This window comes from Buteo buteo, chromosome 28 (genome assembly GCF_964188355.1).
Source record: "Buteo buteo chromosome 28, bButBut1.hap1.1, whole genome shotgun sequence".
Lineage (NCBI taxonomy): Eukaryota > Metazoa > Chordata > Aves > Accipitriformes > Accipitridae > Buteo > Buteo buteo.
This window is the reverse complement of record NC_134198.1, coordinates 9,043,268-9,115,356: the sequence shown is the minus strand read 5'-3', so window position 1 is coordinate 9,115,356 and position 72,089 is coordinate 9,043,268. Positions and strand designations below refer to the sequence as shown.

The window sequence follows — 72,089 nt, the reverse complement described above, 5'->3', positions numbered from 1 at the left end:
GCATCCCAAAAGAACCAGCTTGTCTCGACATACTGCTCAAAGGCAAGTGAGAAACGAAAACACCAAGAGTAAGAAACTTCAAGGCTTTATGCTGGCTTCATCCTTCTCCTAAGGGAGGCCAGACTGTAGGGAGAGCTGGTAACTTTGTGGGAGATAATCACACAATGCTAAGACTCACTTTGCTCATCGACTTAGGCTGTTATAGCCACAATAGCAGCACTGTTGCTGCCTCTGTGCACCCTGCCCCCTCTCAAAGAGCACGTCTTGAAGGTAGTTCTCAAAGTCTCTACACCAGCACTGCGTAAAGCTTGAAGAATATAAAAGCTTGTCACCTTTACAACCTCTCCTGGCTTGGAGAAAACCATGCACCGTCAAGCAATCATTTCACTGCTGGCAGTAGATTTTATACTGTTACCACTTCTATTGTGAATGTTACTCCAAATTCACCTCTCTGATCAATCTGTCTTATTAAGGTTTCTGGGGCCTTGCTACGTCTCATACACAGAGATGCAATTTACAGTTCTGCAGAAAGAAGACTGTATCCCAGCTAAATTTTTGTTTGGCAGAATTACAGGGTGGGTCTTTTTTTTTTTTTCTGTTTTATATATATCTATGTCTGTTGCAGTAACCTTTTTAAGCCTGATGGAAAGAAACCATTAGGCTGCTTGTATTAACCTTTAGGCTCCTTGTCTTTGGGCCTCATAAACTGAACTCACTCTTCAGCTTCCCTTGATCCACCGCGCTCTCCGGCTCGTTTCATTTAGACACTGGCTGTGTGCATTGCTTTCTGTTTGCTTCTTCTCGGTGGAAGCTGGGGGCCTCTCAGCCACAGAAACCCAGCAGCAATCAGGTGCCAAATTCATGCCTATGGCTTGAAGCCTTGTGCGTTATCTGGGTTTACAGTGCAGCTCTTTAGAGGCTTACGATAGCTGAAACAAATAGTAGCCTAAAAATTTCTAAAGCCTATACTTGATTCCTCCCTCTAGATAACGTAAAAGTATGTGACCATTCAGACCGAGCTGTAAGGCTGGACACAACCTTCTCTGTTACTGGCATTTTGGGTTCTGTCTCTTCACACTCTCAGGTCTTTTCCAAGCTCAGGTCAGACTCCTCTACACATCCGTCATCTCACCTCTGCAGACATGTCCCTCTGCCAGGCCCTGGGTCTCTCCATCTCTCCCAGAGCCGTTTCCACTGACGGCGATCCAGAAAGAAAGAAGAACAAAATAATGGAAACCAGAAGAAGGTTTCAGTTATGTCTCTTCTGGTCAGCTCCTCAGCAGTAAACCCATGGTTTATTTCCCATGCCATAGGTCTCTATATACAGCCAAGAAGATGAAATTTGAAATGAATCTAACTAGTATCATTTTATATCAGCCAGTGAATCACTTTTATCCGCCAACTTATTTTTGTGTCTCCCTTCACCCTTGTATATGTAAACCTCTCAAATAATTATAGGTTTGTCATCACAACACTTCTGCAAGGTAGAGAATTACTATGAGCTTATTATAACTGGAAAATTGAGGTGCAGAAAAATTAGGTACTTGCTCAAGGTGAGGTAAGGAGTTTCAAACAGAGACTCAGGGCCTGTTCACTGACTTCCCTCCCCTATTTGTACAGGTTTATATATATGCTTTTGTGCTTTTGAGAATTTTGTAACTGTTAAATGACTGATTAATAGCATTTCATTCATTTATTAAAAAAAAAATTAGAACATTTAGCACTGCTGACAGACACACTGAATTGGGATTCTTGGCATATGAGTCACAAATTACATGTATTATTCAGAGGTTTCATAGGCAGTGATATGACTGCAGTTTATAACCCTGCTCTCCCAAGGGACATACACTAATTTGTTCTGATGGAATCACCAGGAAAAAAAATGTAGGTATTTATATCCAAACTAATGCTGGGAGGACAGGTGGTTTTGGTATCTGAACTTCCTCTATCTGTTTGTGACTGTGTAGGCCAAATATCTTACTGTGCTTCTCTGCATATTTCTTTATATTTCATTATCCAATTGTCATTGTTGCAACAATAATTGAATGTGAAAGCTGTAATTCTAATAAAAAAGTGGGATGTCCTACTTTGTAACCCTATGGTTTTCCATTCCACTACAGACCAAAGCATCAAAAAAATATAAAGTAGTTTTAATCTGGCATTTCTGGGTTCTTTAGAAAGGTGACTCAATCCAAACTTAGCAAATGTATGGAGCTTTGCAAATAAATTTTTTTTGTTCAAAGGCTGCATTACAAAATTTAATGAAAAAAAGCCCTGCCATCCTTAACATATTCATTTTTAAAATGGTAATACAAATAAAATTAATTTAAAATATTTGCATCAAAGTAAACACTTTGCTTGATCAGAAAAATGAATAATTTATAGCATTTGAAATAAAACCAAATAAAATTCAGTAAAAGATAGGATATTATTCTCCAGTTCAGCACTGGTGGACTTACTGTCCAAAGGCTACAGCATTGAGCTACAGTGCAGAAGAGAACATAGAAGTACCTTCTCTAACCAGTTTTAAGTAGCAATTGCAACTGTTTCAGTCTGAAACAGGTCAAAGCTGTTCTGCTTCTTAGATCCCTGTAGGGTCTAAAAAGCTCTGCAGGTATTCACATTCTTGATTAAGTGTTTGAGTACAGTGTCATTCTCTTTCTTTTTTTTTCTGACTGGGACATCCTCATGAAAATTATTTCTTATCAGGTGGCTGGAGAATTAATCTAATCTATGGTGATGTTCTAGTTTTTATTGTTAATAAATAAATCCCAAATTTAGGGACTCAGCTACATGCTAGGTTTTGCTGCAGAGGGTCCCAAATGCAGCAAGGTACCTGCCAGGCTGACCGCATAGATGTTTATCTGTGGATCGATAACTACTTTCATCCATAGACAACTGTTATTTTTTCCTCACTTCATTTTAATTCACTTAAGATGACTCTTCTTCCATGTAATTTTTGAGTATTATCCAGGGAACCTGAGCATGCATGGTTGAGGATACAGGAGAGTTAATTCTAGGAATTAAGCATAGCATTGCTGAACTAAGGAATGACAAAGATCTTCCTTATCTCTCTGATGACAATTTCTGTTGGGTTGTGATGTGTCTTAGTGGTAAGAGCCATAGTTAAAAACAAATGTCTTAGAGCATGAGGTAGTTTTGATGAGTTACTAAAATATGCAACTAGGGGACGAGTACTTTTGGTGAAATTCTGGCCCAGTTACCATCACCAGGAGTTTTGTCAGTGACAGTAATGGACTAGCCAATTCACCCATTTAAAGAAAGGAGATGCATGAACAAACCCTTTTTTGCTGTTGTCTTCATAACATATTTTTCTTACATAATTTTCAAAATACTAAGCGACAGTTTCATTTCATCCAGCTTGCATGAGCCTCTTGGAGTGTCTGTGTACCGAGACGACCCCAATTGAAACCCTTCTGTTTATCCCCAAACCCCTGGCTTTCTCTGAACCACCTCCTCAGGTTTTCCTGTAGAAAAGCCTCCTGACATCGTCCAAGTGCTCGTCACGGGGGCTCTGGGAGGAACCTCTCGTTACGGCATGTTCTGGAGGCAGCTCACCCACAGCAGGGGGGAGGGAGGAGAGGGAGGCGTTGATTTCCCTAGTGGCCAATTTCCCAAGCGAAGAACTTAATTACTCAACTCCCACGCTGAGTTTATGCCTGCAAATACAGTCAACGTATGTCAGTAGGTGCGATCGAGAGGGCCGGTGGTCCCTGCTCCCCAGCAGCACCTGCTGGAGCGGGGTCTGCGGTTGCTGTAGTCCAAAGGGAGGTTACATTATTGGGGACATTGTCATTCTTGCTGGTGTTAGTCATAGCCTTGGTGACTCATCAATCTGGCTCACAAAGTAAAAGCAGATTTACCCTTTATAGGGTTTGGCAGTTGGCAGATGATTGTTTCCCCTCTGTGAATCAGACTTTTATTTATTTAGTGTAATCAAGAAGGAACTGTCTGTTTTGTGACCTTCTAAGTTAGTGAAAGGGAACAAAGGGTTTCTCTTTATTATTATTATTTTTTGGCATCATGCAGTTAGCAGAACAATGCAAAACTATGATAAAGGATCATGCTCTGGTTGGCTGGCTGCTTGGACTGTAGCTGCATGTCACTTTATTATTCCAGTTGGTCTGAACAATTCTTTTACATGAGCAGAAATAACCATTTTATTACAAATAAAGTAGAATCCATACTCTTTAGAATCAGTCAGGAAAAATTACTCCCTTCCAGCAAATACCTAGATAACCATTTAACATGCAAGGCACTGAAAGTTCCTCGAATGATTTTGCTAAGCTGGACAAAAATAATAATAGAATTTTGCAACATGCCTGGCTATTGGACAGAATACATCCTGCCAGATTACAGACATATCTCATGCAAATTACAGAAAAAAAATCTGAAAAATCAGATGACAGGCAGGGACTGTGGTAAGCAACTCAAGGACAACAATCTGGGTAACAGACCTAAAATACATATAGAGATTGCTCAATGCCAGTGGAGCTGAAAGAAATTATAAAAAGCTAAGAATAACTAACCAGAAATAATTAATTGGTTACTGCTTCCTATCCAGATAAGGAAAAAATGCCATTTGGAAAGTTCATGCAGTTCCTAAACTTTGTATTTTGTTTAAAGAAAATGGCTTCACCAGTGTGAAGCACACTAAGTCACTCCCTGGTCCTTGCACTCCATAGGCATTTTGCTGAGACCTGTAAATGATCTGCAGGATGCTCAGGGAATGCCAACAAACATTATTCATTGTTACAGCTGCATTTATTGCATAGTTTTCAAAGCTGGTTTTATTTCTAAATGTTTTCCCCTTCTGCGTTTAGTGAGCGACAGGTTTCAAATGCAGTGATAAACCTTGGTGCTTAGTGAAGCTGAGCTAGATTGAACTATGTGGAATGAAACATCACCAATAGTAAAGTAAAAAAGAGGGCTTTTTTTCCAAGTTTATTTCAAGAAATTTTCATTAGCGTCCCCTGTGGTAAGCTGCAGTGGGGTTCCGTGTCCCAGTGGAGTGTGCTGGTTGTGTGTGTGTGGGGCACCTGCCATGGGGGGCCCACTGGTGTCCCTGGTGGTGGAGTGGGGGCTCTGAACATTGCACCCAGGAGGGGAGGGCTTCTCATCCTCCTCACTCCATTTCTGTGCTGCCACACTATGAAGGTCATAAGTGTGCTGTTTTACCAAAAGCCTCGGTTGAGGAAGGGTATGGTTGGAAGAAAAATTAGAAAAACTCTAGTTCATCAAGCTACGTACTTGAAAAGGTACATTGCAGAGAAATCCACGCTTCTTTTATATCAGCACTTTCTAGGATATAAAAAGGCTTCAACTTTGAGATGGGGAAAAATCTGTGTTAGGTATAAATAAAGCATGACTGCCTAATCAGTTTAGCAGAGATGGAGGCATTACAATGAAAGCTCCCATGAACAATTTCTTTATTAAGCAGATCTTACTAAGATTAAATTACCAAATCAAGAGTGTTTTCCAGCAAATAGCATGCTTTGCTTAGCAGTCTACGGCCAATGAATTACATTAAATGATCAAGGGATACTGCAGGTTATTCTTCATTAGGATCTGTAAGGACAGGAGAAACAACCATCTGTGGGGAATGGTTCCAGTGAAAGGCAAGTTAGCGACATCCTGAGATCTCTTTCACTCCTCTATTTTTATCTGTGAAGGGAAAGATAAAATGATGGAAACCACGTCTGTTGGTCTGAATTCAGAGATGCGTAATTTGACCTGACATTTCTGTTGAAGCCAGTGGGTCTCTGAATAGACACCAATTCATGCTCAAAGCTATAGTATTTTTGACTTAAAAGAAGACTTAAAGAAATGCTCATCTTGAAGAACGTACTTAGAACACATTCCCAAATTCTTTACTCTGACCCTGATAATACTGTGACACACCACTGTGATCACAATTTTAGTGTGGCTTCACTTGAAATACTCCCAAAGCAAACATTCTTGAATTTCATAACATGAGCTATGAGATAACGTCTTGCAAGTAAAATGATCGTGAATACAACTAGACCAAGGAGAAAATTACTTGCAAGACACCCAAGTGCACTTTGTTCTTCTGCTTTCTTTTCCTCGGAAGCATAATACTCCTGAGACCAGCAGCTGTCAACAATATGAGAGTAAAAATAATACACGGTATTAGTTGCCTGTTGTGCTAGGCACTGTGTAAACATTCAGTAACTGAAGTTAATAATATTAATGATTTTATTATAGCTTTCAAGATTTCTAGTGTTCTTTGTCAAGGCTTTTTTTCCCATTTCTTGTGCTATGTGAGAATCTCAAATATGCTTAACAAAAAAAAGATTCTAGTTCACGTAACTGTGCATGAAAACCTATAGAGTTCAAAACAGAATAGAAAGAAGACAGATTTTTTTTTTTCTTCTTCTTCATTTCTTAAATGTCACAATTTTAAAGTCAACCTTAAAATTTATTTGCGCTTGCTCTGGATTTGGGGGACTACCAATACTAAGAAAAAAAGCAGACCCTCTGCCAGACAAACCATTCTGCCTACATACACAAGATAAGCAAAGGGTGGGGGGAGTAAACTGCTGTTAAGAATGTGGAAATGAAGCATAAGGAGATTAAACTGCCAGCACTTCCAGCACTTGGTTATGCAGACAAGGTCAGTGCCAAAGAGAGCGTAGAGGCAGGCTGCGGGAGAGCTGGGAACTGCCCCTGGGTGCTCCTCGGAAGGGAGACAAATCTCGATGAACTGCCACCGCTGTCCGTATTCCTGTCTCTAGGTTAAGGGAGGCAGGTGTGAAACAGAGAGGAGCACAATTGCTGTTCTTCACAAAATAGTTCAGCTTCGGAACTGCTTGCCACGGGATGCTGCGAAAGCTAAAAGTTCACGCAGCATTATGAGGGAACTGAATAAGTCCATTGCTAAGAAATGAGTAAATATTACCAAATAAAACCCAAACCTAACCTAACCTAACAACCCACCTGTATTGAGCTCAGGAAAATTAGTTTAATTTTATCTGAAAATGACTCAAGGGTGAGAATGCATGTCAGTGAAATATCTCCTGTTTTCCTTGTTCTCACACTTCCTTAGACATTGATTGTGATCGCTGCTGGAGGCAGGATGTTGGTCTAAATGGGTTTTTGATGTGACCTACTACAACTGTCCCAAGGCTATAATGTTATGAGGGACACTTACTGACAGCAGCTGAAGATCTAACCATCAGCTGTTGGAAGTTCTCTTAGATGCTACGTGGTTTTTGTGGTTAAAAAGTACTTCCCAGAGACGCCTTTTCCCAGCATCTCTTGGCCCCGCAAATAAAGCAGTTCTGCATGGTTCTAGCCGCTTTAGACTGTCTGTGAGTCACTTGTTGGGATTGCAGCTTATGGAAAGGGTCAAATGCTTCATTAACAAGGGTAGGCTGCACCACACTGGAAAATATTTTTTCCTCAGTAACCCCTTGATAGTTCTAAAATCTAAGAAATAGTTTCTACAAATAAACAACATCTGTGTGTTACCAGTATTATCCATCTTCAGGACGGAACATATTTATCTGGGCAGAGCCTGAAAGCCCTCCCAGGAATATTTCAAATCCATTTCCTAGGTAAAGCAAACAGATACTTATGCCCCAGCCCCACATCCCACACCGACTCCTGCATTCACGAGGAACCCCAATGACCTCTCTGGGTCCATACGGCTAACCATACTGCAGGACAGTGCATTACCTTTTATAATTAGTACAGCATGGTTTTTTGATGGGTATACTTCAATTTTGTCACTTCTTCCTAATGACAACATTCAATTTAAATTGACACTCGGGAATGAGTTAAAATGTACAAAGGGTCTTAAATGAAAAAGTGTTAAGTATCCATGTAAGCTCAAATCAGATATCTAAATTATCAGATGAGGAATGCAGCTTTTGAAAACAAAGGTGCACCAGTAGATTTGTTTCAAACAAATGCATTTCTGTGTGGTTAAGAGAAACACCTGATATAAGTAGTTTGGAAGCAAAATAAACCACACTGTTATCATGTATTAAGAAGAAATATGTGTGAATCTCAATGATTTGTAGAAATATAGTCCAAATTTGTGGAAAAAAAAAAATCACAAATTTACTACAAATGAAAACTTTATTTTAAATATTGCCATGTTTAGGGAAAACATAAGAAAAAAAAGCTAGGTGGCACTTTAATTTTCAGCCTTGATTCAACAGAGGGAAGTCTATGATTAGAAAAAAGCTGGAGGATGCAAATCGATCGCTTTCTTGAAGCCTTTTTACTCAGGTAGGAGTTACTCTTCCTAGTAATTAACCATGTGTGAATTACTCCTTCAGCAGACTGACTTGTGGATTCACACAATTTAATCAAACTGTGGCTCAAACGTACTTGTAATATAATTATTTGCCAGCTAAAAAAGAATAATGTAGTAAATTGGAAAAATCTTACCTTCCCCCCCTCCAAATCCACTGGTGAAAGAGTCAGTAGTTCTTCAGGTTCCCATTTCTAATTCCCTTTGCCTTCTTGACTGCAAGATATTACTGGCTTTCAATTCACTGGTAGTGACCGACTGCTCCAAGCGCACTCCCAGCCTGTTGCAAATGCAAAGTAAAATGGGTTTATAAAAAGTCACCCACGAATATTGGTTCAGCTGCCTGTTTGACTGTATGTTTGCAATGGGCTAGGACCATGCGTACAACCAGTCACTGCGATTTAACTGACAGGCAGTTAAGATATACTGACTTGTGCTTGTGGGAACATATCATTAAAGTGCCTTATCCGGTACTTCACCACATTAAAAAATATATTGTGTCAAGGTTGTGATAAAACTTTCATGTTATTGATACTACATGTAAATTAAAAATGTAGCCATGTACCAAGTGAAATTTTACATCTTCTACCCACATTTTTCTCATCCTAGTTTCTTATGATTAAGCTTTCTCTGTCTTCCTTCAAGTACCAAGTGTACTTCCAGAGAAAAAGACGTTAGATATTATCACTTTTTGTAGGATTTTTATTAGCATTCAGAGGCTCTCAGGACCACACAAGGAGGTCTTTGGCAAACGTCAAATACAGAGTTTTCCACAATGCTGCGTGGCTGCCTTTTCGGAAATCTTTAGCTTCAGTTACAATCAACTGGTTGCAAAAACACTTTAATATGTAAAAACAGAAGTGCTGTGCTTTTCTGTCTCAACAAGTTATTAATTCATTTCTAGCTGAGACTCCACATCTAGATAAGAGCTCCACTCCTAAGAGGTACCTACCTCTCCTTGCCTGAATTCTTTCCATCAGAGACCTAGGTATAAATTTACCTTCTTTTTTATCACTGTGGGTGTGACAGCAATCTGCAGATTCAGTAATAGATAGGAGGAAAATAAATTATTTCTCTCTGATAATTTGGTGGGCAAGTGATTTCACCTCTTGTGTAATATTAAAAAAAAAGTTTAAGCAGCTGATAGCGTTTATTTTCTCTATCTGCTTACATGTGATAACAGAGAGATGCAGGCCTTAACTTTGTATTTAAATTATATCAGCATTTTGAGCTGATAAGGTTTAATGTTTTAAATGTAATCTGTAAAATACGTGGATTAAATGTGAAATTAGTACAAATTCTGCAGAAAGGAATAGGTAATTAACCTGAATTACTTTGACTCTCTGAAAGTCAGGTGTCTAGTCTAAGCTAAAAAGCTACCGTCAAGAGAGAGTGAGAAGGAGAAGAATGTGTGGGTACAATTCAGTCCATTCAGAAATAAATGTCTAAAATAGAATCACCCTCTGGAAATGCTTACCTCCTCTCGTTAGTAACAGGCTGAGCTTTGATGATTAGCTTCAGTTTGACACCTTACTTCTAAATGGCGAAAATTAGGTGATGTGAACCTAATCTTGCCATTATCTCTTTCCACCCAATACAGCAAAGCATTTAATAGCAAGCTTATACTTAAATGTAAGACAAGTGCCATAAATCTTTCTAAGTGTTTTGCTGGAGCAGGTCCAGAGTGCTCATCAGTTTGCAGGATCAAACACTGTATCTTTAATGGTGTTTAGCACTTGAAATTTCTATCAATATCATTGCTCTCATGTGCAGTTACAGCTTCAAAACGTGAAGGCCAAACTTGAAAGGATTTGTTTATCACTCATCCATGCTGCTGTCTTTACCAGAGGGAAGTGAAGGTGTGGAAAAATAGCTTGCACATCTCACGTCTGGCTGAATACTGAGCATCTGAAAGTTATTTTCATTGGGGATCTTCTTAAAAAGGCAGGAACGTTTAGAGCACAGACACTGAAGTGGGAATAGATTCCACATACAATTATTATATTTACTTAATGATCAGCTTAGCTTACTTTAGGCACCTACCATAGGTGCAATTCAGGACATAAAAGTTTAGGAATCCAGATTTCTTTTACAGTCCATGGAAAGAGACACTCAGAGGGCCGGCGGGAACATCAGAGTTAGCTGCCTGTAATCTCCAGCGTTACCCATTTTGCTATTCAATTGCAACATTAATGCCTGGTTGTTTCCTGGCAAGGTATGAAGTACACATGGAAAAATAAGATACTGCGAGAACACAGAGCACCTTTTTGAGCCCATTTAACTCCCCTGTAAATTGGCAAGCAGACCCTGCTTTCACTGAAGTCCTGTGTCTAAGCAGCACAACAGTGTTTTTCACATGGTATTTACCCTATTTTACAGTCCTATTTCACAGCAATCTAGATAAGTGGCCTGCATAAACTGTGTTGCAGTTTGAGTATGAGAGGTTAATCTCTATTTGTGTACATATCACAAAGATAAAATAGAAGCGACTTAACAATGTTATGCCTTGGCTTTGAATGCGGTGAGTATAGCATGTTATCATTCTGCCAAAACAAACATGTTGAATTCGTGACAAATTTCCAGAAAAATAGATTTTTGACTCACTTAGCCACCCAGTTTAGTTTCCAAAATGACCTGAAAGAGTAAATTACTTCTCTTGCCTACATTACTGTTGTTTTAGGCCAAGGAGAAGATTGGCTTAAGCAGCTCTGCTCTGACTTTCATTATACTGTTTGGCCTATTACAAATCTAGTCAAAACAAAGGAAAGAAAACATTTCAGATTCTGAAGACTATTACATACTGACTTATTTACAGCTTATATAAAACAGGACTTTGCATTTGCTTCTCTGACTCCAGTTGCCACCATAGGTGTTTGGCAGTGCTGCTCATCCAAGATGACTCACTTTTTTTGTGAGGCTCCACTGCAAATAGCTTCATTCTGAGAAAAGTCTTGTCTAAGGCAGTGGCCTAAACCTTTACTCCTACCCATGGCTGGAAGTAAAATATCTGCTTAAGCTGGCAGATATTGACTGGTCAGTGTGCTAGAGAACTGCACCAGCAAAAAAGAAATTTTATGTGGGATGGACCAATTCCTACACTTGTATCACTTCCTTACAAAAAGGGGAAGGGAAATTACTGCCTTGATCTGTTTGTTGATGTGAATCATTGTTTATTAAAGAAAAGACCATATCCTGACATGCTTATTAAGGTGAAATGTGGATGTTGGTATTTCTGATAACTCTCAGTCTTGCAGGTTTTACAGACCACTCCAGTATTGAGAGCTGAGCTCTGAAATCAGATGTCTAACGAACAGCCGCCTCCACCGTTCTGAGTGAAAGACTGGGAGCAAAGGAGACTTGTTGCAGTTATCTGCAGGACCCTTCCACCATCTCAGGTATGGCATTAGTAGCAAAAATGTAATAAAGGACATGTGAAAGAGGACCTGTTTGTGATATACTGTTAATGAGCCCTGCATATAGCTCAGGTCTTGCAGAGGTGCACAAGATGGTGAACAAGAGAGAAAAAATTTCTTGCTGTGGTAGGAGGGTTACAGTCCAGTCTCAAAATTGGAATTCAGTGGTTTGGATTTTCACATCCCTTCTGACGCCAGACCCATCAGACTCCAGCATCCCATAAATCTGAGCCTTGAATCAGAGTGAACACAGATCTTTAGATGTTTGCTTCCATGCCTACATATCAGAACAGATGATATAAATGATGACCTCAGAAACTTGCAGAAAAGTTCAGAGATTTCCTCTTCACTAGCCCATCATCTGTATGTGATTGTGCTGACATTGCTGAGGGGCTATAAAGTCAATCTAATGTCAGGTCACATCTAGGCTGCTAAATAAAAAAAGACCAGAGGCAGAAGTAAAGCACTTGTCTCCTCATCATCCACATTGTTCAACAGTTTTTTCCTTGCTCTGTTTTGGCCATCTTCTAATAGCTCCTTCTAAGTCAACACCTAGCGCAGTCTGGCAGACCAAGAGACAGTTCATTCCGGGGACCCAAAAGCCACATTTTCCAAAGGAAACCACATTTGGCTTCTTCCCAACACAGTTTTCTACTGCTATTTGCCAGACTTTGCATCATCACTTATCTCCAAATGGTCTCACGCTACTTTTCCAGGCATAGAGTGCATACAGCCTCAATGCCGTGCTCTAAGTAAGCTGCTGCACAGTCCTGATAGTAAGAGCATCTAGCAAGCTTTGTTTTAAAACAAGAGAAACTGTCAGCTGTGCGCAGATGTTCTGGACAATGGGCTTTTTGGCCTTTTGGCCTTAGTAAAGCAAATTCTTCCCCCACCACATTTTCTGATTTAAGCCTGGAAGAAAGAAGTCCCTGAGCGTTGCCAGGCAGTTGCATTGGCTGCAGCCTGGTACGTGTGTGCAGCTGATCAGGTCTCATTTCTGCATCTCCCCGGCTGACAGCTGCTCTTACGGGTGTCAGGATTAGCAATAGCAGAGGGGATGGCATCGGCCTGGTGTAAAAGAACTGTGCTTAAACAAGAGTTATACCTTCATATTTCTTGTCCACTTTATGTGGAGAATCCTGTGAAAATAATTCCCTAGATCAGATCTACTCTTGCTCTGACATTCCTCAGAGGCTTCTAATTCCTGTCCCGTTACAGGAGTCTCTAGGGGACCCTTCCTGCAGAGCTCCCTCTTCTTATTACCTCCGCTAATGGGACCGAGACCTGGGTACCACCATGTATGATGAATGCTGGCAGGCTCCTTTGGGATGGGAGTCTTAAATTCCACATCCTATTCCCTTCCCATGGACTTCTGTCAGTGGAAACCTGTTCTTACCAATCTGAAAGACAAAGGACATGCAAATACAACCTTTTCCTGCACTAACAAGATCTCCCACCCCATAGATGTTCTCTGAATGATTAGCAGTGATAGTGCTGCCATAGCAAACAACAGTTAGAATGGGGCAATCTTAGTGAGACCATTTTGGATTATTTAGGATTAAAGGATGTTTTCTTAAAATTTAATTTAATTTAATTTTATTTATTTAAAATGTTGTCTTATGGTAATGTTGTGGTTTAACCCCAGCCAGCAACTAAGCACCACTCAGCTGCTCACTCGCTCCCCACCCCCTGTAGTGGGATGCTGGAAAGAACTGGGAAAGAAAAAGTAAAACTCATGAATTGAGATAAAGACAGTTTAATAGGACAGAAAGGAAGAAAATAATAATGACTCACAGACCGATGCCCAGTTAGCTCCTGAGCGGTGATCTGCTCCCCCCCCCCGCCAGTGTATATACTGGGCATGACGTCCCATGGTCTGGAACACCCCTCTGGCCAGTTTGGGTCAGCTGCCCTCGCTGTGTCCCCCCCAGCTTCTTGTGCCCCTCCAGCCTTCTTGCTGGCTGGGTGTGAGAAGCTGAAAAATGCTTGATTTCATATAATCACTACTTAGCAACAACTGAAAACATCAGTGTGTTATCAACATTCTTCTCATACTGAATCCAAAACATAACACTATACCAGCTACTAGAAAGGAAATTAACTCTATCCCAGCCAAAACCAGGACAGGTAAGTAAATAAATGGCTGGAGTCAACTGAGCGTACAAGTTCAATTGGCTGAACAAAGTAGTGAACGTTACCTGCTTTAACAGCATCAGGGTATTTCTGAAATACAAGAAACTGCACCTTGAGCCAAGATTCAGAGCATGGGAGCCAACAGGCAGGATACAACAAGAGCCTCGAGGCCCATGTGTAATGGCCAGGTAACGCTAGCCAAGAAAACCCCCATACTGAGTTTGGTGAAACGGGAATGCTGAGAAAGCAGGCAATCACCTGGCGTAGAACATTTACCACCTTCCACCTTCAAATTATTTTAAAGTTATTAACTGTCTCCAGAAGATTCCAGAAACATTAGTGCTGCCATCCTCATTTCAAAAATGAGACCACAGAATTAGAGAAGGTAATGACTCTCTGTAAGTGGTTAGCAGTGAAAGGAAGAAAAGCCAGCCCCAGAATGATACCTCAGGAGTTCTGGTCCTGCATGAACACCATTAATTTTGTAACTACCACTGAAAGTAAGCGTGGTATTATTACCTTTCCCCAGCAGTGCATTACTGTAATTCTAATGAAACTAATTAATTGATGAACTGATTAACATAAGCATGCTTGAAATTCAGAATCTCCTATCCTCTGTGGACTTCACACTTTACACTACAAAATTGCTTTTCTGCTATAATCAAAGCTGTCAAAAACGTTACTGAATTTGATCCTGCAATTTTGTTTTTCCTCTCTACATCTTCTACCATAAGTAGTTTCCAGTAAAAAGATGGTATTTCCTCCAAACCACTCACAATACAGCCGATACTGCACCTTTTCTTGCTAAGTAGAAACAAATCCTCAGTTTAGGGTATCAAATTTGGGTCAGGGTTGGATGCAGCACAGCCCCGTCCTGCTCTGGAACAGCATGTGCCTTCCAAGTCTGGTCAGATGCACGTTGTACAACTGCGCCTGAAGGCAAGTGGCAGCGGTTTACATTAACAGCAGAACTGGGCTTGGGACAGTGAGTTCAACAAGCATGAGAATAATGCTTCTTTCTTTAGCCGTCTCCAGGCTCCACCCTGTTTCTCAAAATCGCTGAACTATTTACAAATGTTTAAGAGAATGTCTGTGTTATTAGAAGGACGTTTACATTGCCATGCATTTCAGATGCAGGCAGAGCTATAGCATCAAGGCCCACCCCAAAGACAAGAGCTGCACTGTATTATCAAAATATGTACTGGTTCTACTCTCCACTACCATACAAGGCAGCTCTGCATTCCTGCTGGTAACCTTTTATTACCTCCTAAGTTTTCCAGCTCACTGCCAGATTTCTTGAACTTCATGGAATGATTACAGGCTTCATAAATATAAACCTCAGATTCTTTTGGGCAGTTTTGTATGGGAATGTCAAAATGAAGAAAATAAAAAGCATTTCGGAGAAGACTGTTAAGACCATTTGTGCGTTGTAATGGCTGCAGTTATCTAGTTTACAGTTTCAATAAACTTCACAAGTTAGAGTGAACCAAGCCTCAAAATATCACCGTGATGTTGCTATTGCACCCATCTTACATAGGATGTTAACTGAGGAACAGAATGCCCAAGGAATTTAGACAATGTCCCATTGCATTCGGCAGAGGACTGGAATTAAGTGTCAGATGTTTCTGTTTTGCAGTCATAGTCCGAAGTCTACTAAACTATGCTGACTTCTTATGCCTTTAGACAGGAAGAAAGTATTACATAAAAAGGATTCCAAACAGCTTATATTGATACTCTCAATGCATTGTGATTAAATTAAAAGGGGCCAGGAGTCCATCTGTTTGCAGTAAATAAGAAATTTGTAGAGGAATACTCAGGTTTAGTGATAATTTCCTCAACATATTAAAGAAAAAAAAAAGACAAAAGAAGTGATGGAATAGAAGCAAGTCGACAAAAGCAGCCTGAAAGACTTCTGAATGCATATCATATAGAGAGTTTTTGAGTTTAAAAACGTGCATTGAATTCCTGGAATGAGAGAGATGCTGTTTGTATTCTGCCCACAGTGTTCTGGATTCCTATTCTGGAAGGTCATTAAAATGTTTTCGAAGAACTGATGAACTGTTTACTGATTTTATTCTTACTGATCATTCCTGATTTCTGTCCTGAATACTCTTTCAAAGTTATTCATTAAAAATGCCTCCCAGCTTCTTTCAACCAGAACTTTAATCTATGTTGTTCATTTTTTCCTTATTTTCTTTGATGAACATGTGTCCAACTGAGACAAGTTAAGCCCCAATAGCTTCCATTGAGTCAAATTCCTACACAATCTAACTCTTTTCTTTGCACCTGTAGACCAATAAAGGTGTCAGTACCAAAAACTTAGCTGTCAGAACGTATCATTTTTAGGTCCAGAATTTGAAATGCGGAAAAGGTTAGTGCCAAAATAACCAGCATGCTGAACAGAGAGTCACCTCACCAAAACACACAAGTAGGAAATGCTGAACATGGATTTTTCAGCCTGTTCTGAAGCTTACTAGTGTCAGATGGAAGTGGGCGCAGACCACACTAAAGTGCGAGTTAAGGTACTTTTGGAAAGACTTCAGTCAGTCATGTGTGGATGCATTTTCCACGTAGGGGTGTGTATGTGAGAGAGAGAGGCAGGAGTCTCTTCTCCTGTAATCTCAGCCAAACTTGGCAGAGGGATGGAAATCTAACACTTATTAAGTTCCTACAAGTTTGGGGAAACTTGCAAAACAAGTTTTGTCTGTTAATGCTGAAGCTCTGCTGAGCCTCAGTCTCTAAAAGACAAGGGAAATTTCACATGGGCAAATGAGATCTAACAAATTCCCTAACCCTGGGAAAGGCTTTAGTCAGAGTTTGTGTATTAAACAGCAGAAAAACCTCAGACTGGAGTTCTCGCCTGTATGGAGTCTCTGCTGCCTAGTAAAATGCAGATGAGGATAGAAGTCATAAATACATTTGTAAGTATGGTTTCCCAATTAGTTTCTCTGAAGTCTGTAAGGGATAAACTCCTGCTGCAGCTTAATATAATACAATTAGATTGTCAATTAATCACAAAACCACTGGGAGCCAAGCTGCTTTGGTTAAAGTACTCGGGAATGCTTGTTCCCAGTCCCAGGATCCAGCTGCATCTCTTTACTAGGGAAGACACAACAGAGCAATGATCTCAGCTAGAGGGAGAAATAGCAGCTGGTGGGTACCTTTTTGTGATGTGCAATAGTGAAAAGCAGAGCAGGCCACGAGATACAAAGAACTAAATTGCACCCGTTGTCGGAATAAGCAGGTTGGTGACTACAACTTCGCTGGACAAGGCCCTGAGTAACTTGTTATACCTACGATGTTTGCCCTGTTTTCAAAGGGGATTGGACTAGATGATTCAGGTTAAATCTTTTTGTGATGCTATGAGCCCTCAAACCCTGAATTCACAGTTAAAAGAAAGGTAATTGTTTTGCTGTTATTTTGCTGAGCTGTTACCAGTGCGTAAACATTTGGCCTGGATGTCCTTAGCCTTTGGCAAATTTAAATAGACTTTAGTATCCTGCTTGTTCGGGAACACAGGGATTGACTCAGACTTTTCCAAATGCCTCCTCTCACTGTCCTTGTGTTTCACTCCTGATCTGATTCCTCAGAATCAGATCTGCTTCCTAGGAAGTGACATAAAGTTAAGCTCAGACAGCAGACATCAGCATAGAACATCAGCCCATTATCACAGAAAAAGCATTTTTCTTATTTAAATGCAGCACTTCTATTAATCAATGTACTGATGTAATTGATTAGATTTTAGATACATCATAAGCATACAGCATTAGGAGCGTGGACTACTGCTGAAGAACAACCTTTCCTCACCACCTGTCCTCTTGATGTCCTCTTCTCCTTACCTCACAACCTGAATTATTGCAGGCTAAGCTCATGGTCTGTTTTCTACCCATAGCAATCATAGAATCATTTAAGTTGGAAAAGACCTTCAAGATCATCGAGTCTAACCATCATCCATGCCCACTAAACCATGTTCTGAAGTGCCTTGTCTACACGCTTTTTGAATACCTCCAGGGATGGTGATTCCACCACTTCCCTGGGCAGCCTGTTCCAATGCCTGACAACCCTTTCAGTAAAGAAGTTTTTCCTAATATCCAACCTAAACCTCCCTTGCCGCAACTTAAGGCCATTTCTTCTCGTCCTATCTCCAGCCACCTGACGGAAAAGACCAGCACCCACCTCACTACAACCCCCCTTCAGGTAGTTGTAGAGAGCGATCAGGTCTCCCTTCAGCCTCCTCTTCTCCAGACTAAACAGCCCCAGTTCCCTCAGCTGCTCCTCACAAGACTTGTGCTCCAGACCCCTCACCAGCTTCGTTGCCCTTCTCTGGACACGCTCCAGCACCTCCATGTCTGTCTTGTAGTGAGGGGCCCAAAACTGAACACAGGACTCGAGGTGCAGCCTCACCAGTGCCCAGTACAGGGGAACGATCACCTCCCTGCTCCTGCTGGCCACACCATTTCTGATGCCAGCCAGGATGCCGTTGGCCGCCTTGGCCACCTGGGCACACTGCTGGCTCATATTCAGCCGGCTGTCAACCAGCACCCCCAGGTCCTTTTCTGCCAGGCAGCTTTCCAGCCACTCTTCCCCAAGCCTATAGCGCTGCATGGGGTAATCAAAGAGCATCATCAACTTTCCTTGTTTAGAGTAATTGCCCTTCACCACCTGAAGTTTTCTACCTTATCAAAGTAAGCAAAAAATCATTCCAGAGTGCTTCCATGATTCAGCATTATCTTCCCTGGCTCATTTCACCTTTTTTCCCCCCTTCTCCCACTTTACTGATATTCATCCTAAAATACCTCCCCTGTGCCTCCTCCTCCTATCCAAATTCATGATCATGCTGTTTTCCACTCCCACACAGCCTCCTGGACTTACAGCCCCCTCCTCAGCTTATTCCTTTCGTAAAACCTCTCCTCTCTTTCAGTTCAAAGCTTTTTTTATTCTGCTGTTTCCCAGGGTCTAACCTTGTGGGTGCAGCACATGTGCTCAGCGCAGCACAGACGGCATCTGCTGGGTGACTGAAGAACACCATGTGGCTGCTCTGAATATTTCAGTTATTGCAAACACAAAAATCAAGTCTTGACTCATGTAAACAGCTCATCCAGGGTAACCAATACATACTCTCGACGTTTTATTGTGATGCTACTTTTTGTTTAACAAATGAAAAGTTAACAAAGCACACGAAGCTTGACTAGTTTGTCATAAACTGGGTGTAAAAGTTTTCTACAACAATGCTAGGCTTGAATCCAAACCTGAACAATGCTGGGCTTAATCTGTAGCAGAAACATCCTCTTATTTGGGTCATTTTTCACTTGTTTAGGGGGAGGCAATGGGGGAAACTCTGATCTGTTACGTTTTGTTGTGATTGCTCATAGCAACCAGAAAACTCAGCATTGCTGCTCTGGTGGTGGTACAGCGAAGCAGGCACTGCCTCAGTGCTCTCCAGAGTGCAAGGTAAAAAATATCTGGCTCACTTTTTGTGATTTAAGCAGTGAACACAGGGTGGCAATCTACAATCTGAGCCTAGTCCTGGCTCAGATGGTTTTGGACTTTTGTTCCCTAAAGCTCCTTTATCCATCATTTTGTTAATAAAGACATTGAAAAAATGAACATGTTATTTTCAGTACTTTGAATTTTTTTTTCTCTCCACTTCTCCTGGATTGTTGATGAACTTCAGATGATTTATTTTCCATTTAACACTTACTTCTGGGACCTCTTTGGCAGCACACTTAATTTTATTAAGTACCATTCTTAAGCCTTATACTTAATTAATAAACTCCATTTACTTATTTACTGAAGGATTGAGTAAAGGGAGACTCAGAAGGTCCTGGGCTATAGACTTTTTTGGCCTTAGCACTTTGAAGCAGTAAGGTAGTATATGCAATACATGAATGTGGATGATCGGTTACAGCATTTTTAAGTGTTGAGAGTCTCCAGCTTTATACCATTAGCAAGCAGCTATTTGCAAGATGAAAATCACCAAATCTAGTTCTGTGTGATCCTACTCACTGCTGACTGCTAATGACACAGCAATACAATTTTAATAGCATATTTGAGCTAACATTCAAAATCAAGTATTGGCTACCTCGTGTATAGTTTAGATTGACTATTGCATTCTTAATTGCCATGGCTTACCTCCAACAGCTGGCGTGAAGAGTGCCTGCCCGGAGGTGACACTACAGCTTGATGGTTGGGACATCCTCCCAGAAGGCGTGAGGCAGAATTTGGAGCTAAAATGCTTGAGGACAGCCTTGAGTCTAGACTTCCCACTTCTGGAAGCAAACGCTTCACTCATCCAGAGGTACAAAAGGTGGTGAACACACCCTCCCTGCGCTTTACACAGAAAACTATAACAAAAATAATGTTTGTGCTCAATGGAGTATGGCAGGCAGCAGGACTTATACCAGCAGCTGGACTGGGTTCCTGTCAGTTCCAGGATAAAACAGGGCACTCTACAGTCCTAACACCTGAAGAGGTGGGGAGGCCTAGCAAAAGATTTTGTATTGGCCTGTCGCATCGTTTTCCACCACACACAAAAGCTTTATATATATTGATGTGAATCAGACTGAAATCGTGTCTTTAGAGTGTCTTGCTTGGACTGGCAACGAAGACCACATTGGCCCCAGTGACCCAGTGGAGTGCTCTTGTGGAGGCGATTTTTATGATGGCTTTCTACTGAGATGCCACATAGTGTGGGGCTCTGCTGTGGTGGGAGAGCACATGCAGGACCCAAGAACACCATACAGGAATTCTCAAATTTTTGGAGCAAGTCCCTGCCCTTGAACTGCTGCATCCTCACACTAGCTCCCTTGCTACTGTTCTTACAGGGCAGCCATTGTGTCCCTATTCCCTTGGAGAGCCTGCTGCCAGCTGAATTGTTGACCCTTTCCTGGACTGCCAACCTCCTCTTTGCCACCGTTTGGTAGCTGTAGCATCCCAAACCCAAGCTCAATGTGGCAGAGGTTGTTGAACCAAGTGTTACCATCCTGCCGCCCCCACCTCACCAGTTCTTCTGGGAACAGATGATCTAAGCTTCCAAGCACCTCAAGTTAGTCTTGAGCATAAGTAGTTTTATGCTAATGGTCATTACTTCAACAAAGCCAGATCATTTTTCTTCACACCATCAACTGTGTACCCATAACGCTCCAAACTTAGGATTCTGCAGGAAAAGGGGAAGGTTCTGTGTTGATTGCTCATTAGCATGTATTTTAAGACACAGATGTTAGGTTTCCAGAGGTAAAACATACATATAAAAAGCTGCTTAAAGTCTTTTTTTTTCTTTCTTTCTAGCATATGTATAACCATTGTAAGTTTGAAATGCAATCCTAATCTCAATAGAAGTTAAAGGTTATTCCTACCATGTATAAATATGTTACTAATTCAAAGATGCATTTATTTAGCTTCGTTCTTTCAATTTTTTTGCAAAGGCTTTGCCAGCCTGGACTTTACAGACCCACAGGATAACTCTTCCTTAAATAAAAGGCAATATTGGATTCTGACTGTATGATGGTAGTAGCAATCTCATGAAATCCAAAGCTAACTATGGCTGTATGCTAAGGTGTCCTCCAAAATACCATCCTATATAGAATTGACTCAGCCTTGACTTTACCTGTTCCCAAACAGAGGAAATCTTTTACCTGGAGTTTCATATAAAATGTGTTTTCATAGCAGTAAGTCATTAAAAAAAAAATGTTGTTCTTCATACCACAAGAGCTACAATGGCATTACCACTTTTTCTTCATCCAGACTGTAACGACTGATTAATACACTAATATTTGGAATGACATACACAAGTAAGTTTTGCTATATGAAGTAGTTAAAAAAAAGATAAAAACGTTAAGTGTGCTAAAAGCCTGTCACGTGCCAGAACATCCACATCTCCTGAAATTCCACATGCTTGGAGCGCCACAGACCTTTGGTCTCGAGGCATGGAAGAGACTGTGTTGCAGTGCTTGTACAATGGGCCTCCTGGGCACCTGAGCCCTGTGGTCAACTAACAGGTAATACCTAGATGCTCCAGTCAAGGTTATCAACACATTAAGTGAAGCAGGATTTACCAATAATCTTAACTGCATTGCACCTTACCTGTAATTTTTGGGCACTAGGTAAATTTCAAAATTTCAAGGAGTGTTAGAAGCATAAGTAGAAATCTAGTAATTTTAGGTGTTCCCTGAAGAGGCTGACTGCTACTACCATATGCAAAAGAAAAATAAAGTTCCCAGATGTCCCAATTAGGTCAGTGACAGGATGGTCTCTTTGGTGCACTCAGCTGCACCCCACTTTTGTTTAATCCCTATTGTTAAGTTGTTCTACTGTATAACCCTACCTGTTCTTCACACCCCATTGCTAAAAACACTACTCTAAAAACCTCAAACTTTGAGTCATAACAACTTACATTGGCACAGTAGCCACATAAAATGCAACACAGAACATAAAGCTAAGACAGGCAGAAAGTTACATCCCAAAGGCAAATATTTTTCTCACACATGCTGATAATGACAAGGCCAAACTTGTCTTCTGCTGTGAATCTTTGTCTTCATTGAGTGCTTAACATGTGAAGGGTTTAAATCAGATGTGGCACTCTGGCAGTAGCATGATCAACAGAGCTGGCTAAGTGCCTCCTCAAGCTGTTTCTTGCAGCCAATTAACTATTTCTGAAAATAAGAATATGTTATAATGAGTGCTTATAAGGCTTTCTTACAAACAAAAGTTATACTCTTAAGTGTAAAACTTCAACTTTCATACTTGGAGTTCAAAACTTCATCTACAAAGTATGTACTTTTATTACTGAAGTATGCAAAATCTTCCAGCTTCTATTCTTAGTTTACCAAGATAAATAGATCCAAAGGGACCTCCATGATAAAATACCCAAAAAATACAAGAGGAAAAAACCCCCAACACTTAACTGCCAATATTTTTATTGTGGCAGTGACAGAATGAAACCTCCTTAATGCTTGTTTTCAAGCTCCAGTATGTTGACATATCTTTCAGCTAACACAAAAAGCATTATCTTCAGGAACATAAATTCCTTCCTAGCTCATTACAAGAGATGTTTAGTACTCCTAATCATCTCATCTATTGTGTAGTCACACAGCAGTAACTTGGTCTCCCCTATGTATCATCTGCACATTACACTTGACCCTCCTACAACATGATCCTTTCCAATTATTACATGGAAATAGATTGAACTTTAGCTACCCCATAGCAGAAACACCTAGATTCATCAAGGTTCCAGGGAAGAGAGCCAGAAGGGATCAAACAGACAAGAGAAGATTCTCAAGAAGAGAGCTAGCTAAAAGACAGCAAGCCAACATGCTTCAGAAGAGGCATGAAAAAAGCCAGTTCCAAAAGATGATAGACTATTGAGATGTTTGGTTTGACATTAATTTCCTTAGCAATTCTGTCTAGATGGAATGCTTAAGTCCTGAGGTAGTGCCTGCTCATCCTTTTAAATGAAGGTTAAACAATAATAAAAGTTTAATAAACAAAACTGCACAGAACAAGATTTAAAGTGAAAAGTAAGACTGTCATCAGTGCAAGCAATCACATTAAGGAGAAATAGCGCTGTTACATGGGGCAGCAAGGGAGGGGCAGAGAAGGTTGCACAACAGCTTTTCACAAAGAGTTCTTTATAAAGATCAGCTGCATCTTCTAGAATAGATGTTAGTCAGTGGGTGAGGACAGATGCACTCAAGACAAGTAGAACCCAGACACTATTAAGTCATCCTTATAGATAATCATTAAATAAGACATTATCCACCCCCCGAATAGCATTCTCACAGCATGTCCTGCTATAGATTAAGGAGCACTTAAATGGAAAAATGGAAACATTTTCTCTTACTGAGGCATCCTGGTTTTCCTTGGTTTAAAACTGCAGATCTGGCAAGAATACAGCCCCATTGGTATGAGCTGAGATATACACTTTTATGTACATCCTGAGGATCCCTGAGAAAAACCGTACAGGCTTCCAGAACATAGACCTAAAGTTTACATCTCAATTTAGACAACATACAAAGTATGTATCTCACACCAGTGTCTTATTTTTGCAGTACTCAAAGGATCACAATGCACTTCATTTTCTCAGCACATTAGCTTACCTGTGTGAATTCAAAACTTCCCATGCCGTGTCTTAAAATATAATTAAAGCTATAGCTTATGTGAACAAAAACTAAGTTCACACTAAGCTCTGAAGTTGTGTATTTGTTGGAACAAGACCCATTTTTCTGCACCTATAACCACATCAACAATATTACACAAGACAGTAAGCATTTTACAGTAATACAAGCTTTAAATTTTTTTGAAATAAAGTCAAAGCTAGAGAAGCATGGAAACATTTCTCCTCCTCTTTGCCTCCCCTAAAGGGGATTCAACAAGAACAGAATTAGTAGACAACTCAAGTGAACAACACTAATTTTTATTTGTAAGTGTTACAATACAGCCACCATAAAACTTGAGCTGAACATAAGACTTGCATAGATTAATTTTTTTTAATTTTTTTTTGGGGGGGGCGGGGGAGGGTGGGGCAAAGACTCTCCATTCACTGTTTGGCACAAAGATAGCTAACAAGTTTCACTGTAGTTCTTCTTAAGAGAGAGAACCACACATTTGGTTTATCTAGTAAGCAAAGCTAATACACAGCTGTGATTTTTTTCACTCAAATAGTGAAAGTCTTCTGGGAAAGACTTCTTTGTGCTTTGGTTAAGAACTTACAAATCAAAAGCCTAAGTATGATCCTTTTGCAGTATTACATTCTTGGAAATACATACAGTATTGTGTGTCACATCCCTCTGATAGAAGGCAGAATTTATGAAAAGAACATTCATGAAAAAACAGAAGCCAGTTCTGATAGGCTAAGAGTGACACCCACTGATGGTGGTGGTGGGGTTTTTTTGTTTGTTGTTTTTTTTATTTTTTTTTTTTAAATCTGGGCAAGACCTCCGATTATATTTTTTCACCCTGCCATCTGTAAAATAACTTCAATATTCATAAAATGAAAAGTTTTGCAGGCATGAACAGTTGTAAGAGACACATGAGCCAACACAGTTTTCTACTGGTGCAGAGTTAGTTTACAAACTAGGTGTGAGAGTAGTCACTATCCCTCAAGAACCCACATGTCAACAACAAGCAAAAGATTACAGACAACTTTTTTTTTAAGCTTCCTTCTCCCTGCATACTTGAGGTCTAGTGAACAAAATGATGTGGTGATAAAGCTGATCATGCTGTCTAAAGTGCTTGATGAAAGTAGGGAAACTATAAAAATGATAAATTAGTGAACCCAAAAGTGGAAGAGTTACATCTATCACAGAAAACAAGAAAAATTGGAGCATTTTCACATTTTCTTCTTTCATTAGACAAGATACAGCAAAAAGATCCTTCACGGTGAAGAGCTCCCTTAAAGTGTATATAGTTCATAACATTTTTTCTTGCATTTCTGGGATACAAAGTCATTTGACATAAGATGTGGGAACAGTGTTCCAAAAACATAAGTATTATTACAAAAATTAAGATTACATAGCAAGTTTTAGTCATTAAAAAAAATCTTTGGGAAAATGCTATTTAATGCTTTCGATAACGTTAAGTGCCCCGATACTATGTATTTTACAGTAGAAATGCAAGAGCCTTTGGAACGCAGCAATGCTTGGTTCTGTGCATGTCTTCTCTTAAGACATCATCTTTTTCTTACATTCCACTGAGCAAAAGACCATCCCTTCCACTGGCATGAACTTCTGGCCAATTAGACACTTGCTGCAACAGGAACACAAGAAGCATTCCTGCGTAGCATGCCAGTTGAAGTTGTTGTACGTCACACGCTGAACTTCTGGATCTATAGCATTATGACAGCCTTGGCAGATCTGTTTAGAAACAAAATGACACTTAAATGAAGCATACAAATCCTATCTACAAGTTCAATAAGAGTTGGAATTCTTAAGTGTTTTTGGAGAAGAGACAGGTGTTAAAAGAAGCCTTTGAAATACATTTCCAGCTTTTGATTTTCCTTTATTTTTAAAAGCAGAGTTCCTGATCAGAATGCAGCTGAGGACACAAAACAAAATAATAAAATGCACACAAGAAGTTAGTTGCTGCTCGGACTAAGCTTAGACAGTTATGATGGTTAGGGTTTCCCAATGCCTAAATAATGATAAAAACTTGTCATGCCAAACAGCACCGATCTTCATATATTAACCCACACATTTGAAGAGATTAGTTACAAATCTTCCTGTGCATTGGCAGCTGTAAAGCAATGCCAAAGAATTAAGGATTACTAGAAGGTCTTGGATATAATTCCATCTTAAAATCTGGTTGTCAAAAATTATCATTTAGATCAAGGAAGTTAATGTTTTAAGAGGAAAAAGAGCGCCTCTCCAAAAGATAATTCCTTACACCTACCTCAGAAGATTATTAACTGCCAGCTAGAGATACTAGTTTTTCCCTCCATTAACTACATAAACAGTCTAGATGCACATTAGACTGAACTCCCAACTAACAGCTAGTTATTTGGTAGATATGAATGGACCATCATCTCAGATTAGAGTTCCTAGCACAACTAGGAATCAAGAACTACCATCCTTTCCCACACTTCTACCTTTATCCCATCACTCTCCTTTATAACTCATGTGGTTAGAAATACAAAGAAACAAAAGTACCTAGATTGCAGTTGCCACTATGGGCTTTTAGCAGACAAGCTGAAGTTGAATCCCACTGGTCACAATGAACTATAATTGACATGAACTAAACATTTAGCAGCATTACTCATCTTCACCAACTTTACTCCTCCTGTTACAAAATCCTGCTTCACCACTGGCAAAGTTAAAGGTATTTTCAGAACAGCCTCCCTCCTGCCAGTGTTCAAGTTTATGAATTGACAAAATACTTGTCTGCTTTTAACTTTTTCTTCAACAGGGAAAGAGATGATTAACTTGAGCCTAAACTTGCATTCAATTTATACTCTTCAGATATTCCCACACTGGGAGAAAGTGAGAGTTTCAAGCTCCATAGATGTATGTTCCCTTCCTTCACAGCACCAACAAGTCTGTAAGGATCTTACCGCAGCGTGGTTCTTCACATAGCAGGGTTTGCAGACTGGCTTGTCATTCACCATTACGTAGATTTCCCCAGCCAGAACACAATCACAGTCAAAACAGCAGAAGTGTTTCAGATGCCAGTTTTGACCTTCCGCTTGAGTATATTCATTGCTGAATATCAGCTATGACAAAGATACAAACAAATATTATTATATACATTTAAATAGTATGTCTCTTAATAAAGCTAGCCTCAGGATGCTTTGTAATTTCCAAGGAACTCCTGGTGATTCCACCGTTTCAAATTATTTCAACAACAAACCCGAATGCATTCACTTGTTTGACTGTATCCCAAAAGCCTCCATTTCATTTATTAAAAGCCAATAGATGCCAAAGACACCAGGCAGGCTGTTCTCTGTATGCTGCACAAGGTGTAATTTAGTAAGGCACTCCCCCTAGTGTCGCTCATGAGGAAACAACCGCATAACTGGGACTGCAGAAGCATTTGCACTCGTGTATTACACCCTATGTCCCTGTAAACAGCAACGACCCCCCCGTCCCAACCCAAAGCAAACTATGGATCTTCCCGAATGTGGAGTGTCCATATCGGTTTCAGTTCCTTACAACCACAATCAGCTAGAACTGGTGAAGGCACATCATCTCCCTGCACTAAAATATTTTACTAAAAATCATACTCGCTTCTCAGGGGAGCAAACTTGTGTGCTAAAACAAAAGGACTAGGATATTTCCTACCTCATCACATCCAGCACAGCGGGGTTTTTCGCTATCACAATAATGTCTTCCACAGTACAGGTTACCATTCTTCCAGAAATAGATCATGTCTACTAGAAGTTCACTGCAGGTGCAACACACAAAACAAGCTGGGTGCCACAGTTTGTCATACCCAGCACGTTCTGCGTAGACAGCTGGGTCACCTTCTTTCATGTTCAGTTTGCAGCGATAGCAGGACTGGAAAGGGGTTATTACCAAGTTAAGTAAGTCTTTGAAGAGGTACATTTGTAGCAATCATATATTACCAACATTTAATAAATCTCACCTTCCCAGACTGAAATTACAGCATTAGTTTATTCCCATGATCAGACAGTAGTGTGACATGATGCCACAGTACAGGTTTAACTAAGCAATTCAAGATGATGCACATTCTACTGACATAGCACTAGTGCTACTTAAATGGCTTATTGTATTTTGCCATATTCACATTCTTGCAACTACAGTCCAGTTCTTAAAAAAGCAACAGGCAATTAAAATTCATGTTATGTTCTATAAGCCTTACATACTCAAGAATAAGGACAGAATAATAAGGAGCCTCCATCAAAGCTAACCAACTAGACTACGACTAGAACCCATGACAAGAAAATGGCTGTACTTATAGGTCATGAGAAGAACAAGCCATATCTGCATCACTGGTGAGAAAAAAAAAATTGTGAATATTTCAAACTCATTCTGTTTAAAGCTGTGTTCTAGGGATGCTAGTCACTCATGGCTGTTGTCCAATAGTCTGTGATTAACGATCTTAGGATGGGGAGAGTGATTATAGAAAAGGGACTACAAAGTTTATGAACACAACTACACTACAAATAGTTGCAAAAAGTTCATAGGCAGTCTTCTGCCCCATACCTGCTTACAGAGAGGGTTTTGTCATCGAATCAAAAAACACAGGTGGTTTGTGTTACCGAAACAAAAATTTTTATCTACAGTTTAATCACCAGTTTGGCATTTCCTGCACTCCAGTTGGTCTGTGGACTGGGTTGAACATCCTGGGGAGGTTTTCTCTATGATTCACATCACTACAAGCCCAGCCAGAAATGGCTTTTTTAATTGTGTGTGTATATATATATATATATAAAAAAATAAAATATATATAAAGTCTCTCAGCTGTAAGGCATATTGATCAGATCCTCACACATGTCAGACAAGCAATTCCAAAATATACATAGAAAGATATCAAAAGGGGAGGAAGAACAGCTTGGAACAAAATGAAAAAGGAACTAATGAAAGGGAAAGTGTAAATATATATGTATATAAAGCTTTTTGATTCTTTCTACTTTAGACCTCACACTCCAATAGGAGTAATTTTCAAGGTTTATTAGTTGTATGGACCCAGATGAGGGCAAGATGATTCATTTACCTACCATGTGCAACATCCCCAGCCTAGGTGGTTAAAAGATGCATAAAAAGATTTACTTCTTTGCAAGATGAAAATACGCTGAATATCCATTTTTCTGTTATTCAGCTTTCAATCATGGTGAGATAATGGTTTTTTTTAAAAACACAAAGGCAATTATTATAGGTATATTTGCATTAATAGTAGAGACCTGGTTGTTTGCATTTTGTTGTTGCTTTTTTAAATCAGGTTTAAAAGAATTGCAATCCATTCCTATAATGAAAATTAATTTTTCAAGGGATTCTATTTACTACAGCTACAAGAACACATACTTTCAGACTCAGTCTGAAAGACAACGTACGAGAAGATTTGGAGAACAAAGATGCAGAACTAAAAATAGATAGAAAAAAGTGTAGACAAAGATGGCAATTCTTCTGCAAGGCATTTAAGAGCTCTTCTCTGTATTGGTTTATTTTGAACTGTTCAAAAAATAAAGTTGTTGAGATAATGCTATAGCATATAGCTGAAACTAAGTCACATTGCAAAAATCAGACAAAAAAATACTTAAAAATTATATATCTAGATCCCAATTATTTAGCCCAGGGTAAACTCAGTACTCAACAATAGATAAGCAATTCAAATGTTCACTTACACTATTAAACACTTCTAAGTCTTTCTAAATCCCCACCCACAGTGATGAGATATACCTGGACTAAACAGTAGGAGGTATACTCAGGTGCTCAAGTAAGAAAGTTTGGAAGTGATAAATAGGTGTAATGTAAAAACAAAGCACCTTTTGATACAATTACTCAGGAGGACAGAGTGCCTCCTACCCTTGACTTCACATAGTCCAAGCTAGTTGGCCAGCAGGGTGCAATGCAAGGTGTTTATTTCTGTAGGTGTTTCTTGAGGAGACAAGTGAAGAATAGCTGTGGTGAAACTAAAGTAACCCAGCAGGAGAGGCTGAGTTAAGACAAAATGACAGCAACCTAATCAAGCCATGATAAAATAACTTTTTAGAATCTTAGAATATCCATGACAAGATAATGGTAAAAATAACTGAATAATTAATTTTAGAAAGTAGCTACAGGTAACCAAATGGCACAGCATATGACTGATCAAGGTAAGGGGGCATGTTCAAAGCTAAAACTTAAGTGTTAATTTTATATTCCATATGAATTACACCAGAAGTAATATACTGTGTCAGTTTAAAAAAACAAACAAACAAACAACAAAAATACACCAAAAAAACACACCACAGACCCCACCAACACTAAAAGCCATATTCTACAGCCATGTTAAACTTCTTTTCCATCTAGAACTTGAATATTCATTTTCTGTAAGTAACCTGGAGACAAATAATCTTTGAGATTCATACATATAATAGCAACATTTCTGGAAATCAAGTTACAGGAATTTTTGCCACTCTGAAGTGAAGGTCTACCTTCACTAAACTAATTTAATGTTATTTCAGTAATCCTATCCCTCTTTTGTATTCATAATTGGTAGCCAAGGCATACAGAGCAGAAGTTAGCAAGTTATGTCAGAAATACTTTATTAAGGGTATAGTTTTAGAAATATCAATGAAAAATGGGTAATTTTACATACCTTATTTTTTGTTGAGCTATTACAAGGCAGAAATCAGATGCCAAAAAAAATTGACCAAAAAAATAGATCTGAATATCAAAAGAAGGTTAGTCAAAACAGCTGTTATATGGCTTGGCTTGTTGGACATGGGAGGGAGAGGTGTTACTTTACTATTTCTTAGTTTCATTTAATTTTAAACACAATTTGTCAAGTGGGTAATTTTGGTGCTCTTCCAAGAAAGAAGAGAAAACAGGCTTCTAAAATTAAACTAAACTCTTCAAGGGGAGACAAGTGTAGCAATTAGTCTGTAAGACTACACAAGTATCTTTATTATTATTCTGTAAAAGCCACCCTGCTATACTGTACCTTCAAGCTAACATGTTTTTGCAACGAGGATGAAAAGGTCACCTAGGAAGTTATTTGCTACAATGCATTAAATACAGTCAGAAACCAGAGTTTTGTGTAGACATTCACAACGTTTTCCAGTTCCCCTTCTTTCTTTCCCTCCCCAGATTTTCACTATTCCAAGTTAACAAATAAGTTAATTGGGTTAAAATGACCGAAGAGAGCACTTGGATGGTAATACATTGTTTTATCTTTCCTTTCTTATACTTACATACTGAGATGCCTTCTGATCTGGGGACTTGCCCTCCATCGCTCCTACAGCAGCTGAGGTGCCTCTGTCACCATTGTTCAAGTTATTCTTGTCAGTATCTCTCGTTTCCACCTCACCAGGGAGCTTGACATCTCCTACGCCAAGCGCCTCGCTTTTGTACTTCTTCACAAACTGTTCCATCTGCTTAACTTCATTGGGGGAGAGCTCGTGGCATTTTGAAGGATCCTGATCATGAGCAGGCAGCTGCTTAGCCAACTGCTTCTTCCTGTACTGTGCGCCTTCCGAGCCAGCAACAGGCTGCTTCTCCTTTGGTAGCATCTGCATATACTGTCTAGCCTGAACCAGAAGGAATTAGATATCAGATGCCACTTCAACTATAGACCCATCCTTTTAAGCCAACACGCAACTAAAATCATCTCTGCTGTTGTTAGCGACAGTCAAATTTGTCAAAAACAAGGTTCTTTCCATAAACATTAAGCTCCCGAAACACAGTAGAAGGAGATAAAATACAGCAGATAAACTGGGAAGAAGCCAATTAATGTAAGAGGCAGGCTTCCTTTTAAGCCTTTTACAACATGCATAATAGTTATTACTTCTTAGAGTAAATAATAACATTTACACAGCACCTTGTCTCTTCAAAGCTATCTAAAACTACTAATCATCAGTATAGCTTTAAAAAGTAGAAGCTAAATAGCCTGTGTGGAGCATACAGCCCATTGCTGAAATAATTCTAGCTAAATAAATAAAAAAGCTCTAGTTTTAATAAAGCAAGAACAAGCCTAAAAATCAAGGTGATAAATGAATGTTAAGTTAACAGTCAATTTACATGCACAAGGTTTGATTAACTGATTGAAAAAGGATATTTTGAGAGATAGGTCAGAGAGAACGCAATTCCAGCATGGATCACACAACACTGCAGTACAGTAGATTAAGCAATCAAAGTTTGAAAAGCAAAATCCTCAGAAGGCTATCTACCATCTCATCTGCTTCAGCTGAAAACATACTGGAAGAGAGTTGCTCTTTTAGATGTCAACACTGACCTTGTTCTTACCATATACAGTAAGAGCTATATGCAAGACTGAGCATTCCCCTTAACCTTAAACAATGACAAACTGTTGTGGGGTTGTTGTGTTTTGTTTTTTTATTTATTTTTTCTTTTAAGCCCACATTCCATGCAAATTTTTCAAATTTACTAAAAAAAGGTAGGTTAGAGAAGTTTGACTTGAGGGACTTAGCAGATAATGCTTAATCCTATCTATTAAAAACCACCTCATTCCCTGGTTCTCAAGAAGTTCCATAGACAAGCATACATATGTGCAAGATAGTAGAGGCAAGACTCATTAAACAGGCACCATATTTTTAGTTTTGAGAAGGAAGAAGAGATGACTACAATAGACAAATTTACCCTTCCAATAAGCTCTACTTCTCTATCTCCCATCAACTCCTGCCTTAAGCATGAAGAAAAAGTGAGTTGGACTTACAAGTGTCTGATTCTGAACAGGAGGAGCCCACTCAAAAGTCACAGTATTGATGGATATATTCTTCTTGGCTGGCACTGGATTAGTCAGTATCATTACATTGCGTTTATACATGGGAATGCCATCATTCTTCAACTTTGCAATAAGGGTCGTATATTTTGTATCTTCAAAGAGCTTCCCCACTTTCCGGTCCTCCTCATTGCTTGTGAGGACATCATGCTCTTCCTGGCCACATTTGCAGTTGCGGCATATTTTTCTGAAATTTATGGAAAAAGCAACAAAGTTACAGTCTCAGCTGAAAATTACATCTCACACCAGCTGCATGCATAGTAACAAGTGACTGGGAACCCTAAACCTTGTTTTCAGTGCTTTAATTAGGAAATATACAAGTTATTCTGCAATACGTCAAACACCTCTTGAGGATGTTCTTTACTTCTCCTGTTGTATTAATTACATTCTTTGTTCACAGAGATTGTGTTCAGATAGATATCAGTCAACTATACTAATGCATTTTGTATATGATGCTACATCATTCTTTCATTTACATCTCAGTACTGATCACACACATACATGTCCATTATCACCCCCCTATCAGTATCATTAGTCACCCATGAGTTAACTTAAATGCATCAACATGATCATCCCAACAATCATTTATTTGGGCTTTTAGTTTTTCAGGTTCTCTTTATACACTCAAAATTACACTATACTATTTTCTTCACATGCATTTCACTGTATGCATGATATTTGGTTATCACAGGGCTGCTATCAAGTGGAAACAAATATTTCCTAGAAAGGAAAAAAATGCATACAGCCGTACATACAGTGTAATTGCACCAAGTTCTGTTCAAAGTTCAGCATTTAAGAGAAGATGAAAGAAAAGTGAAAGGCTTATATGGACAAAGCCTTTCAAACAGCTCTGAACCAAGTCAGAGGTACTCTGGCACACGCTGTACAGAGAATTTTCACAGATAACATCCTTAAAAGGTAGGAGGCTTTACTTATATCTAAGTGGTATTCTTTCATATACAACATATTTGAACTCCTTTGATTAAGGGATATTGGATAGCAATTTATTACCTTAGGCATAATTAAAAAATTCATATATAAACCAGAACCTTGGATTAGACAAACTAGTTTAGTATTTATTAATGGTTTCCCCAGAGCTTCAGTTCAAAGCAGTCAGCCACAGCATATGGAAACTAGCTAAGCTAGATATTCACTAAAGGTTCTTATTATAGCCTACAAAAGTGGATCAACCTTCTGCATCTCTAGTTTGAAGATGAATGAGTAATATTTTACCCCATTATTTATTCTTCACCTAGCAAATAGCATAAAACTACTACCTATGAAATGCTTCTCAACCCTGTTTGCCAAAACCCATCAAAATCTAACATTGTTCTGCATCTTGCTTTCTAAAGTCTCGAAGGCAAGGCACATACCTTATCTTAAGTCATCTAACAGGTACATGACAAGAACACACCATGACTATGGAAGGTCCATTAGGTGATGGGAAAGGAAGGAAGGAGGACCTGAATATAACCGGTCGTGTGAAGTGATGCACAGCCAACCCCAAAGATACGCACTACATATGCACACCAATTTATGATGTGGGGTACTATCATTTCAGTGTGTGATGAATGCTGCCCTGGTCATGTAATTACACAGCAACCATAAGTCATGGTAACCAAAATTATAAAGCCCACTCCAAACAGAAATAGCTAACTCTGCAAGAGAAATGAGCCACGCCACTCTAAAAATAACAAGAAAATAAGAACATTAACAGAACAGATTCTGCTTTGCAATGCATAAAAACCTAAAGAGATCAATAATTGAAGTGCAGGCTGTCTGACAGCTTGCATGACTTCCAACTCATTTCCACAACAGGAAAGCTGCACAGAATTTCAAATATTTGGATACCTAGTAAACACTAAGCACTTTGCAATCTCCCAGCTTACCAAAACATTCAAGCATGAACTAGCATTGCCCATTAAGCCTAAATGCTGCACTATGCATCTCAAGCACTCACAACATAAAATTTTGCAAGATCTTCAGCAGTCTACATGAGTCCTTTACCTAGCTAATAGAGACTATTTAATATACTAATAAAGCAATTTATATTCACTTTGCTCATCTTTTAAGGCGTGCATATGATTATACCTTATTACCACGTCTCAATCACATCTTCTTTGAAATCTAATATGAGGTGACAGAATCAGACAGACCTCACTTTTTGCAAGCTTAGTTCATTATTACATCATGACCATCATGCAGCTATATGCCTTACAGCACACATGCAACTTGAATTCAAGCAGTTAGTCCATCCAAACAATAGCTTACCAGGTATTTTCTTCACTTTTTCAACTTAAGTCTTTAGGAATAGTAAGCCTCAGTTTCAGTTTTGCCTCTCGACAGGATGTGATCTAACTACATTGTGAATGAACAGACATTCTCAGGCAACCTTCACAGACTCATAGAAGTCTAGTCTTGCTGTCCAGAACTGCTCTGCTTGCAAAACAGAACTCAGTAAGAACAATTCATACTGCACTGGCCTGCGTGGTCACAACAGTAGCGTGACAATTTGTGCAGCTCTCCCCACTCTGTGGGGCATCCAACTACAGTGAAGCAGCATTGACAGCCTGCAGAGACCAGACCATCCCCAACAAGCTGTGGTGGAATTCTTCCCCTGAGACTTTCACACATGTTGGAAAAGCCACAAGCGCACCTTATTTTTGCTCATGCTACGTCATGAAATTTCATATCTATTTTCTAGTAGTATTCTCTCAGAATGCAGAACAGCTTTGAGAACCTGTTTCTGTTTCCAACTAGGAGAACACCCTGACTCAATTGCTTTTAAACAACCTCAGTCCCACCTTGAAGGCTTAACATGTTGCACTAATTTCAGTATCTGTGAGAGATTTTTCTGTTGTCCTGATAAATAGATGAACAGATAGTTGCAAAGAAGTAAAAGCATATAACTTGTCCTCAGGTCCTTCCTGAGTCCCACTGTGAAAACCACCATAGAACTACTGTGCTTTATACTTGCATTGAAAAGAATGAGCTACCCACTGATCTCCCCCAACTGCAGACTTAATTTAAGAATTTGACTGTGTACATCTCAGTCTAATGCCATCTCCTTGCTCTTTCAAGATTAAGTGAATGACTGCCTACATGGAGTTTGCAAGAAGCTGTTACAGGGGCTATGTTACAAAATTACAAGTGTAGTGGCCCTGGCATTAGAGCTTGTGGGTAATTAAGTCTCCAAATGCAGGAGAAAACAATCTGGAAAGAATGTGGAGAATGCTGAGTCACAACTGATGTCAGCATATGTCAGTAAGTCAAAGGAAAATCCCTGAGGCTGTTGCCATTTCCCCTGCTCCCCAAGGCTCCCCTGGATCTCAGCCACATGAAGATGTCTGTACACTGCTAACAGCCATAAAGAAAGGTTTCCTGTCCTGATTTATAACCCCTTGGAAATTATTCAAGAAAGATACCCAGTTGACATTTACACACATAACTCTTCCTGCTTAGTACTGTTTACAATTTAGTCATACCTTCTTCCACTAAGTTAACGCATCAGAGTCCTGTTCATTAGTCACTGTCCCTTCTGCAGAAGGGATATGGCCAATTACTTCTACTTAGAATAGACCGGCTGGTCATTTCTTTGACTACGATACAGCTATCTTACTGAAGTGACCCCGTCCCTATACCTCAAACTTACACTTCACAAGTCTGTCTGATAACTGATGCTTAATTTTTATTTTTGGTGTTAAAGCAAACACCTCACATGTGCCAGGAAACCCAGTTGCTATTATATACACACAGAGACATACTGATAAACACATGTATATGTATAGACTTAACTATCTCCTTTGGCTCTATCAAGAAGACAGGCAGTGAGAATTTCTTATTCTTGCCATCTGCATTGTCAAAAAGATTTTCACTTCACTTGAGGGCATTCAGCAAGATCCCTACTTAAGGAGGTATTAGGGACTCCTGCTTATGTGTTCACAGCTCAGGACTTCAAAGGAGAGAAATGTTCCTCCAGTCAAATCTCAGCAATTTGGGAAGCTTTTCCCATTCCAAACATGGAAGATAGGGAGGAAGCTTCAAAATTTGTAGAATTAAAAGTTGCGTATCACTGTAAAAGATGGATCTAGTAGATTGTGCCTTGCTTCCAGGTCTTGGGTAGGTAGAAAGAAGGAAGGTAAACAGATTCCACCCTCTCTCCCAAGCTGGTGAATTTCTGTGTCCTGGATGTCTACTGACAGCAAGGATTAAAGACTTCCAGTTCTTTCTCCAACCCCAAATGTCAACCATCCTCCTACTTTTCTATCTGTTGGTGTATGGAGAGGAAAAATAATTCAGATCATGACCCTTCCTACACTGGCTTTGCCGTCATTCTAGTAACAGAAGGCAGCAGCTGCAAGCACAGGGATGCCCTCAACAAATACCTGGCAGGTCCTGAGGTTTGTGTCCTCCACATAGAAAGACTAACCTCTTCCAGTGATTCCTTCTGTTATGCTTTCTCACTATTAATGCAGCTATAGTAATCACAGATGTTTTGAACTGTGCCTCAGTACTTGCCTGTCAGCTGTAGTATCAGAAGATGTTAAAGCCAACTTAAAGCTCTCCCTGCCTTCCAGGGATTGTATCTGTGCAGAGAAGCCAGATGCTTAAAAAGGTCATTCCCAAGCTTAAGATTCTTGTCTCCAGAAGCTTTTTAATGTCTTGGCAAGCTGCAGAGACAATTATTGCTTTCCTGTATATACATGGCCAAGATAAATCAGAACCTTCCCTCCTGCAAATTTTAGCAACTGACTCCTGTCCCACACTTCCCTCTAGTGGGAAACATATTCCCAAAGAGCAAACACGTATCTGACCAGCAATGTCTTACCGCCAGCCTGCCCTGCAAATTTTGTGGAGACCATTTTGCAGACTGACAGAAATCTTAACACCTGAACTGAGAAGACCCTGCCCACTGCTGCTACACTTTGATGGAAGCATGACTGTGAGGGCAATTTTAAAAGCAAAAGCTATTAACACACCAAGATAATGCAGGTAATTGTTCAATTGTTCACCATTCAGCTACCGTTGTAGACCATGGCTCTCACTGTATTCATTTTGTGTTCAGCTCACAAGACAGGTTTTCAGAACTTCAAAATTTAGGAACAAATTTTACAAAGGGCTTTGTTTACCACCATTTCTAAACTAGCCTAAATTAACAGTTCTGCACCTATATAAGCATCCCACACACTGTGCCAAGAATTACAGCACAAAGTGCCTAAACAGCACTTGCCATCCCAGAAGAGGCATTTTCCAAACACTCCCAGTATAGGGAAGAACAGGGTAGCAACTCCATGTAAACCCCTGCTACTAGATAGATATACTTGGATTTTTTTCGTGCACTTTCCACTCTGACTCGTCAAAGGCAGAACCGGGGCTCTTTTGTACTGAAATACTGAAATTACATCTTAGCTCTTTGAGGTACATTGGAGTTTTCACGTATCAGACCAAGAATTATGTGATCTGCTGAAGCTCCTCAGCTCCCCCCAGGAGAGGGCAGTGTCACCCTTACACAGACTACAGCAAGGGCTGCAGCCTGCAGACAAGCACAGCTGCTGCCTTACTGTACTGGATCTGGCGCCTAGGGAGGTAACTCTCTTCATAATGCCCGTACGGTGCTGCGCTTTGGGTGGGTGGCTAAAACAGCCTTGATAGTACTTGCTATTGCTAAGCATTTCTCTCTGCCAGTGTCAAGGCTTCCTCTTTTTTGGACCCTGCCTCTACCTCGGCAAGTAAGCTGGGCATGGGCAAGAAGCTAGGAGGGGGGGCACGGCTGACTCAAATTGGCCAGACAGATACTCCATACTAGCGTCATGCTCAGCAATAAAACAGGGGCAGAGGATGAAGACGACAGGGGTTTTGACTTCCAAAGTGAACACTGCCTGGAGACTGGCTGGGCACCAGTCTGCTGGTGGGAGGTGGTGAGTGACTGCCTTTGCATCACTTGTGTGCCCACCCTCCCTCACCCATTAAACTGACTTTATTTTGTTTCATTAGTTTTCTCACTTTTCTTCCTCTGTTTTGCTCCCTGCCCCATTGTGAGGGGACAGGGGGTAGCAGCTGTGTGGGTGCTTGGCTGCTGGCTGGGGTCAACCCACCACAGTTTTCTTTCATCTCAATGCATAACAGCTTCTTTAACTACAATCCCTACTTCAACACCTGTCTTTTACAGGTGAGTAGCAGTGAAATCCATGACTAAACTTGAACTGATTTTTAGCATTTGTGTTATAAAGACAATATTCTGTCCACTTGTGCTACAGTTTGCTTCTACTTAAAACAGAGTTTCAGATTTTAAGGCTAATATGACTAAGTGAACAGGTATTTGGGATCCATCCCTTTCTGTTCAAGGGGTAGACTCCCAAAAATCTCTGTATCATGCAAAATATAGTAATATATTTTTTCCTTTGAAAGCTGTTTACACAAAACTGATTTCAGACTTCAGATTCACACCCTTACTGTCCCCAGTAGAAGCTCTGCTGAAAAAACAGCTACTTTCTAATCCATTCTTGAATTGCCTCAACGGCTAACTTTTCAACTGTTTCAGAGGTATGTGCCACATTTGTCTAACCCCTAGATTATGCTTCTCAGACTACTTCTCACCACCTTATTTACCGAGTCTATCCTATATAGATTTGGTTTCCAAACTAAATCTTAATCTTAAGTAGTCACTAGTTTTATGTCTTTTTCTTACTCGCTTTTCAATCCACTGCTCTCTGCAAGCTCTTGCTTTCTAGGAGAGACAGTGTTATGACAAGCTATGTATTCAAGACCTGGCACAATGAGCCCTAACCACAGGAGCATAGTGAAAAGCATATAAAGAAAAACACAAAAAAACCTCCAAATACACACACAGAAGCAAACACACATTCTAACCTTGTAATCATGCTATTACGTGACTAAATCACTTCAGACATTTTATTTCTTTTTATCCCAAATTCTTCCCTGTTAAAGAATAAGCTAAGAATTACAAGGTCTAACAAAAGAGAATAAAAAGGAAGAGTTGAGAAAAAGTTAACTGGAATAACCTTTTATTTTTTTCTCCCCCACTTGCAATTTCCCCACCTATCACAGACTATGGACAAAGCTTTCTCTCAAGTAGGAAGTGACATAATTTCTCATCTAACCATGGATAAACAACACTATTTACTCCTGCACTTTTTTTTATTTTGTTTTACTGAATTGCCTACACACATTAACTATGTTCCATTGTATTTTACAAGTACCACTACGAGCCCCATCACTGACTGAGTGCATATTGAAAAAGTCTTTCCATAAATTAATCATTTTTTATCTTTAGATGATCACATTTATTTACTAGTATATTACAAATAATGACATGGAGCAAGGAGTGGTAAGTTGTTTCTATAGCTATAGTTTTACATATTACAGATATGTAGCCAAGAATATATATTCTTATCAACTTATAGCAAGTCTTTGCCATGGTCTGTTCATCTGATTATTTTCTAAACTGAGTATCAGCTGCAGTCAAATACTTGGGCAAAGTTGTAAAGTCTCCTAGGCCTTATCTGCACCTGATGGCACTATGGCTGGGATATAAAGACTACCTTAAAAAACCCCCACAAAATAAAACCCTACTGCAGATAGTTATGGCTGTAGCTAAATAGCATTGGTGAAATGTAATCATTTTAATTGCTAGCGTGTGCTAGTGCTACTAACATTTATTTTTATGTCCCTTCTAGGCTGTTCCCTTTGAGAGAGGGTTGTTTTTTTTGTTTTGTTTTTTTTAAGTCAGAATCACTAAGCTACAGCTTGAAGCACACCCAGTATGATCAGTGAACTAGGCTACCTAGATATATACATTAATATGCATATATACATCTTGTTTAAGTAAAACAAGAAAGGTCTTAATAGAATACAAAGTTTCTGCAGAAGAAATGGCATAGACCACAGCATAGACTATTTACTTCTACTATCATCAGCTCTTACTGGTTTAGGAACAGTGCATCATCCAAGGCCAAGTACTAATTTATTTTAATTATGACATCTCTTCCTCCTTTAAGTAATTTGTAGATGTATACAAAGTTTCAGCATCTTTTCAACATAGATAAGATATTTCACCTAAAATCTCAAAACAAAGCTTATGTACTTGGCCAGGAGCTGAGAAAGCATTTTTATTACTGAGATAAAGCACACTTCCCTGTCATCTCTCTCACTGGAGGGGTATAGATATTTTTACAAACCTACTTCAACTGTTTATTAAGCTAAAGCAAATGCTTCAGTAGAAGTACTACCATTGACTTCAGTGCAGATGAAATGTATGTTCGTAAGTGATTACATACTTAAACACTATTGTAATGCAACTGAGAAGTCCTGGCCCTGAACCCAGACACAGCTTCTTTAAAGCAGCTGAATAGCTTAACTGAAAGAGAGAACAAAAGCAGTTACTCACACATTTGCATATATGTGCCAAAATCTGCAATGCTGAGTCACAGCTTAAGAGACATCTGGTGTCACTTACCTCCAGAAATGAAGCTCAAATCCTTCACACTTATCCTTGCATTTTAAGCAGGGGGCACCAAATCCTTGCTCATGGCCCAAGCCCATCTGTGTACAGAGCAAAATGACTAGAGTCAGCTTCAAGAAATGTGCTGCATGAATGATCTTACTGCTTCCTTTATAATCTACAATCCACAGCTAAAGCAAAAAATAAGCATTTCACTAAGCTGACATCAGGACAGTATTTTGAGTTCCACTCACCTTTCTATTGTACCTACATAAGCAACAGTGTTCACACAAGCCTGTTCATAGGGTTGAGCTAGCAGGCAGCAAGTTGGCCTCAGCCAAACCCAAGTACTTTTCTGGTGACTTGTCTCCCCAGCCCAGCTTGCTCTGCAAGCTTCACACAAGAGAAGAAGCAGATTCTCTGCAGCTCTTCCTTAGATCTGTGGCTGTGAAACCACAGCGAGTGAGGCCATAAGACCTCAAGTCAAAGGACATTTAATCCAGCTGTCAGGACAAAGTTATTTGCCAAAAACGACTCGGCAAAAATACAGAAGAGCAAGAAATAAACAGAACCTACATTTATATGCACTAACCTGGTCACCTGATAGGAATAAAGAAAACACCTAAGTGATTTGTCTAATATTCCCAAGTATATTTGAGACTGGTCTGATAGTGATTGAGAACAGAATATACCCTTTACAATAACATTTCAGCTGGACTAATACCAGCTTACTTTCCGAGGAGAAAGAGAAACAGCACAGTTAGCAAAAACAACGACCATAAATTATATGCAAAGGTTTCACCGTGAAAAAGATTAAAAGGACAGATGACCAATTCATAATGCTGAGGAAATACAAGAGAATATAAAAAACAGTGCAGAGTAAAGGCCAGGTATTCACACAATATATCAACACATCAGCAAATTTAACTGAGTAACAGCCACTGGGTAGTTTGGGGTGAAAAACAGACACCAAGCACCATAACTTATGCATTCATATAACAGTAAATTTAAAATGCCTCACTCTAGCTCTTTAAATCTTTGGGGAACGTCGCTCTTAAATCAGATGGATGAAGGACCACGGAACTGTGGCCACAGTTGGGTGTGCAGGCTCATGCCCAACGTGCAGAGGGGAACCCATCCCCACACCCCCACCTAACACTCCAGTGGTGTGAGAAGCACTCCTAGTTAGCTGTGGATAGGCACAGGGGGAGGAGGGACAGTCAGCTCACCTGTAGTTTGGCTTTTACCATAAATGGAAAACAAGCTAGAGCTGACAAGTGCTGGTACTAATCTTAGTCCTGGCAACAATAATACAGTGCCAGGCCTAATTAGGTGTGGTGATGCAGTTTTATTATGAAGAAGTTTGCAATTTACTCTGAGAAGTTATACTACTATTGGTTTTTTATGTGCAAGGATAAGAAGAGCTCAACTTTCAACTTGTTTCTGTCCAAAATGAAGTAACAGATTATTCACAAATCACTTGCTCAATACAAAACACATGGTAAGATGCAGGGAAGACCATATTTTCAGTTATTTTATAATTTGAAGGATCACTGCTTCCATAGTCATTAGACATCCCTGAGGAAATTACAAATTTTTCTTGCAGCTTATGGTCTATTTAGGGAAAAGAGATACTTTGGCAGCTATTAAGTTACTGCTTGCAACTACAGAGATGGATAGAGGGGCATGAAATTATTTCTTCCTTTCTTATCTGGAAGAAATACAAGCCTGCTGTGATCATGGTGACATCTTTATCAGCTTAAGGGCTCAAGAAGTTCACATGGTATAGGTGCTAACCTGAAGCCAGACCAGAAGACATCTAAAATAAACATAACTTTGAAGATTAAGTTCTTTCATCAACTACATTTTTGTCTATGTTGGATATATAAAGCTAATGGGTTAATAAAAGTTTGTCTCCACTGAAGATGGGTGTTTACAGGGTCTTCTCATCTGGAATCCAGAGCCCCACCATACACACACAGTACCTTGGTGCACACACACCATACATCAGAAAACAACCAAGCACTCTTGTCAAGTCGCACATGAAGAGAACAAAATGTTGGCCAGGATGTTCCCTAAAGAGAAAGAGGAAGCTAAAGCAATACAAAACAATTGCTTTTTTCAGGACAGGTTGGTTTTTGTTTGGGGTTGTTTGTTTGGGTTTTTTGATTGGTTTTTAAAGTCATACTCCCTAAAAAGCTGTTAAACTTAAAATGTGCTTGTACTGCCCTGAAAAACAGCCCCCCCTCCCCCAAAAGCAAAACCAACATTAACCCATTCTCTCTTGCTGCTACACCAGCTGCAAACTGGAATTACTTCTTTATGCTTATGCTCTCCCCTTCTTTAAAAAGTGGGAAAGGGGAAAAGTGGAATAACGATGATTTTATTGATATTGTAATTAGAAGGCTTAGAAACCTAGGATCACTTGTGTATAGAGCACTATTGTACAGTACACAGAGAAATAGCCTTAACATTTCAAGAATTACCAAAACAGAATCCGAAACGCAAGTACGAAAATGAAAATGGTTTCTGCAATTTTTTAATATATCATTTCCAAGCCTCCTAACATTCAGGGTTTTTTAAGCTAAAAATACCTCTCCAGAAGCAAATTAAGAGGAAATATGTGCTGTCTAAATGCTCCACCCAAAATGTACTCCCTTCTCCAGACAAAAACAGACAACAACCAGCCAGCCTACTTGCATCTTCACAACCAGCAGTGTCAGTGGAGATTTCTTCAGAAATACAGGATCCCACATTACTTCCCCAGTAATGAAGAGCACATCGTTAAGTAAATGCTTATGCAGCTTGAGACAAAGTGAATTAGCAAACAAGACAGACTTGTTTTGAAATGTATTTCTCAGTTTGCTGCACAACAGAAAGAAGGGGATGACCTTTCTATATGCAATGTCTGGTCACCTTATGGAAAAGGTTTAGCTCGAAACTAAGGGGCACATTGAGGACCAAATTAGACATGATTCCAGATGCACAGCCTCTGCCTTTGTTCTGATAGAGAAACTATGTGGCCATTTGCCAAAAACAAAGATATAAAAGAATTGCACACAGTGCTTTTGAGTTTGACTCTATCTAAAAGTCAGTGCACATCAAATATCCCTCCACAGTCCTGTAACAGGACCTCCTTCAGTAGTAAGGAAGCATCAGCCTTAGAAATGACTGTTTCTTCTTCAACAGCTGATTCTGCTGTAATTTGGGAAATTAAGAGGGCCTAAAGCTGCAGTATGCTTCTTCATTGCTGCTGCCTACATCTATTTGCCATGCCTTCTGAAGGACACGGCCAGCTCTGTGCTGGAGCACCCAGAGATAGAGAGCAGGCTGAGCATGTACTGGAGCGGGAAAGCATGCCTGAGAACAGGAGGGAATCTATTTTCCCCATAAATGGTGTTATGGGAGAAATAGCACAGATAGGTCAGCTGAAATACTGCCAGAAGAAGGGTCCTGCCTGTCTACTGCCATTAATTTTCATTTTACAGCAAAAGCTATCCAAAACCATCTGGTATTACTAACATACCCAATACAGTTTTAAATAGTCCGAGTACAGAAGACGATATAAATATGATTGAGATCATCCGTTGCATACTGCTTTCAAGATTAAATAGTCCTCAAGGGCAGAGAATTTTAAATGGTTACAGCTAAGTGAGAATTAGTGAAAGACTGCCCTGCTTCAGTTCAGACTGGAATCCAGAGTCAAAAGTTGGCTGTCTTTACATTAAGGAACCATGTGTAAAAGCTTACTGTCATCTTAAAAATCCAAATGGTCCCGTTCAAGTGTCTAATAGTTTGTTCAGATGTGTAAGAGAAACAGAGTAGTTGCTATGAAATAGTCTAGACCTGGCTTATCAGAAGCTTCTGCCCACTGTCTCTCAATATTATCACTGTACAGTGACTAGTCTAATTCTGTATTCCCTCCCACAAAGCAGCTGGGCACAAACGATACAAAGGGTATCCTAGCAGAGTTCCACTGGAAGTCTTCAATTATTTTGAGTTACCATTTAACGGACATCACACCCACCACAAATATAGTCCTCAAAGCTAGTTGCTCTGACCTTCCTACCCCTTTACAAAGGGGCCCCTGGGGTGCAGCAATAAGAAGGTAAAAGAGGAACCCATAACAAAATGGAGAAACTCCACTTGGCATTTCTAGGTCTCCCTCCCACAAGATTTCTTCTACCTCCTCAGTCCCACCAAAGGACCAGAGCTAACTTGGGTCTTGGCTGCTTTTCCTTCCTCCCTCCAAGGAGACTCCTGTACCACCAGACAGGTGAGCTGTATTAATATTTCACCTTGCCACAGACAGTAAGACACAATACCAGTACTTAGCCTCTACAGAAGATCAGAAGCCCTTTCCACTGTTTGAGACCTCTCCAGAATGTGAAAGGTTGTGGCTATACGGTGAGAAAGTTGTCATTAGTGGATTGTGATAATTAACAGTGGAGCCCCAGAGTAGACTTAAATCCTCTTCACTGTCCTTTTTGCAGATCTTTGTCCCGTGCCCTTGAGTCCTCCAAGGGCAGAAGCAAAGAAATCCATGCTAAAGCTATTCCTGGATTTACTGTAAAATCCCAGGAATCTTCTAGTTTGAAGATTACCTAACTATTGATCCATTTGGATGTTTGAGGGGCTATATCAAGTGATATTGTTTCCCATTTCCAATGTAAGCTTGAGAAAAACACCTGTATAACACAGATTTCTAGCATATCCTAATGTACTTTAGAAACTTACAAAGAAATGAAGGTAAAGCCAAGTATGCAAAAAAAGAGACTGTGAGAACAAGACACACTAGAAATCTCACATGCTGTGCATGCTTTATTGCTGAGACCTGATCTTGTATCACTCTATTCTGTACCAGCAGAAGTTTTCTCTAGTAGGGAAACACAACAAATTGGAAACTAAAATAGGCTACAGCATTTAAATTTTAAAAGCAGCAGAGCTATATTATTTCTTATGATTCCAGAATGAAAAAAAAAAAACCAACCACAAGAGACATGATTATATGGGGGCAATGCTTATAAGACTTCTACAGACACTGTACAAGGAGAAAAAAAGTTCTATCTGTAGTGAAAAGCAGTATCCCACTAACCACCCTATATTTGTTATTATTTAACATGTCTATTGAAATTGATGGGAAGTCTGTCCTACCTTTTTTGACATATGCAATTTGATTTAGGGAAAAGTTGAATGGAATTAAGGTGTAGAAGCTTGGGTAAGGAGGTCCATTTGTACAGAAAGAAGGATGCCAAAAAGTGGTCGCACCCAAGAAAAATATTAGAAAGATGATCTGGGCAGGACAGGCAGAAAAATAAATTGAGGAGCTGCAGCAGCCTATGATAGCACACAAGTACTAAGAATTTATTTTATTGTGATGTCTTCAACTAAATATCAAACAGTTCAGAATATAAATATTTAAGACACTGCTACACAGTCTACTGTCAAAAGACTAACAGCTATTAAAGATCTCAGCCGGATAGAAATCAAGTCATGTTTATTCACAAAGTCCAGTATTATGCTAGCTAAGTTGGAATGCAGCTGATGCACCAACAACACTGCCTATAAACCTCCAATACAGCACTATCCATCACCCAATGCTGCTGAGGCTTTTTCACAATACTTGGCATATTTTGTTTTGACATCAGTGCTCTTGTCCAGTTGCATCTTCTAAGATTAGGTTTTCAGAAGCAGACCTGGAAATCTACATACTCACTTATTAGGATCTTAAGTCATGCAGGAAAGCACATGGTTTTTTTCAGCCAGTGCTCTTAGAAGCTGCAGCTAGACAACCTCAGACTGAAAACAAGACACAACGGAAGGGTTAGGCAGACACTAAGAAACAAAAAGACCAGAAACACACATACAGCAAAGTACAGTTACATCTGGTGTAATCTGGAATTATCATGACAGAAGCCTCATTACTCCCTTGACCTATTCATTTGACCAAACCTAAGACTAGATAACAGCTGTGACGAGCTTTCACCTTCACAGTCCTACTCTTCCTGCAGGTCTCCAGCACCTAGAAGAACCTCAGCAGCTCTGCATGTTAGCAGAAAGTACATATTAGGGGATTTGTTTTTTGGTTTTGGTGGGTTTTTTGTTGGGTTTTTTTGGTTTTTTTTTTGTTTGGTTTTTTTTTTGTTTTTTTTTTTACATATACACTCTATGTAAAACATATATACACACACATCCCATATGCATATATTAGTTATATATATAAACCAAACATGCATATCTATTTAAAACAGATTGTAAAATACAATTTTTAAATACAGCACAGTATGTATATTTATATCTACCCCATTGCATCTGTAAACTCTGTATTTGCTAGGAAGAAGCCATTAATTTGCGAGATATGTTCAGCATACTTTGAGATAAAAGAAATGTGTTTTTAAGCAACTTTTACCAATAAAATTTCATTCACAATTGTTACTCACCATTATTATTGTTTTACTTAGAGGAAAGGAAAAAACATTTCTTTTTTTCCAGGAACACTTGCAGAAACAGATCTTTGTGCCTTTAATGACAGAATACTGTAACTTAAAAGTTAATTTTCCATCTCACTAATACTTGGCTTATAATTATAGCATATCAAAGAAAGTTTAACCTGATCTTAAAAGTCATGCAGTCCTGCATTCAAAGTGTTTCTTGGCTTGCTATTCAGGCATTTCATGTTAACTTATGGTCAAACACCTGGGGAGTACTTTTGCACAGGAAAAAAAGTCAAAAATGTTTAATTTAGCCTTGCCATCTTTGCCAAGCTGATATCCAGGCACATTGGACAAAAAGTAACTAGGGGTGTGCATTCAGATAGGTGTTCCAGAAAACAATTCAGAGAAATTTTTTTTTTAAGTTTGTGAAGGAGGAGAAAAAAAATAATCCCACCAGAACATATGCAGGAAGCAGTTACTCAGTTTCCTTGTTAACAAAACTGAAGTAGTTCCTCTCACACCTCCACACTTGTTTTCATACTTCTTGCAGGCAAAATTCACCATGAATAAAATTGCATTTCCTTGATCTTACTATACATAAAGAACAGCAAAGAAGCTCTGTTATCATGGGTTTCCATGGCAGTAACACCAAAACAAACAGTGACCTCAACAGGAAGCATAGCCCAGCAGATATTACTAAATCATGCTTTGCAAAACACGAAAAAGTTGACTTTGCTCCTATACATATTTTATTCACCATTCATTTATCAACAAGCATTACAGTTGTTGACTTAATGATGGCTAAACCACTCTGTGTTTGGTTTTCCACCATAACAAAACAAACCAACCCTCATGCCATAGAAAAATAACCACGCAGGCTTTCTACATTGGAGAAGTTGCACCTCTTCTCCCCAAACTCCTCTGCCCCTTCTTCATCATAATCAAAGTTCCTTTTATAAAGCAAGCATTATACTGTGAAAGCTTATACAGAACAGACTCACTGCCAGATTCTTATTTTCTCTAGTGAAGTACAAGACCATGCTGCCAGCAGGACTGCAAAGCAGGACCGTGACCTACTGATTCATTTTACCAAGCTCACAGAGGTGACAGACAGGGCAGGAATCCAGACTAGCAGAACTTTGTTCTAACAGAGGCTTCAACAAAAAGCATTAAATCTTCATTTTCCCTATACCCTCCAAGCAAGGTTTGAGAACACAGAGTACATTGTGTTTGAGAGAAATAGTCGTCTGTTTGTTGCACAAGTACTTTTCAAGCTGGAGCTGCTGTTTTTAGGCTTCAGCTCTGTGTGCAATCTCTTTTTATATACAAAATTATCTTCACGATCCTTAAGTGCAAGAGCAAATCCAATCTCTCCTGAGAAAAAGGAGAAAACTATATAGTCAGCCTTAAACTCCCCATCCCCTTTAAAGGGAAATTATAAGGGACAGTAATGTATCAGTCTTAGTATTAACACAGTAGCTAAGAAGACTGCCTTGCAACTGTATTTTCCCACACTATTCACTGCCTAGACATTTGCCAGTCATTTTATGTCTCTGAGAAGCACACAGACTTGACTACAAAATATGTGGGAAAATGTGTATGTTCTGCATATATTCTCAGTGCTGAAAAATCATTCTGAAATTTGTGTTTCCTGCAGACTGTGGTTGTCCAGAACTCAGGATTCAGACCAAGAGACACATCTGGCTACACAGCAGACTTGCTTCCTCCAGCCACTTGTGAAGACAGCAAGATGAGTTTTACAGCATAGAAAAGAAACTGAATAGAAGATGTTAAATGAAAGGTCTGAGCTGAAGTAATTGTGTCCCTAGATTCCTCACAGCAAAACACTTAAGAGTATGTTACACAGGACTGCTGCCTTTCTCTCATAAGACAGCAAATATATGAGCTATTCACTGCTAAAAGGATGGGTTAGAAATTGTGGCAGGTGGGGCAGTAGTTCTTCCTGCTGAAGGACAGGTAGGTTGTTTGAGCCCTAGTGGTCTTGTACTGGAGAGGAACCGATTTCTGTCAGATGAACTGTACTAGAACTGTTAGATTGGGGGGGGAGGAAATCAAACCTGATATCAATAACGAGAACAGACTTTCCTGAACCAGTTCAGAAGCGTGTTTTCTCTTTGTACAAAACCAGACACATAAACGTAGTAGTCACACATATGTGCATGTTTTTCTCCAGTCTAATACCAGCTCCTTGAAAGCCAACAGCAGCTTTCTAAAGAGACAATGCAGTAGTTCACAACTGAAGAATGGACTCATGGCCTAGTGACACTTGGAGAAATCTCAGGAATGTCACCTTGGAAACTTCAACTCTTGAGTTTTCTAGAAGCAGAAAATGTCCCTTTATATTACCCTGTGCAGTTATGACATTAGCAGTTGTGGGCAGGGCAAGAAGTTTTTCTACAGTTATGAGGTGAGTGTCTGAGTCTCCATACTATGCCCTGCTCCACTGAGCATTCATTTCCCTCTGCTCTGCTGAACACCAGGGCTACAGAACAGCCAACTTCTAAACTCAGACTTTGAGTTCAGAAGAGCAAGAGAATGGCAACTTATCTAGGGACAATGTAGCAATTCCTGCTTTCTTCTGGCCAGTGTTCTTGGAACTTCCTACCCAACAGGCAGGTTAGCCATCATTAGTCCATAGTGTCTACCTCCATTTGGCAGGCAGTAAATAGGTACAAGTCACTACAAAATACAAAGTTAACATAAGGTAGCAAGCAAATTTTGTAAAAGGACTCAAGTTGTTTCAGCTCAGGGCATAAGATAAGACAGGGGTGAGAACCACAACATGTAGTTAAATAACCCATTACTGCTGATGGACTAAAAAACTGACATGGACATCTCCACCTCAAGACAAGTTTCTCTTAAAGGCCACTTAGTTTACTGGTTTTGATAAACTTTACTGGAAACTTCCCATAATGTTCTTCCACCTTTCAAGAAAGGGGGAAGTTGGCAAAAAAAGAGAGAAGTAAAAGATAAGAAAACAAACAGGTTGAGAACAGGAATTAAAGGATGGAGGCTGAAGACATGCAGCTACTGCAGAGTTGACATGAACTGTTACTCATTCGTTCCAGTATACGATATCTGAAAAAGATTTAAGTAAATATCGGTTGTCAAAAAAGAAGGAAAGAATTTAGTACCGAACACACTCATATATAGCAAAGCTTCCCAGTTCTCCCTGCACTGACTTGTCACAGATCCTTGTCTGTTCTCTTGGGAAATGAGCTTCACCCAAGTTATAAAGAGAAATAAGGTGATGAGGAGATGTGAACAAAGGAGGAGAGACAGAGGAAGAACAGAAGTAGTTTTCTGAACATACGTATAGTAGAAACAGAGAAAACTTGAAGTTCTTCACACCACAAATATCTCTTTGCAGTATTAATACTAAAGCTGAACAGCACAGAAAATACAAATTACTTTCTACAAACAGAGCTTTGCTAGTTTCTTTTGTGGCACTAGCTTCCATGTCTGAACAGGTTCAGAAAAGTCTTCAGGATTCTTTGAAGTTGATGAAGGAGAAGAGTAAAAGATGACCAAAAAAACAATATGACAACAGTAGTCAAATAAACTTACAACACACACAACTACCCAATAATTACAGTGCATTTTAAAGCAGATGTTCAGCAGCTACAAGTTCACTCAAACCAAGACTCCACTACCAGCAGAATTTTATCAGTATTTCACAGGACATATTAATTTTCTCTTTAGATGGAGAAATTGTGAATAGGAATGCTCTATCTTCCACAAATATGCATCTCTCCCCTCTTGGAGTTCAAAAAAACTTTCAGCAAACAAGCTCTGTGAAACCATCAAGTTTAAATTTTGAATTGCACTTAGAAAATATAAGCAAATCTACTCAAGAAGCTTGTTTTCATTACATACACGCAGTCACACAAGGGGGACAACCCTGTGCACACAACTGGCTTCTAAAGACAGTGATAGTACTTAGCTACACCCATCTATACACTGATGGCCTAATGTTGACTGGGGACTGAGATATGTAGATTCTCCAAACCAGGACCCTCATCCAGGTGACTTTATCACGCAGTAACATCACTCGGAGAAAGTTGTAACTCAGGGCTAGCCTGCTTCACTAGGATTCAGCCTTGACTTAACAGGTAGCCTTCCACACTGCACAGCTACTTCTGTATCTGAGTCAGTTTCTAGCCTGCACATTGGAAAAGCACGCGGGTATAGAAAAGTGCATATTCATACTTTAAAATAAGTTACTACCCTTAAATGTAATAATTCAGGAATACACACCATGCACATCCATATAACATGGATTTCAAATGACTAGTTTCCATATATCAATGAGGGTTATGTACTGATTTAACCCATGTTCGTATACAAAGCTCCTTCTGCCTTTATCAAATAGTGCCATTACAAATAAGATAAGGAATTTCTTACTAGAAGTAGTCATTGCTTAAGTGCTGCATTTAATTTCAAAAGCACTAGAAGCAAAGACTGAGAGGTGCATCCCACATGAAGTCAGTTTTACATATGAAGTTTTAAATAGCAAGTTTTAGAAAGAGATCCTAGACAACTGGATTATCTATCACTTTCTGTTACTTATCTTTCGCTTCTTGCCAGTTTGACTCCAAAGAAACTAGTCAATACGCCTTTAAAAGAAAAAAAACCAACCCACAACCCCTAAGTTTCTGTCTGGGGAGTGTAATCCATACAAACGCTGACAACGCGCTTGTAATGAGCTAGTCACATCAAAGGTCGGAAATTAATCTGCAGCATATCCACAAACAGCATTCCGGCCGCACGCAATTGAGGTTTCACCCTACATAGGCACGGCACACACCTGAACACAACTATTAAATCTCAGGGGGTTTGGGGGGTGGGGAGGAATACGGGTTTTTACTTGCAGGACAGGACAGGGGCACCCACTTGGCTACCTGGGGAACAAACTGCAGCGCCTTAACTAGCGTCGAGCGCAGGGGAGAAGTTTTTTGTTCCGCCCGCGGGCTCGGCGGCCGGAGGTCACCCCGCAGGCAGCTCCCCCCGCCTGTCCCCTCACGCACCCCCCGCCTCCGAGCCGAGCCGAGGAGACCCCGAGCGGCAGGAGCCGGCAGGGGCCCGGCTCCGCGGCCGAGCGCGGCAGGTAGGCTCGGCGGGCAGCCCCCACCTTACCTTTCTCACTTTACTCTCCAGGTCCATCCTGCCGCCTGGCCGGGCCGAGGCCTCCGGAGCGGGGCGGGCTGTCAGACCGGCTGCCGGGCCGGCGAACCGCCGTTCTGCGCCGCTGAGGTGAGGGGACGCCCGGCCGCCCCTCAGCGCCCGCCGCCGCGCTCAAACTTCCGCTGCCCTGCGGCAGTGGCTGCAGCCGAACAAAGGCAGGGCGGCAGCCAATCCCCGCCCGGCCGCCCGCCGGCCCGCCAGCCAATCCCCCGCCGCCGCCCCGCCCCGCCAGCCAATCCCCCGCCGCCGCCCCGCCCCGCCCCGCCCCGTCTGCCCTGCCCTGCCCGGCCCGGCCCGGCGGCGGCGGTGAGGGGAGGCCGGGCCGGGGCGGGGGGCCCGGCGGGCGGCCGGGCTTGTGAGTCCTCCCCGGAGGGGCGATAAGGTCACGGGGAAGGCGTCCGCTGGCGCAGCGGTTTACCTTCGAAGGACGGACGCCTGGGAGCGCGCTGCCTCCCGAAGGAGGACGACAAATATAAAGAGTCTCGGGCTCCGGTGATTTATCGCCACGAGTAGGAGGGGGCGGCAAGGCCTCGCCTCGCCGAGACTCTTCCCGCATGCCCAAGGACTCCCCAGGCGGTGCCATGCCTTCGAGGGCTGGCTGCCAGCCTCCACGTTCAGGCCGCCCGGAGCTGGGGCTGCGCTGGGGACGGGCCGGCCACGGCCTTGCAGAAGCGGGTCGGACTTGGCGCCGGTAGGGCCGAGCCGTCACTGAGGCGGTGGAGGAGCGGTGGTTGTGCCCGTTCACAAAAGGGGTGGCGAGGAGCAGGCCCGCTGGTGGCCCAGGTGGAGGTATGGCAGCTGGGGCAGGAGGTGTGGTGGTTGGGGCAGGGCCCTGCCGCTGACCCTCTGCCTGGCCCAAACCCTACCGCCGACCTTCTGCCCAGCCCAAACCCTACTGCTGACCCTCTGCCCAACCCAAACCCTACCGCTGACCTTCTGCCCAGCCCAAACCCTACCGCTGACCCTCTGCCCAACCCAAACCCTACCGCTGACTTTCTGCCCAGCCCAAACGCTACCGCTGACCCTCTGCCCAACCCAAACCCTACCACCAACCCTCTGCCCAGCCCAAACACTACTGCTGACCCTCTGCCCAGCCCAAACCCTATTGCCGACCCTCTGCCTAGCCCAAACCCTACCGCTGACCCTCTGCCCAGCCCAAACCCTATTGCCGACCCTCTGCCTAGCCCAAACCCTACCGCTGACCCTCTGCCCAACCCCACCACCCTACTGTCGACCCTCTGCCCAGGCCAAACCCTACCACCGAACTTCTGCCCAACCCAAACCCTACTGCCAACCTTCTGCCCAGCCCAAACTCTACCACCGGCCCTCTGCCCAACCCAAACCCTACTGCTGACCTTCTGCCCAACTCTACCACCCTCCTGCTGACCCTCTGCCCAGCTCAAAACCTACCACCAAACTTGTGCCCAGCCCAAACCCTCCTGCTGACCCTCTGCCCACACCAAACCCTACTGCCGACCTTCTGCCCAGCCCAGCCCCCTGACATTGTGTGGAACTGCTCTTTGATGCAGGTTCTGTAGCCTAATTCTGCTCCCTCTCACCCCCACTACGTCTGGAGGAAATTACTGGTTTTGCCCAAGTGGGTTTGCTTCCACCTGAATCCACTCAAGAGGTTTTGACACTCCAGAACCTGATCTCATCAGGCGTTACCACACATTTTACAATAGTGATTCTCTTCTATTCATTGAAATGAACAACAATTTTCTTCTGTTGGCACTGGATGAATATTGTGAAAAAAATTTAGACTTTGATCCCAGTCTTCAAACTCATATGCATGTGATCAGTCCTGGAATGTCACTGATAATATAAAATATCTTTTATATATAATGTATATGTAATATGAAATGACAGAATAATTAAGCATTTGCAAGATTGACTACTTCCATAAATATTTTCTTCTTTCATATTTCTTTTGATCTTTGGAAAAAGTAACAAAAATTCATACAGACTCTATAGCTACCCTAGGCAGTGGTGGTGAATAATTTGGTAGATTATGTTGTCATTCATCTGCAGAATCTAATCTTTTCTCCCCACACATACCAACTTTTCTCAAGTAACTCTTAGGTCATTTTGTTTCTTCCCCAGAGGCCAAATATACTTCTCCTTCAGTGTTCAATTTTTTTGTCTGCCATCACTTGTTGAAGGATGTTTGCAAGAAAGCAGAAATGAGACTAGGTCTGTTTGTTGTCTTTTAACAGGTAAAAGCAAAACTCTGTTTGACTTTTCTGCTGGGAGAGGCGTCATGGTATATGGCATGGGCCCACCGCTCCTACCAATAAATCTATGCAGCAGACCTTGGCCAAGAAGTTCAATACAAAACTAAGAGAGGATGGTCTCAAGCTGTAACATTAGAAAAAATGAGAGAACATAGACCATCAGGTAATGTTGCTGTGCTCAGTGTGTGTCTGTTCCGAAGAGAGGTGAATAATAAGGGCTGTTGCATGAATTTTCTTTGGTTGATTTTGAAATTTTGTTTTTCATTTCTTGTTCTCATTCTGTTTCGTTTGGTTTAGTGGTTCCTTTCTGCTGATTTTGGGGGTGAAAGACAAGGGGAAGTTAGAGTGCCTGAAATGTTGGTATGCCTGGGACCATATAGTTTGAATACCATCCATGCTTGCAACTTCCTCAGACTAACATCAAGGGACTAAGCAGGAGATTATTCCTGTTCAGTGAATGCGCTGTTGAAAGACATAATGTAATAGTGAAAAATGCCAGCAATTACAAAGACTTGCTAGGTACCTTTGACTGTGCTAAGCAAAGAAATGAAAGTATCATAGTCCTCATTATATGCTTTTTATATGGGAATGAATATAAAAGCATATTTTCATTTGAGGAAGCTAAAAAAAGTGAAATAAAATCTTATGTGATTTAAGTGTATTTTGCTTATTCTTATCTCCCTGAGAATAATACCATAGTAATAGTTTTGATCTTTATATTTTTCTTCTTCTTTTTTTTTTTTTTCCTACTATGCTATGACGCTGCTGGGTTAATAGTAATTTCTTTTGCTTATATTTTTCTTGAACCTCTTGAGTTCAAGATGCTCTGGTTGTGATTTGTGCATCTTTCAGTTGTGTAATTTAGTGCCAAAATATAGTAAACTTTAACAGCCTTCCTATCTATTAATTTGTATATGAAGACTACAAATTCATATATGTAATGGAAAATGCAGACAGTAATATAAGACTTCTATTTTGCAAACCAGCAGATTGCTGTTGGAACACACTTCCTCTGAGACCTGGATCAACAAAGAATGCATTTTAAGATTCTAACTCTTTTCTGTGTTTTCTATGACTTTAATTAGTCTGGCAGAAATAACTTCCTATTCTGTGAATGTGATCCTGAATAGCTCTTCCCCTTAAGGATTCTGAAATTGCCAGGCACACAGCATTGAAATGTGCCAGGCCAGAGAGCTGGGCTTTCTCATAACTGTCTAGGAAATACCAAATACCTGTTTTAAATATTAGATTTTTTTGAAGAAAGAGCAAGATGCGTCCCAGCATTAACTTTCCCACAACAATGTTTATGGAAACAACAGGCAGAAGATGGGAAAAAGCTAATACTTCTACCATACACACTTCTGGGAACATAGACAACAGAGAATGAAGGATCTGTCAGATTGTCTTCCTGGTTTTACAATTTTCTTTCCACTCAGATACCATACGATGAATGCATTTGGAGTAACTATATATCTCCAAACATTAGATATGTAGATTATATAGATGATTTGTAAGTCCATCCTCAAATGAGAGAAAAGATAGTATCATAATGACTTAGCAATGCTGAAAATTTGTTTCTAATAAAGCTGTTATTTAATAATCAGTTCTTTTGTTTAAACTTTGAAGCAAATACTTCAGACTCGCTTCCAGCTAAATCCTTCTAGTTGCGCTGTTTACTCAGTGCTTCATATGGTATAACTAATGACACTGTGTGCTTTTAAGATTTTTTTTAAGTATATTCTTAAGTGTAATATAAATATAGGAGTCTGTCTTGCCTCAAAGTGGCTTAATACACTAATTTAGTTTTCAAAAAACATTTCAGTTTGAGAAAGGAATAACATTTGCCTTTTTGTATCCATTTGGATAGAACAAAGGAATGTTACATGGAATGTCTTGGGGTAGGTCCAATAAAAAACCCAGAAGGGAACTTTAGAGCCTAAATCAGAAGTTGCAAATCTTACTGCATTACTGATAATCTGCTTCCCAGCTAAGCATATACTTAGTTCTCCATTGTACATTGTTTTCCTTTTTGCTTACTTAGATTTGAGATTTTGTGAATGTTAGTATTGACAGAATAAATTGTTACCTGTTTCATGCTTGCTCCATCCAAGATCTAAAGAATAAACTTCATTGTATTTAACTCTTCAGAGAGGCTTAATGTGTTAGGAGGTTTCAGACCATGCACGATGTAGAGGCTGATTTAAGATCCTTACAAAATTCAGTAACAGGTATTGCTTTTTTAAAAGAATATAGTGAGAAGAGGTTCTGCCCCACTTTTTCTGTAATGCTCAAGTAGATAGTAAACTTGGCCCCAAGTTGGAATACGACGTTGTAAGCTTTCCTCAGCCTGATGGGGATTCAAACTACAGATTCCATCTGTTAGGACTGTGGCCTAGCTGCCAGACTTTGGCTACATAGTTAAACGAGAGGTTTTAACCATGCTTTTGAAGTAGAGCCACTGCACAGAAGAGAAAAAGAAGTCCACTGAAATAGTGAGAGTAGTATGTCTACCTAAGTTAGTGGCTATGCAGTCCCAAGACCTATCTTAACTAGATATTGGGTAAACCTACGGTTCTACAAGTGGGGAGGACTTGTTATCCCAAGAACCCTTCAGACAGGGTACAGTCATGCTCTTTTTTCTTCTCCCTGTCTGTCCTGGCGAGTCTTCACTTCTTGAAACAGTGGCAAGGCGAAACAGTGGCAAAGCAAAACAGTGGAAAAATGTGCTGTAGTTTCATGATTATGGCACTTGCTGGGAAAATCAAAGCTTCCTTCAATCAGAAGAGGAGCTTGAACCTGTACCTTCCACCTTGTGGACGGTATTAGAGGCAGAAAGAGAAGGGGAGGGGAGAAAACAATAAAAGAAAAACCTGTTCTAAAAGGAAAGAATGAGCTGTGCTTTGTTCTTTGAAAGAACTAGGATAGGGGGAGGCTCTGTTTCCCAACAGGGAGATATGTTTTCTATCAAGTATGGGTGATTCAGATAAGTTGGGAGGCAGCTGCTTGCTGACTGTGGTTCTTTTCTTGCTCAGTGTGCTTCATGGCTTGGAGTCTGTTCCAGATTATGGAACTGCTCCATGAACTCTATGCGCTTTAGGTGCTCTAGCATAGATACCAAGTGTTATAGCACGTAACTTTTAGGCTTTTAAGTCCTTTACTGGATATAACTCAGACATTATGTAGCGGACAATGGAGATAATTCTTCAATTCATCTCTGCTTTTTAGTCCCAGTCACAAAATCAGTAGTTGCAAACGTGCCAACCTGAAGAAGGATCCTGCATTATTAAATCTCTAATTGAGGTAAATTTACTTAGACCAAAAAACCCCCAACACTTACTCAAAATGTATTATAAATTATGTTATTAAAAATTATAAATATGGTATCGGGAAAATACTAAGTAAAGCCAGAGATACACTTCTTGTTCTTCGAAAAGCTTATTGTATAGTAAGTTTCCATAAATATTTCATTCATGGATGAACAAGTGGCTCCTGCCAAAACTCGAACATAAAAGGGGAGCATACAGAAGGTGGAAGCAGGGACAGGTAACCTGGGAGGAATACGGAAGCACTGCCTGAGCATGCAAAGACATGTTTAGGAAAGCCAAAGCCCACCCGGAGTTGAACCTGACAAGTGATGCCAAAGCTCCATCTGAACATCAGGAGGGTGGTTTTTCTACTCCTTTTACTGTGAGGCTGACTGAGCATTGGCCATGTCCAGGGAGTTTGTGGACTGTCCCTCCCTGGAGAGATTCAAAAGCCATCTGGACATGGTCCTGTGCAACATGCTGTAGGTGGGCCTGCTGGAGCTGGGGGGTTGAACCAGATGACCTCCAGAGGTTCTTGCCAACCTCGACCATTCTGTGATTCTATGATTTGACTTTTGACAGTATTGAGAGATGCTGTGTCACCTAAAGATGTGAAAAAATAGCAAAAAGCAAACACAATTTTTTTAGGAATTCTGTTGTGGCAGTTTTTCCTTATGGTAATTTCTGTTGGATGCTAGTATTTCACTTTGATTTGGAACAGCTATCTAGACACTTGTATTTTCCATCTGAAGAGAGATCCAAAAATTTGCTATTTATCTATTAGCTGCGTTGACTTCATCTAAGTCAATGAGTTTAACCCTTTCTTGTTGTTGAAAATTATGTCAGAGGTCTCTCAATGTCCGGTAGCATAATTTTGAAACTAGAATTATTTGGAAATTTTATGCCAAACAGTTTTTATTTTATCCTGAGAACAGGCCAGTTCTTTGAAATCAAAACTTTCTGCAGGAATTCAAACACTAAGAGTGGAATTTCTGATCACACTGAGAGAACACAGGAAAAAGATTCCCATCTCACCCAGGATTATGGTATTTACATGAGTTACAGAAGACCAATATCTGATCCTGCTCTGCCTGGCTCAGACTAGAAAAATGTAACCATGGTGAATGCTTTCACTGTGGGGGTAGTTAGTTCAGTAAAGGGCAAAGGGTGTTTCTGTCAGGTTTCTCAGTTTGAACATTCTTGGTTTCATTCCAATGCAATGCAAGACAATTTTTGATCTCTCAAAAAACTATGGGATGGGAAATAATTTCCTGTACAGCTCTGCTAACAGTATAATGTTATGAGCACTTGTTTGGCTTCTTTCCCATGCAAGAGAGCTCCAGCAAATGTTCTGTGGTTCTCAGATTTTCCATTAGTAATAATTTACATAAAGATTGTATATAATGTCTAAAAAGGGATAACATAAGTACCAGCTGGATAGAAACATAGTGACTCTTTTGCTATAATGCATATTTAATAACTTCAGCCTAGGCTTGCAGAGATGATGTCTAACACTATTGAAAGAAAGTAGTTACAGTATATGAGATCATGCTTTTATGACTACAGAGGCCAAGGAACATTAATAGGTAACTGAATTCTTTATGTGTCCGTTCATAATTAGACTCTTACGATACTTGCCACCCACATCTTAGAAAAGCAAGCCTGTTAAGTCTTAGGAAATAGGCACTGATCATCAGCTTTCCTGCATACCAGACTCCTTTTATAGCCATTGAAAAATGTTCTGTCTTGGCTCTGCATGCAGAAATTTTTCTCTCAAGTGAATTGAGGTTGTCATTAGGGTCATACATCTCCAAGCTGCCATTTTGATAGCTCAGACGCTCTTGCTTTTTCTGTCACTGATCAAACCCACTCTTAGCCCAACCAGAAAGGTACTCATCTGAGATCTTACCCAGAAACTTACAGCTTGTCAAAGGACTAGTCTCAGTGGGAATGATTTATAGTTTCTGGTGTTATGTTTGGTATACAGTAAGAAAAATTAAAATTAGGACAATTATCTAAACTACAGTAAGTAAACTGCCTGCTTGGGCCTGCTACTTCTCTTTTTTTCAGTACTGGAAGATTTTCTACTGCACTCTAATCTTTCTTCAGACTTGCGTAGTGTCATATAATAATACGACTTTGCTATGAGTCTAGCACTTGCTGCCTCTATTTAAATACAGGTTTAGGCCCTAGTCCAGCAGATGGGAACGCTAGTTGAGATTCATAAGTCATCCATGGAGAGAATTTCCCTACATTTGTGCCTTCATTTAAATTGAAAAGATGTCATTTATATCTGTAGCAGCTGTGGAATCTGTCACATGCAATTCACTTTGGTCGTTGTACTCTGATGTTTGACTTGGAGGCCTTTGGTGTAGAGGTTTTCTAGCTCTGAAACAGATGAAAAGCATGGCTCAAGAGGACTGATCTGCAAGAGTGGTATTCCCTATGAAAAAGGTGACATTGTCTCAAGAACAGATCAAGAATCAGAGGAAACTGCATTTTCAGCAAAGGAAAAAGAATTTTCAAAAGCCTACAGGAAACTTGATTTCTTTTCCTGTGACAAAGAGCCTATAAAGGCATGAGTTCAGTCACAGGTTGATGCTTACATACACTTACTGCATTTGCTCTTTGTTAGGCCTTGTCCTACAAGTAGTTTACCTATGTGTCTAGCTTTACACAGCTACATAGTGCCAGTGACTTCAAATGGTTTATTGACTTGCATACAATTAACAGGAGTGTTTTGGGGAGAAGTAAAAAGATTTTCATGTGCTTAAAAAAATAATTCAGTAAAGGTACCTATGTAGCTGAGGAGCAATTAGAGAAGACAACAGATTATATCTAACAGCCATTTCTGACTAAAGCAGCAGTTCTGTTTCTTCCTCCTTCGCTCCCTGCTGCCCTTTGTGCAGCCTCGTGGCCTTCCTTGTGCCACCTCTGGTGCTTCTCTGATTCCTTGAGCAGCCAGTTCAACTCAGTAGACCAGAAGAAATCTATTCATCTTTTGATTAATTAGTTTCCCGTCAGCTTAGTGAGCTGAACTGGTTGTGGAGGAAAGCAAACAGCAGAGAGGGCAGAAGGCGAGGGGTAGGATGGTGTAGCTGGGAGCAGAGAAGTTCTCATGGAACTCCACAATGAGGGACAGATAAAGGGAGAAGCCATTGCAGAAGCAGAGGTGGTAGGACTATTTAATACAGCTGTGAGACAGCTTTACTACAAAATGATGTCCAGAGGGGATTAGGGTTTGGGCCTTGAAGGTGTGATAGGCAGAGGCAAGCATGAGTGTCCGGTTGTTCAGGAGACACTCTAGAATTCATGTCTTCTATAATGTATCACTGGGAGAACGGCTGTTGTACATACCACAGGGCACGAAACAAAACTATAAGTCCCAAATTATCAGTATGTTTGCACACTTTGAAGTACAGTACTGTCTAGATTCTGGCTTGTTTAATGGGCAGTAGTAAAATAATTACAGTATATAAGCTAAGGACTGAAAACCAAGTCATTCACTGGTCAAGCACCTAGTTCTAATGAACAATAGGTATATTGCTGTCTCAAAGCTGTTGGATAGAATATGATGCATGAATGCTGAAGAAAACCAAAGCTGTTGAAATTGTATCTCATTTTGTGGTTTCACTTCTTCATTGCCCATATGGTGTATTTCTCCTTTTCTGTACGTATTAGACATGAAAAATTACAGCAGAATTTCTAACAGCTGTTTTATATGTGCATCAGCTGTACTCCTTTACTGGTAAAGACTAAAGGATTCACAAGACATTAATAAAAAGAAACAGTATGAACAACATGGTTCATCAGATTAAAGCTTTTCATATATTTTCCTTTTTTTTTCCCCATGTATGCATTCTCTTACCCTTTGCTGCCCTGTTATTTGGTTTCCATCTTCTTCCCGCTCCCTTATACGGAGCGACTGAAGTCTTAGTTTACTTTTCTCATCCATGTTTTGCCTTCCTTTCTCAAAAAAAGTATTTTAATATAGCTTGATAGCATCTTGTATTTATCTGTTACTAAGGGAATATATACAAAAAGGTGCACAAGCAAAGTCAGCAGTCAGTGTGCCCACGTACATGTCTAGCTCTCAATGCTTTTTTCTTTTATTTCATTCTTTGCTCATTTTTCCATGAATGACAAAATACAGCACCAATAGCCAAGGCTATCCAACACTTCCTGGTACAGGGTCTATTTTCAGTTTGTTATAACTTTGTCAAACATCAACCATTTGAGATGAAAGCTTTGCTGCCTCACATCCTACCTAGCATAATTCTTTTTTTAAAATTTGTTTATTGTTGTTTCTTTTTTTGTTTTATTTGCTTGTGGACGTGGGACAATAGAGGAGAGAAAGAAGTTGATTTATTGTTAATGCCAGATAATGAAGGTGTTTCCTAGAACACTAATTGTGGAGAATATTTTGCCTTCTTTCGTCAGAGTTAAAAATTCTTGTGTCTGTTTCACTGGAAATTTTACTGACAGTTAGAGGCTCACTTTGGAGGCATTTTGAATAGACGTTAATGGCTACATCCAGCAAACAAGCTAAGTGGATGGACTGATTTCCTCTTGGATAGTCTTGTGGTTAGGGCCTTCAACTGTGGAAGTATGGGAGATCCTCGTCTAATACTTTGTCTTTTTATATTGAATCTCCCACACAAATTCTGTAACCTCCAAGGTAAGGAAGCATTCTGTCCCACCAAGTAAGTACTTAAAATATTTTGTACTGAGCAGAACAGCTTTGACAAGAAACATTCTTTTTCTGATATATCCCTTTTTGTGCAGAACGCCTGCTGTGAAGGAGCAAACCCTGCTTCTGGATAATTATCCGTACCATTTAATGTGGGATAGTTACAAGTGTAGTCACACTTAGAATATATAGACTGGACAATTTCTATGATCCCTGACAACTTTATTATGCACTAGCAGATAAGGTTTGGGAAGAAAATATACCCTTCTTTCCTGATTTTGTAGATTTCCCCTGTAAATGTCTTTTTTTTTTTTTTTTAAATAAAACCTATTTGTCAAGTTCAGCACATCTTCACAAATGCCATCAGATGAAGTAAAACTGCCTTCTTGTTAAGTCACTTATTCCCTCCAAAAGTGCATCCAACTGTAAGTCTAGTATTTCTAATCTGTGCAATGAATACTTGAATTTTTGCAGAAAGTAGGTCTGGGTTTTCTCTTTTCATGTTTTGTAAAGAATAGCTGAATTTGATTCTAACTTTGCCATATTATAAACTCCTGAAAAATTGTGTTCATAAAAACTTGTCACAATTTGTCAATACCATGTAGCTCAGCAATCATTCAGCCTAGGCTTAGTAACCTGAAATGGTTACATGACTGAATAATGTATTGGAGATAAAAATTTTGGGAAAAAAGTCAGCTAACATTCTTTAAGTCTTACTGATTTCTCTTTTGAAAAACCTGATGTTTCTGTAACTCAGTATTCATGTATAAAATATGAATAATAATTCTTCCTTAAACCCATATGACATTTGGAAAAAAAAATATTCAAGAATCCAAACGCTTCATATGCAGCAAGGGAGTAACTTCATAAATATCTAAAATAGATACATGGCTGTGGAGCAATCAAACAGAGACTCAGTTCCAACATTTTACAATTTCCTGATGTTAGTTAGGTCAAATAACATATATCTATTTATTTCTTCTGGACTAGCTTATCTTTCCTGTTGAGAGGATGCCTTGTTTAAACCAGATAATTCACTTAAGATTTTGATCCACTCAGATTATTAAGAGAAGTTTTTCTGTCGTCAGTGTGCTTTGTGTCAGATGGCCAACTACATCAAATAACAACAAATTACAGACTTGTTTTGTCAAATACTGGTATGCTTTTAAAGGTCTGCTCTGCACTGCAAATAAAGATTCTACTCCTCCTGGCAGAAGAATGCTGCATTTTCGTTTGAATTCAATTTGCAATTCAAATCATGTCTTCAAAACAGGATTATCAAACATCAGGTCTATGCAGGATTCCTAAAACATCTTAATGCAAGTTGGCAGTCACTTATCACGCATTATTAAACAGTTTTCAAAAATCACAATGTTGTCACTGTAATTAGAAGCCTCTTTATATTGTACTACAAAAGTGGCTTGTTAATCTGAAAAGAAAGTTATTAATAGAAGGGTCTTAATTGCTATAATTACATTAAAAGTAGTCTTGTTGTGAAGTCTGAGAATGCTGTAGTTGCTTTACAGACTTTCACATCTTTGGATGATCATTATAAAATGCCAGTGATTTTGAATTAGCTTTCCGAGATAATTGCGATTTAAATTGTAACCCCCATTTTAGTACAATATAGCATGAGTATACCTTCTGCTTTGAAATTCTAATATAACTAAGGATGCAATTCTATGGTGGCTGCCATCACAATTTTGGTATGATTTTTTTTTTTTGTGGAAAAAATAATTCATGATTTTCTTTTCTCTTTTGAAGGAAAGGTGAATTTATTGAGAAGCAGTTCATCAAACTGCAATGAGATCTTAGAATACCACAGATTATAATCTTGGCGTACTTCAAGGATCAGTGAAGGGAAGGTGATACTGGTCTCAAAATACTGATTTTTGTAAATATTTTTAAGGTTCCCACCTAGAAAGAAAAGTAAGAATTGAATTTTGAAAGCCAGATGGGATTTCCAGATTGCTGCTGCATGAATGGGAGTGGGACTCTTGCCATTCTCAGTTATGTCCACTCCCACTACAGTGCAACCCTCAGTGGTCTCTTCTCTGACCCTGATTTACAAGTCCTCACCCAGTCTGTTGCTTATTCCAGAGGAGAGTTTCACACACTCAAACTACTCCTTCACATATTCCTTCACATAAAAGGCAATGCCCTCTCCTCCTCTGCCTGTCTTTTCTGCAGACCTTGTGTCCATCCACCCATCAGTGAGGTCTTGTCATTGGAGTTGTCCCACCACTTAGGAACTGTTCCAGAGATGTCATAGTTCTGCATCTGCATGCAGGGCTCTTATTCCTCCCAAGCTGTGTGCAACTACGTACGGGTGGGAACTCTTGCCCTCTTTAATCCTTCCTGAGGGCTCTCTTGTTCCCACCACCTTGCCTCTTGTGCTAACAATTGCTAACCTCTGTTCTCACTTGACTGCAAGCTCTTACACCACTTTACTGGGGTGCATAGCCAAGTTGGCCACCTTTTCTGAATGGACCTCATCTTTTGCCAGCAGTCCTCATTTCTGAAACAGGGACCTATGGTTGTCCTAAGAACCCTTTCTGTGTGAATTTGTGTGGATGGGTTCTATAGGTATCTATGGGTGTGGATGAAGAAATAGTAACCAGAAAACAGCAGACTGAAGAGAGGAAAAGTACATGCTGAGAAGTAGCATGTGAAGAAGATCTTCCAGGATCTCCACAAACTAGTGGTCCTTTTGAATCCACAAGAACTGATAAACTCAGGACATGAAGAGTTTGCTGAATCTGTACTTGGCCACTAGCTTGCACTAGCATCAGCAATGGGTTGTGTAGCTCAGACCACATCAAGAAGCAGTGGTGGCTGCTGTATGCAGATGAATACTTCAGGATTGCATACACAGCTGGTGTAACGAACTGTTGGAGGGACTATTCTCAACACCCACCTACAAGCCACTGAAGCATCAATATAACCCTCTGCTTCTGAGTAAGCAGCTGCGGTTGGCCTTTTAAGTGTTGCTCCAACTAGTAACTGTGGATGTGTGTTTAAGTGAACTGTGTGAGGGAAATGTACTGTGTGAATAGTTATCTGCTATTAGCAACAACAGCTTAATTAATAAATGCTTTAATAAACATTGGCTGCGACCTGCATCTCCCTCTGACTTGATCCCCTACCAGGGAAAAAGGAACTTACAACATGGTCATAAAAGCCAAAGTGTGACAGCAGCCATGCAGCCAGCTGGTAACTCAGAGGATGCTCAATCCTACCAGGCCTTTCCCATTCACCTGTAGGATTGAGGAAAATTCCCCTCAGATTCACACATCCTTCACCCTTGCCTCTCAAGCTCTGTGGACCCCCTAATTCGCTCCAGGTCTCCCTTGGTGCCATGTGCATGACCAATGAGAAATAATAGTCTGAGGGCATCGTGATCCCCAGCAGTTTCTCCACAACCTCCTGGATCAGGTCCACAGCGAACAGCAAACCTCCCATGACAGCAGCTCCATCCCCTACGTAAGGGGATCTCCAACCATTATCAGCCACCACTTTGCCCTGGTGCTAATGCACATTTTTGGCTCCAGAGTCTCCCCAGTGGAGCTAGTGTCCCTTCGTTGGCCCTCAGGACACTGTAAGCTCAGATCTGAAGGCAGAGGAGGACCCATTCTCTTGGTGCCAGAAGTCATAAGCTTCCAATTTCCCCCACTGTGGGAATCTTCGTCCACCATGGGCTCAAGCATGGCCACCTGCCCTCCAGATTGCCACTGGGGTCGAGGTCTTTTATGTGCCAGGGTGCTTTCTCCAGCTGGTGACAGAGACTGCGCCACGCGGCACACCACCGTTGCTGCACAGTCCCATACCACTCCGAGCAGGTTTTTTTTAAGCCTTCTCTGAACAAGCTGCCCTACCAACTACCAAATTCTGTCTGCTGCATTCCTATTTAGCAGCTAAATAGGTGTCCCCACTGTGGATGAACAGTAGATTGCTCCCTAATCAGTAGGAAGCTAATGACTAAAGAGGCAGGCGATTTTTAATCATGAACCAGCCTGAAAAAGCCTCAGTCAGCCAGATGCTGTTATCTGTGAATGTTCCTAGAAGCTACAAGAAGCAAAAATCTGAAGAAACTAATAAACAGAACAAACCCCAAACCAGAATAAGTAAATAAAAGAACAAATCCCAGCTACTGGGGAGCAAAGTGCTACCAAGAGGAGGTGTATGTGGTGTAACAGCAGTGCTGCTGGTAACGGTACCTACTTTTACCACAGATCATTGCTCAGTAGAAATCTGTCCAGTCATTCTTATTGCTCAGGTATAAACACAGATCGTGGGGTAGTCTACAACTTCTTGTATTGCCTCTGAAGGCAGAGTTGTCTCTCATTATTAAGCAAGAGCTTTTCATCATTCAGTTTTAGATGTGTAGGAGTTAAATGTATGAGTCACAGCTAGTCACTGAGCTCCCTTTATAGTGTATGGAAAGAAATAAGTATTACTACTGGGTGATTCATCTGGCTTATTTAGACACCAATCTTAGGGTGGTGTGATTCATCCTTTAGAGACAGCAATTTCTTTTTATCTTTGATGTTTAGTTAATCACAGTCTTTCTTGTCAGATCACCCCTAGCTGTGATGAGTATTTGCTGCCTTGAGGCCAGAGTAGTTTAACTCATTTTCACAGAATCACAGAATCACAGAACCACAGAATCACAGAACAGCTGAGCTTGGAAGGGCCTCTGGACATCCATCAGAGCCAAGCAAAGGTAGCAGGAGGACTGTGTGAAGGAACATCTTCACCGGGAGTAACCATTAAATAAGGTTCCAAGAAATGTTGCCTAGTTTGGCTATCTTGGATATGATTAGGCATGCAATTTCCTCTTAGAGTTTTTAATCAAAAGCAAGACTATTTGTAGAAACTCAGAAGAAAGTAATCTTGAAAACTCCTATGGGTTGGAGAGACCCTACCAAATAGTTCAACCAAATTACTCATAGGACCCGAAGGTAATCTGGGTGCTGAGTCAGTAGTATTTTGATTTATCTAGCTGTGAGCATAATGCAAAGGAGTTTAGCCAGCAGGTTTCATCTTACAGAGATGACTTTGGTTTCTTTGCCTCTTATTCCTCCAATCCATCCCGCTTAACCCCTTCCTGCTGCCAAATTCTAATCAATGCTTGAATCAGTTAGTGATGGCTATACTACTATCTTTTGCCCTTTTATAATACTAAGGGATTGAAGTTGCATTTGGCTTTGACAAAGTAATGGAGTAAAATTAAGATTTAATTACTTTTATTTGAAGCAGAAAACCAAACAAATAACATCATAAGCACCAGTTAGTTTTCTAAAATTAATTGCTGGTCTCCAAAGCTTCCCACTACATCAGTCTAAGTTTTGTAAGGTAATAGCTTATGGTTCCCCTCACCCCCAGCCACCTTCTTCCTTTTGAAAGCCACAGAGTTGTTTCCAGTGAAATCTGCACCTTTGCACTTCCCTTTCCACCTTAGTTCAAGCTGTTCAAACTTGGTGTTAGCAGGAGGCTGCCCCACACCTTCTGGCTCCTCGCGTCAGGGTTTTATCACCTCTCTTCTGCTGGTCTGATCCTGCAGTGAACTTTCTCATCTTCCTAAGCCAGCAGGAAACCTAGACAGGCGTAACACTCTGCCAGTTTACTTGCTTGAATTAGTTCATTCTGCCAGTGTTGCCATCAAGGGATGGGAGGAAACAAGTGACCAGAGGGAACTGTGATGCTTTTGACTTAGATAGGCCAAAGTTGTTGAAACAGCATCCTCAGGTTGTAGTTTGAGATACATCTAAATCACCAGTGACTCCCCCAAAGCAGTCCCCTTCCTTCTTAACTGTGCCCATGTGCACATTTCTGTGCCCACATTGGTGTGGGTGGATCACAGCAGCCTCGTTTATTATACGGCTCTGAAAACAATTTAATTGGCACAACTCAGCAGGCATCTGAGAAAGCAAAACGGAATGAAGGGGTGAGACTGATGATAACTTCTTACAATGGTAAGAAATCTGGCTCTGGCAGTGCTGTTCTCTATTCTAAATGCATACCAACCATTTCAGTTGAAATTACATACAAATAAAAACTCCAAGTTGTATCTTGCTTAAAAAGCTCAATTTTCCTAAGGTTTCAGCTTAGTAAACAAACTTCAGATTGTTACATCTCGCATGGGGAAAAGAGAGGGGTATGAGGGAACCACTGATACAAGAAGTAGCAGTATGAATGGCCCATGTTCTCCATTTCCCAAGAAGGCAATCCTAAGAGCTGTTTCTAGCTATGAAGGAACCAAATAACTGTATGACATCAGAGAATTTATTCCTGTCATTGGTTCATGTATCTTTAAGTAAGTGCTGAATGACGATGTCTTTCCCATGCCACAATTTTATTCCGTGTATAAATATTTGTGTATTCAATACATAAAACATTTCAGAATTAGACCACTGTATTTTTTTATGGTTTCATTAAACCATTCCCAAAATATGTATGTGTTAAAGCAGGAACGTTTCCAGCTGCCTGAAGAATTATTCTTTGTTACATCGAGAAGACATCTTATTACTTATTTGCTTTGCCCCAAGAGTCAAAGTTAGTTTAGCTTTTGAACAAAGTCCAAAGAAGAAAGTATAGTGCTAACTAAAGGTCACAGTTCTTCCATGGAAAAGGTCTGTTGATAAATCTTCTCGACTAAACCAGCTCAATTTTCTGACAAGTTTAGCTCACAGCTGATATCATATTAATTTAATGAGCAGGTGTGGGACTTGTTTCATTCTTTTTCTTTTTCCTTCTTTTGTTTTAAAGTAATGTATAGTCATTAATATTGGTGCATTAATTATGACAAAGTAATATACAAACTTATAGGGAATCAGGAAAGCATAAAACCAGATGGCTCACAGTAATGCATGAAATGCAGATAAAAAAAGGATGTCATTTTGGAAGGTCAGAGGAATATCCTGACACTGGCTATTTCTATATCAGCATAGTGTGCACTGACCTCTTTTGTCTCAGCTGACAAAATGCAGCGTTCGGTGATTGTTTATGGAAGCAGAAACAGGGAAAACAGTGTCTACTGAACTGTACAAGAACTCAGTTAGGAGAGGGCTAGGAGTAGGAAACACCTGTGAGGAAGTCAGGAAACAGCAAATCCAATCCTCCTCGCTCCTTCACAGGCAAGGAAAAGGTGATGGTTGTAGCTGTAGGTCCCACAGACTACGAGGCAGTGTGATCTAGTTCAGGTCTGGTTCCACGGGCTGCTGCGTCTTACTGTTGTGGATCTCTGCAAGTCGCTTGTTCATTAGTTTGTTGATGAAGCCAAGGAAGGCTCTGACAACTCAGAAATGCAAGTCTTCGTTCTTGCTATGTTTTACAAGCCGAACAGCTTTTAACATAGCTTGATTTGCAAAACGCCAGGCTGAGATTGCCAGGGTAGCAGGCATAAAAATCATCTTTATTTGGAAATTGAAGAATCAAGCTCTTGCTGTTAAATATAGACTCCAGTAATGCGGTTAGGCTTGTGTATATTATGACCAAAATTAAAATGGCTGCTACGTGCACTTAACTGTGATTTTGTGTGTGTGTTTGTTAGTGTGGCCTATGCACAGTGGGTGCTATAGGCTAGCATTTGTACAAAATCAGAAAGCATGATGAGATTATGGGACTCTTTGTGCTATATGGAGTCAGTGAATCAAATGCTTTGCAGAAGTAGCAGGCTAAACTAGATGTGTACGGAGATTAGGAATGCATATGTGGAGTATTCGTGTCGGGGATTTCTGCGTGGTCGGGAGTCGAGCCGAAAGTCTGTGCCTTGCAATCCTTGACAGATGTACAGTACCACTCGCTCTGCCTGGACACATTTTCAGTGCAAAAATATTAAATGTATCTGGGGAAACCCAAGCATATGGTAACCTGTTTCCAGCATCAAGCAGATTTGAAAAACGGGACAGGGCTTGTCAATGAGACTCTCACAGAGTTGTCAGCGCCACAGATACTGTGTTGCAGCTGTAGAGTTGTAGAAGCAATCAGAGTATTTCATGTACAATACAGCTTGTTCATTTCTGACAAGTGAACCTCTCCAGTGCACAGATGGAGAGGTTTCTTAGCTGCAAACATGACTGTGAAAAGTAACATATTTTCCATGCTGCTTGCAAATATATATGCTTTCCGGAGATACTGAGTATTAAAATGGCATGGGGCTCAGTAACATGAAAACTTAGAAAAGGGGATTTTATTGCAGTGAACCGTTGCATAAGCCATGTTGTTAGTTATGCTCATTCAATAGCCAGAGCACTGAGATCAGCTGATTTGTCATGAAAAGAAGTTACCAGTCAGTTCACAGTGGGGCACGTTCTGTCCTTTCATTGTGGGAGGTTTGGTGGGTTTTTGTTTGTTTGTTTGTTGGTTTGGGTTTTTTTTTGTTCCCCCCCCCCCCCCCCCCTTGAGGATCTAAATGGCATTTGGTTTTACTTTATGAAAGCATCTGATGTTCCTGGTGAGAAATAATACTTTTTAAATTAGAGGATTACATATGCTACTGGTGTACTGATTTTTGTGTGTGTGTGTTAATTGGACGATGGCAGGGGTGGGGGGGCGGTGTTGAAGCACATCAAAAACATCAACTTTGTGCAAAACAGAGGACAGTTACCGCTCTCAACTAAAAAGGGGTTTGCTGCCACCTTATGGGTTTGTGAAGTATTTTTCTCCTAAAAGTAATGCAACACTATTATGATAGTTCTTAAAATTCTTTTCATTAATGTGTTGATGACCTTGTGAAAGCCTAGCCTGTTCCTAGTATAAATTTTTTATTTTAATTTTAAATTTTAATAAAAAACCCCCCTGCCATATTTTTGCCTTATTTAACTGCCTCATTTGGTGCTTTAAAGGTCAGTCTTCTCACTAGATATTAACACCCCACCCCAAATACACATTTCTGTATTTTATTAATTGCAGCTTATGTATATTTTTTGTCTGTTACGTTGTCTATTAATTATTTTGTGGAAATTCTTTTAAGATTCTTTTAAGAATTACTACTTTTAAAACCCTATTAACAGTCTGGAT

At 40.2% G+C, this 72,089-nt stretch overlaps 1 protein-coding gene and 1 long non-coding RNA gene across 2 annotated transcripts; one reads left to right on the top strand and one right to left on the bottom strand.

Annotated features, from left to right (window-relative positions):
* Positions 1 to 24,349: 24,349 nt before the first annotated feature.
* Positions 24,350 to 52,964, bottom strand: TES (testin LIM domain protein). The gene is made up of 7 exons (XM_075059099.1): positions 52,792 to 52,964; positions 41,216 to 41,301; positions 32,674 to 32,926; positions 31,193 to 31,528; positions 27,618 to 27,833; positions 26,891 to 27,049; positions 24,350 to 25,697 (listed from the first exon to the last, which is right to left on the bottom strand). The coding sequence occupies exons 1-7, from the start codon at positions 52,816 to 52,818 to the stop codon at positions 25,506 to 25,508; spliced, it is 1,269 nt and encodes a 422-aa protein (XP_074915200.1). The 5' UTR covers positions 52,819 to 52,964; the 3' UTR covers positions 24,350 to 25,505.
* Positions 52,965 to 53,181: 217 nt separating this feature from the next.
* LOC142045513 (uncharacterized) lies at positions 53,182 to 55,698 on the top strand. Its single transcript, XR_012654628.1, has 3 exons — positions 53,182 to 53,628; positions 55,056 to 55,236; positions 55,371 to 55,698. It is a non-coding gene; the product is annotated as an uncharacterized LOC142045513 (long non-coding RNA).
* Positions 55,699 to 72,089: the final 16,391 nt, after the last annotated feature.

What these genes read in the sequence shown, in the direction of transcription:
- TES (XM_075059099.1), bottom strand. Translation starts at nt 52,818, where the DNA reads ATGGACCTGGAGAGTAAAGTGAGAAAG. An exon ending in CTGTTCAGAATCAGACACTT is followed by an intron (nt 31,529 to 32,673) that starts GTAAGTCCAACT and finishes CTTCTGGTTCAG; the next exon opens with GCTAGACAGTATATGCAGAT. An exon ending in GCTGTGCTGGATGTGATGAG is followed by an intron (nt 27,050 to 27,617) that starts GTAGGAAATATC and finishes TCTTTGTCATAG; the next exon opens with CTGATATTCAGCAATGAATA.